Source organism: Alnus glutinosa, chromosome 2 (genome assembly GCF_958979055.1).
Source record: "Alnus glutinosa chromosome 2, dhAlnGlut1.1, whole genome shotgun sequence".
Taxonomy (NCBI): domain Eukaryota; kingdom Viridiplantae; phylum Streptophyta; class Magnoliopsida; order Fagales; family Betulaceae; genus Alnus; species Alnus glutinosa.
In genome coordinates, this window is record NC_084887.1 from 19,257,514 (window position 1) to 19,329,602 (window position 72,089).

At 37.7% G+C, this 72,089-nt stretch overlaps 2 protein-coding genes across 3 annotated transcripts in view; both read right to left on the reverse strand.

The window, feature by feature from the left end:
- Positions 1 to 5,145: 5,145 nt before the first annotated feature.
- On the reverse strand, positions 5,146 to 50,554 carry LOC133861521 (5'-3' exoribonuclease 4-like). 2 transcript variants are annotated; one of them, XM_062297306.1, is made up of 22 exons: positions 50,195 to 50,554; positions 49,997 to 50,073; positions 49,304 to 49,507; positions 49,101 to 49,220; positions 48,935 to 48,997; positions 48,663 to 48,812; positions 31,170 to 31,334; positions 30,147 to 30,224; positions 29,725 to 29,802; positions 26,936 to 27,028; positions 26,773 to 26,841; positions 26,588 to 26,683; positions 23,244 to 23,314; positions 22,216 to 22,344; positions 22,052 to 22,128; positions 21,917 to 21,957; positions 16,491 to 16,565; positions 15,006 to 15,163; positions 8,044 to 8,148; positions 7,856 to 7,931; positions 7,576 to 7,658; positions 5,146 to 7,073 (listed from the first exon to the last, which is right to left on the reverse strand). In XM_062297306.1, the coding sequence occupies exons 1-22, from the start codon at positions 50,478 to 50,480 to the stop codon at positions 5,516 to 5,518; spliced, it is 3,852 nt and encodes a 1,283-aa protein (XP_062153290.1). In that variant the 5' UTR covers positions 50,481 to 50,554; the 3' UTR covers positions 5,146 to 5,515. The 2 variants fall into 2 exon arrangements, with proteins under 2 accessions (XP_062153290.1, XP_062153291.1); XM_062297307.1 differs by lacking the exons at positions 48,935 to 48,997; positions 49,101 to 49,220.
- Positions 50,555 to 62,420: 11,866 nt separating this feature from the next.
- LOC133860338 (uncharacterized) overlaps positions 62,421 to 72,089 on the reverse strand; it is a 13,789-nt gene continuing 4,120 nt past the window's right edge. Inside the window, exons 4-10 of the mRNA XM_062295964.1 lie at positions 71,228 to 72,089; positions 70,851 to 70,918; positions 67,326 to 67,913; positions 65,567 to 66,668; positions 64,492 to 64,770; positions 63,479 to 64,399; positions 62,421 to 63,351 (exon numbers count right to left, since the gene is read on the reverse strand). The exon at positions 71,228 to 72,089 is cut by the window's right edge and continues 782 nt beyond it. Of these exons, the coding sequence (XP_062151948.1) occupies positions 62,665 to 63,351; positions 63,479 to 64,399; positions 64,492 to 64,770; positions 65,567 to 66,668; positions 67,326 to 67,913; positions 70,851 to 70,918; positions 71,228 to 72,089 (4,507 nt within the window). The 3' untranslated portion in view covers positions 62,421 to 62,664. The remainder of the gene's footprint in view (positions 63,352 to 63,478; positions 64,400 to 64,491; positions 64,771 to 65,566; positions 66,669 to 67,325; positions 67,914 to 70,850; positions 70,919 to 71,227) is intronic.

Sequence of the window (72,089 nt, forward strand, 5' to 3'; positions counted from 1 at the left end):
TAAAAATTGTGCAAGAAACATTACTAAAAAATGTTATTGTTGTGGGGGCCGGACTTAAAATTAATATAATAAACACAATTTAAAATAGAAATGAATTAATTTATCACATAATATGAGTATATATATCACAAAAAGTATATCTATAAAAGTTCATAAATATGTGCCAAAATTGATATATTAGCAACGTCGTAACATGTCGGTACTAGTACAAAAAGAAACATGAATGCAAAAAGTGCTTAAAATTGCTACGTTCGCTCTTTTAAAGAAACAAAATCATCGAGCATCGAATCTGAATTGAAGTTTTGAGCAATTTCTCTTTCAATATAAACTAAATTATTTGCATGAAATCTATCCTCTATTTTGTTGTGAAGTCTTGTTTTAACAACTTTCATAGCTAAAAATGCTCGTTCGATAGTCGTTGTAGACACTGAAAAAGTCAAAACAAGACAAATCAATCTATCAATAAGATTGTGTTTCTTTGATTTTCCTATCTTTACCAATCTTCGATTTTTTTGCGATGAAAGACAAATTTTGTAATTTTTAATGATTATGCATATCAAGTTCAAAATGATTTAACTAAAATTTCAAATTAATTTTCTCCTGCTCAAAATAATCAAGAAGATAATACTTTTCCCGCAAGATTACATATATCATCAATATTTGAAAAGGATTTATAAGCATCCATTGAATCCAAAGCTGAGCTATTATTGGTTACAGTTCTCTGAAACTTTTAACCATTTGATGATAAACTCTCATCATCTAGAGCAACAAAAGATAGGAACATTAAGATCAGGAGAAGAGTTTGAGCAGTACTTAGAGGGGCCGGGTTGATTTTATAGATAATTAATTAACAACCAAAAATCATTTTACGTAATATTTTTTTTAAAAAAAATGTCTTGTTCTCACTAATTTTGTGGTTGGCTCAATTCTATTCAACTAAACAATTATATTGATGGTTTTCTAAAACCATAAATCCACTTTATGACTTGCTTTTGTGCACTGCTCTATTTAAAGCCTCCAAGAGCCTTTCGATTGCAACCATATATTATTATATTATATATACATCCTTCTCAATGTCAATATAATTGGACCCATAATGGTAGGCCGTATAGATTTCCAAAAGTAAAGGGATGGAACCGGAATGATGTGGCTCGGCTTATAGTCTATATCCACAAGTTAAAGTTTAGTTGGTTACTTTTTTTTTCCTTAATATTTGATTCGAGTATATAGCTCTATTTATAAAGCTTTATAAGTAATTTGAATAATTTCAAATACAAACAAATCTCTTAAATTAAGATACTAAATTCTTTGATTTAGGATAATCAAATCATCATTTATCATGAAAGATTTATATCGTTTTCATATTGGTAGTTGGACAATCTATCTAAAGCGAGATTGGTAGACTCGCAAACTATGCAATTTGGACATTAATGTGAGAAACTCTCTATAGGATCTCCCTATTCGAGCATGTCTCAGGCAATCCGCCTACTTGTTAAATTGAAGCAAGTGAACCTCATAGTGGCTCTATTACATTTACTACTCGAATTTCTTGCAATCTATGCAGTAAATTGCTGGAGATCTTATCCACTTTTCCATGTAAAACGTTTCGGAAAAGATCTCATGTATTAGATTATTCAGAACATATGGCCGCGTGGAGAAGAAAATGAGATTTCTTAGCAACCAAACAAGGCACGTAGCTGGATGAATGGTATTGAAATTTCTTAGCAACAGAGTTGAATTCTGATTTTTCTCTACTTTTTATAAAAACAAATCATATTTTATTCAACTTTTTCAAATTTTATTTTACAAAGTTAAACCTCAAAATTCGCTCAGTAAATTAGAATTAAATTCTGATTTCAAAAAATTCAACACCCAAACGGACCGGCGTCATCGATCAATATGATTCCTCAATTAATAATATATATATATATCAAGACAAACTGTGTGAACACCAAGATGTACGGTACTCTTATTCCTCGAGAAGAATCTCTCCAAAAAGAGAAGTTTTCCCACTTTGCAATTTTGTACAAGCATACGCACCAAGAGATATGATACGTTTACGTGTATAATATTTGTATAATTCTAATAATTTTTTTTTTTTAAAAAATGAATCATTGGATATATATATGACCTATATGTAGGAAAACAAATTTAATGATTAGTTTGAAAAAAATTGTTAGAGTTGTACAAAAATTGTGTCAAGAATTGTACAACAAACTTTTCTCTTGCACCAAACATTTGCAGAAAGAGAAATGATCCCTACACTCATTTCTTACAACAGCTCCACAACAAGCTGACGTGGCTTGTAATATTTTATTATTTTTTTGTTTTGTTTTCATTTCTTTTTGTAAAAAAATAATAAAATATTGCAGAAATAACTACCTAAATTCTTTACAACCTCATATATAGCTCTCTATCTCTAATTGCTTACGTGTCATTATTACCATTGACTTCCTATTTGAGAAGTGTAATATACTATTTACACCTATTTTACATTGTTGATGCAGTATATTTTAAGTGGCTTTTCAAGTTAGCCATTTAAAAATGACAAAAATTTCCTACGAACTAATTTGTAGGAAATTTTATACAACCCACATATAAGATTGACATGTGTCCCTTAGCATGTGAGAAGCACACGTTGTTTTAATAGTATGTACTTCTCATATACTTTTTTAATAGCATTAAAAATATATATATATATGATTCTCACATGTTTAAAGGACACATGTCATTCTTATATGTGAGTTGTATGAAATTTCCTACAAACCAATTTGTAGGAAATTTTTGTCCATTTAAAAAAAAAAAAAAAGCCTCTTAAAACATAACACGTCAGTCATTATGATAAATGAGTTTAAAGAGTCTCATTACTTATTTGAGAATATCAAAGTTTTTACGATAAGAAATGTTATACATCATATTTTTATCTTATAACTATCTGAAAATAGAGATGTGACAATTACAACCGATCCTTTTATATATATATATATATATATAAAAGGATGCACCCAAATATCCCATTAGCAACCAAGCGAGGCATAAAATCAAAGGCAGTTAATGGATGAATGGTATTGAAATTTCTCAGCAATAATTTAGGCTTCTCAAAATGATTCCTCAACTGAACGCCTTTTGACTTTAAAGAAACAAACATCAAAATCGTTAATAGCTTCTTTCACATGCAACAAACTTGACAAGGATTTAATATATATATTGATTGTTGATAGCAAAATATAAATATCGAGACAAACTGTGTGAACACCAAGATGTACAGTCTTATTCCTCGAGAAGAATCTCTCCAAAAAGGAGTTTTCCCACTTAGCAACTTCACAGGCATATACACCAAGAGATATTATACGTTTACATGTAACTTTTGTATAATTTTAATAATTTTTTTTTTAAAAAAAATTAATCATTGGATATATAGGACCCACATATAGAAAAACAGATCTAATGGTTAGTTTGAAAAAAAGTTATTGAAATTATACAAAAGTTATATCAAGAGTTGTATAACAAACATTTCTCTTACACTAAACATGTGCAAAAATAACTACCTAAATTCTTTACAACCTCATGTATTGCTCTATATCTCTAATTGCTTAAGTGTGTCATTATTACCATTGACTTCCTATTTTAGAAGTGTAATCTACTATTTACACATGTTGATTTGATATAATTTAAGTAGCTTTTCAAGTCGGCCATTTAAAGATAAAGAAAAGTCACTTAAAACATGATACGTCAATCATTGTGATAAATAAGTTTAAATAGTACCATTACTCATTTGAGAATATTAAAGTTTTTGCAATGAGAAATGTTATATATCATATTTTTATCTTACAACTATCTCACAACGGAAATGTGATAGTTTCAACCAACCCTTGAATATATATATAACAATGACTGATTCTAGAGTTGGCTGAAACTGCTACGTTTTTATTGTGAGATAGTTGTAGAATAAAAATATGAGAAATTCTAGATACGATATTTTTATCCTAAATTTTTCTAACAATGTTGACTTTAGGTGTGAAAATCCAATTACGGTTACCGGTTATTAGCTAAAACCGCTAACCATTGGTAACCGAATTTTTTAAAAAAATTGGGTCTTTTGAGCCTATTTTTGGTATTGGACCTATTTTTTGGGCATAATTTAGACATTTTTAACCCTTTCTTTTTTTAAAAAAATAATTAAAAAAAAAAAAAAAATCAGCCTTTTTTAACCCAATATGCTGGGCTTTGATGTTGTTCAAAAAATAAATAAAAAAATAACCAAATTCTAGATGCTGAATTTTATGATTTTAATTTTCTCTCTCTCTCTATATATATATACCCGGTTTTCGGTTATAACCGGTTTAAATATTTTCTAAAACCGGTAACCGTCCCTACCGGAGCGGTTACCGGTTATTTCCAACCAGCAACAAAAGTGTTTGGCCAGTTTTACATCTGTACACACCTACTTGACGTAACACTCCAAATAACCATTAGATCTCTTTTTTATTTAACAATGATTAATCCAAAATTAATTGGGAGGGTCACGTTAACCTTATTGGATAAATGTTGAATAAAATTATAGTATCTAGCGTTACTCTATTAATTTATAACACAATTTTCCGCTTGATTTCCACTTCCACTCAATTATACCCAACAAAACCCACACTTTTACAAGGAATCGTGTCAACCGGTTCGCATTTGCATAAAATAAACCAATCCTGGTAAAACTTTTCAGCTCAATAAAAATTGAGTTAATCAGAACCTTCCGGATCATAATTAGCGAAGCTCATATGACCTCAAAACCCCTGAAATTATTCTACCTTGGTTAAGACAAGGAGTAATGCATCATTTTATTCTCTTTTTACTCTTCCTCAAAGCTGACGTGATTTTTAAAATCGCCAATAAATTAAAATTTAATTGTAATTTATCTAATATTTAATAGTTAATTTTAAAAATCACATCAATTTTAGATAATAATAATAATAATAATAAAAATGATATATGACATTACTCTTAGACAACAAGGCCTAGTGACGCTTGGCACATTTCACACCCTTGTAGAAATAGATATGTAATTTTAATTGCATCATTCTTGGCTAGCGTTTGAAAAGTAGACTCGCACAAATAATTATCAACTTAATCATTCCATATTCATAGAGAGAGTAATGCAACATATTACAACTCCATCCAATTGGGATAATAAAGGCTAATAAAAATGTAATATTTAACATTACTCATTCACAAAACTGTTGTGATTCTTAAAGCCGGGCGACTAGCTATATCTCATACAAATAATTACCCGCAAAATTGTACTCGACACCTCCAACATATATATAATACAAGATTTGGCTATTTCCTCTCCTCTACACTTGCATTCTCTCGAAAAACATGATCTTCTGTCTCTACTTTGCCATCAACTTTCTTATTTCTTTCACTGTCAAACAACGAATTAAAAAAAAATAAAATAAAAAATCCCTATTTCTTGCTTTCACTATTATCTTAGCTCCGTTTCCAATGCTATTTTCCCAGACTCTCATGAATGTATTTCCACACCACCTGTCTGACTCACGCAAACTTCTTCCAAATTTGAACCGCAGGCCAATAAATTGGCTCCAGTCTCACCCACATTGTTATCTGGGACTCCATTATGAGCACAACTTTTATCAGCTTCAGTCCCTACCTCACAAATTACTGGCCCTGAATTCAAAGAGCATGCCAACTTTCCCTGTTTCCGTTTCCGTCTCCTTTTCCTAGATTTGCTATTAAGACAACCTTGATCTGGGACTCCAACACCAAGTGCCAATCCATTTGCTTCAGTATCACCAACATGGTTATCCGGGACTCCACTTCCACTATCAACTGTTGGCCCCCAATTTGAAGTGCAAGCCAATCCCTCCGCACCTATGTGGTTATCCACGGAAACCCTATCTTCGCTTCCTTTCTGTCTCCTAAATTTGCCATCAACACAATTTTTATCTGGGACTCCATTAGCACCTGCAAATCCATTTTCTCCTGTCTCACCAACCTGTTTCTCTGGGACTCCATTATCAACACAATTTTTATCAGCTCCAGTGGCTACATCACAAACAGTCGGCATCAAATTGGAAGGCCTTGTCAAACCCTTTGCACCTACATGGTTATCAGCAACAACTATAACATTACGCTGTTTCCGTTTCCGTTTCCTAGATTTGCCATTAACGAAATTATAACCTTGGACTCCATTAGCACATGCCAATCCATTTGCTCCGGTCTCACCAATGTGTTTCTCTGGGACTCCATTATCAACACAATTTTTATCAGCTCTAACTCCTACCTCGCAAACTGTTGGCAGCAAATTTGAAGGGAATGCCAAATCCTCTGCACCTTCATGGTTATCCGGAACAACTATAGCGTTACTCTGTTTCCGTTTCTTTCTCTGTTTCCTAGATTTTCCATTAACACATGCCAATCCACTTGCTCCAGTCTCACCAATATGGTTATCTGGAACTCCATTATCAACATAATTCTTATCAGCTTCAGTCCCTACCTCGCAAACTGTTGGTCCCAAATTCAAAGGGCATGCCAATTCCTCTGCACCAACATGGTTTTCCAATGTGTGTCTGACTTTACGCTCCTTTCTTCTTCGTTTCCTCGACTTGATATTAATGCAAATTTCATCAACTCCAGCCCCACCCACAGCTACTGTTTCCTCTAAATTTGAAGAACATGCCGATCCATCAACTACACTGACAGTGGAATGGCCATAACATCCGCTCCATATCCGCTTCTTAGCTTTGCCATCAAAGCAGTTTTTGTCACCTTCAGTCCTACTTGCACAAACCATTTCTTCCAGATTCAAATGGCATGCCCACTTCTCTGCCCCAACGTGGTTATCTGGGATGCTACCATCAATGCAGTTTTCATTGCGTCCAGTCCCACACACATGAACAGTTTCTTCCAAATTTGACTGGGATGTCAATCCATCTGCACCAATGTGGTCAGCCGGTTCCATAGATCCCCATGGCATTTGGCTCTTCAGATTATAACATTTAGACAGAAGTTCATGAGCTAATTTTGCTAGACGATGGCCTGAGATTGACTTATGAATGGACCTGGAAAAAGGTTGAACTCAGTTTACCAAAACATACTCAGATCAAAGCACACAGAGATCTCTTGAATTAAATAGAAAGAAAACATAGCAATTACTATCAACAATAAGCCATGATGCTGAAACCTTTGCCCATCCTAACATAGGTTTTGTAGAATTTGTGCCAAATATAAAGCAGAATTAGGCTGATTTTTAGGAGTACATGAACTGTGGCAAATCAACCATATTGTCCCGAGCAATTGAATTAACAGTGTGCCAATCTTCCGACACTTCAACAAGGTCACCATTGGCTAATTTACTAAATTTATGATAACTGCATGTTAATTCCATGCCAGCTGAAATTGACACATGCAGCTAATACCTGTTAAATAGGCAGCTAATGCGTGAAATTGACATGTTCTCATAAACACATTAAGCTGAGGCATGGTTCATAACAAGCCAAATTGAAAAAAGTTAAATGGACTTACAAATTTCTTAAGTCATAGGGAACTGATTGAAACACTCACCGTTCAGAAAATATACGTCCAAGGACAGCTGACTTCTCATGCCACAAAACAGGCGGAGGTAAAATGTCCTGCTTCCTGACAGACTGAAATGACGAGTATGAAAAGAACATTTAACTTGGAAAATGTGTAAAACTATATGCATTATTAATCAGCTATTCATAGCATAAATGACACAATGATCAGCAGCACAGCTAGGCCAATACTCTATGCGAGGTGCACATGTTTACAGAGAATGAATGCATTAATCTAATGTGGCAAAAATAAGTGAAACACTATGTACCTTACGAGGGAATCTCACTGCTTTTGATTTCCTGGGGATGTGAGAATGGAAGGCTGGGCATTTGAAGAAGACAGATCTGTAGAAGACAAAAAACAAAAGGAAAAAAAGTATTTATAGAGAAACGGTATAGAGAAATGGTACCATATCAATTGAATTATTTTACATGTGAAGCAGATACAAGAACATACAATACTTCATTGTTTAAAATCATCTCCATGTCCTCAATTGGTGAATAGACTTCTGCAGGCTGCACAGGTTCTCCAGAAATGTACATATACCCATTCATTCCACCACTGAAATGTGAGAGATAATACCTACTAATTAGCATTAGAATAATCAATAGAAAACAAAAGCTGCCATATTTTTGGAACCCCCCTCCCCCCCTTAAAGATCGGAGATCGAAGAACATAAGTTAGATGGTGTAAATATATCAGCTAAATAATATATAAGCATTAAAATTTAGTTTCTATTATGTAAATTCTTAAACAAAGGAACCAATCATACTTTAGTTAGTGTTGAGAAGTTCTCCATTGAAGTCAAAATGACCTTGAAATCATTGTACGAGTAGTCAACTTTTACTGGAGGCTTCTTTTTCTTCTTTTCTTGACTTTGTAAATCACATTAATTTTCATTTTCAATTCTTAAGGGTTTCTCTTGCATACCTTCTACGTACTTGAGTTTCTTCGGTTTTAGTAAAATTATTTTACTTATCAAAACAAGAAAATAAAAGGAACTCATCCAGCTTGAATACTTGGGCAAGATTCTTTTTTGCAATACATTTACACTGATACTTGTTAAAGTATTGATTAAGTGATCAAATTTACCTCTTCCTATCAGCTTAAACTTTTGGGACAAGTGGTGATTTAACATGGTATCAGAGCTAAAGGTCTTGAGTTCAAACCTTGACTCCGTCATTTACCTCCTATTTCAATTAAATATTCCACGTGTTGAGCCTTATCTATTAAAAGTCTGAGCCCATACGCGAGAGAGAGTGTTAAAGTGTTGATTAAGTGATTAAATTTGTCTCTTCCTATCAGCTTAAACTTTTGGAACAAGTGGTGATTTAATAATACTTGAAGGACAGTTAGAAAATTACAGATCCCTTGGCTTTTTACCTTCTTATGCATATAACCATAGCATCTCAGCCACTTCTTCCCCATTCCTCAATATGTACCTAGAATCCTTATGTAGGTCTAAAAGCATTGAAAATGAGCTCATCCCCAATAGATTTTGATACATTCTTCATGTTTTCAAATTGATTACAATTTTAGTATCAAAAAGAAGGGTCACAATCAAGCATTTCATGGGAATTAATTATACAAATTTCAGCCCTAATTAATTGAGTTTGAACCACATTATTTTAAAATGATTCCAAAAAAATTCCCAGACCATTTCACACCACCTTATTTGACTAGACAGCTGGCAAGGATCATCATACCTAGGTCACTTTCCATGCACTAAATCTACAAAGAGGATCATTGTTTAAAAGTCCCAATCTAATTCTTTTGCTTTTATTCTTAAATTCTCACTTGCCAAGATTTAAGGTAAAATTCAAAGTGACAAAACCAATTGTAAGATCCAGAATCCAAAACCCAAACCCCCAAGGCTTGCCCTTCCTTTCTCTCTTTTACAAAAGACTACTTTGAGTTAGGGCTAGCAATTTTTGACATGACTCGCGGATCTAACACGAAATTAGCGGGTTAGAATTCAGTGTAATAAGATTCGGGTCAAAACAAGTCAACCCGATTAGACATGATTAATAAATGTGTCAATTTTGGGGCAATCCGCAATTGACCTATATAAATTTAAATCACATTTCAACTCCAACTAATCCCCATCTTGTTAATAATTTAATGTTGATGATTTGTGAGTAGACTCTATCATGTTATTTGTTGCAATGTAATCTTATTTTCTTTATTGCTATGTGTTTGTTTATGTAAATGAACTTTATTGGATTGTAATATTAGTTGGATTAGATATTGCGCTGAAAAGTTGGGGCTTGTTTATTAGTTATGGTTATGAATAATTGGACATCGATTATTGAATTGATTGTCATGAATCTAGTTGTAAATGTGTATGATTGATATAATTTATGCTTGTAAGATATGAAATTGTGTTAACCAGCTCATACCAAGTATTTGGGTCAATTTGACCCATTTTTATTAAACATGTCGAAACATGTTGAAATGGGTTGTATTCGGGTCAACCCAATACATATTCATTAAACGGGACATTATGTGGACTGCTATCACTCGTTCGTGCTAAAGTTGAGGGGTTTGACCCGTTTAATTAAATTTATTGGTTTTGGATTGACCCATATAGTTGTATACTTATGGCTCGACACGACACGAAACAAACCCGACTCATGAACCCGATTTGCCACCCCTACTTGAAGTTTGATCAAAGTTCAAAACCCGGTTTTGCAAAGAGGAACTAATCAAGAGGTGGTAGTGAGACAAGATTCATTTACACTTTTTCCTTTTCTAATCATACTTCTACGTTTGTTTATTTGTTATTAAATTATTTTAAAATATCAAATGGCCTATCTTGAAAGATTTTGGACAAGTTCAACTGAAACCTACTTTAAAGCTTGAGCATGGGCTCAGGCTTCCCTAGAAGCTCAGCCGTGGGAAAACGATTATCGGGGAAGAAGGTGTTCCGTCGTATGCGAAGGCTCTGCAATCAGAGGTTAGCTCTTCAGCGACAGTGCAGCTTGGGGACCGCTGGGCAAAACCTCCCTACTGGTAGTAATCTGTTGGGCAAGGACCTATCTAACGCTCAGCAAATGCCCATTGCCCGAGGAAACGATGCTTGCCCTGATGGTGTTACTGAAAAGGGGGTGAATTTGCAGCAAGGCAAGGAGATGATTTTGACCCTTCTTGGGGCGTGGAAGAGCCAGCTCGAGAGGCTGCAAGAGGAGATTGGTCGGGCTTTGGGGGACGTTCTGGAAGGATTGAAGGTCTTTGGGCTTTATAGAAGCCCAAGCTTGCTGGTCGTCATAAGCGTAAAATCTTGCGTTGGGCCTCCAAGTGCAAGCCCAAGTACCAGTCCAAGATTCAGCCCTCCACGGTAAAGTTACATTCGGGTTTGGACTCTAGTTGTGGTAATGGGTCCTATTCTTGTTTGAATGCGGGTTGCGGGGCCCCAACCACTCTCAACCCAATTTCTGCTTTGCTAGAGGTGGTTCTGGCCTCGGTTGCTTCGCCGAAGGTGGTTCTACTATTGGCGACCACGTCTTTTTTCCTGGCGTGCCCAGTTGATACCGATGGTTCCTTTGTGTTCCCTATAAGGCTGACCGTAGCCCAGTTTTCTGCTTCGCTGAGGCAGTGCCCGTCGGGTGTTGTGGATTCCTCGATATTGTTGACAGATCGAGATTTTCTCCAATCCTTGCACAAGCCTATGAAGTTCTACAATCGTAAGTCCAAGGCTAGTAGGCTTTCGAAGATGGATGCTGGCCTGTTCGCAAAGGTAGTGTCGATGATCAGTGTGCCACCTATTGCTAGGCTCTCTGGGCTTTTTCGGTGATCAGTGTACCTCAGTTGTGAAGGAAGTCTTCTTCGGTTTGATGGGTATGATCCAATAAGGCTGCAAATGCGTTTGATAGCAGCTCGATGGATCACCCAGGTGAGGTTGGCTTCTTCTGCAGGAGTGCTTTGGTTTGATGGACTCGCAATCCTCAAAGAAATGTTGATTTATTTCTCTCCAATGCTCCACATTAAGAATGCACGAATAACGTTCCAGATAGTTTGTTTGGGATATCCCCACCCTTGAGTCTTTCAACAATGAAGCAGCTCTAGAATGTTGCTCAATATAGCCCACGAAACTCCAAACAAGTTGAGAACCAAGTGCCAAAGATCACTAGTGTATTCACAATAAATGAGGAAGTGATTTGTGGTCTCCTTATTCCTTTTGCAATGGCAACACAAATTTACAATAATGAAACCCCGCTTTCTAAGATTATCAACCGTGAGGATTCTACCCAAAGTTGTCATCCCCATAAAGAAAGGACGCAAGGCCTTTACCTTCCAAACACTTTTCCATGAAAACAGACAAGGCTCTTCAAACTGTAAAGACTTCTAACAGCTCTTCACATCAAATCCGTTTTTGCTAGCAGGGGTCCTCAGATTCTACTTGCCTCCTCCGGATGTGTATTCGAGGAGTATAATAGTTTAAGGAAAGAATCAAGAGATACTAGCTCCCAATCATGGCCTACCATAGTGAAACTCAAATTCCAATGGGTGTAAATGTTGGAAGAATCCAAGTAATTGAACACCAAGGCCACTTTGTCTCGAGCTATAAAAAAAAGTTTTGGGAATAAAGACTTGAAAACAGCTGCACCGCACCACACATCATGCCAAAAATGGATACAGGTTCTACCCCCAACCTTGAAGGAAACAAGATTGGAGAAATTCCCACAGCCATTCCTAATATTCTTCCAAAGGCCTGCCCCTTAGGGCCCTCGAGCTCCTATGAACATCAACCCCTCTCTGGACCCCATATTTCTCAACAATCACCTGTCTCCAAAGATTATTCTCTACTCTTGCCTAAATCTCCAAAGCCATTTTCCCAGTACATCTTCATCAAACAAGATAGATTTTTAACTTCCAACCCTTCTCCAGGGCTCATTGCATGATCCATCCCAAAGAAAGTCTCTTTGAAGATGCTCCAATTTCCTAGCTATACCTGCTAGGAAAGGAGAAAGGGACAAGTACGTTGGTAAACTAGATAACATACTCTTCCAACTAGCCAATCTTTTTACCATTTACTCAATTATCCCATCCAACATCGCTTTTGACTTAAAAGAAGCACCCAGGGGAAGTCCCAAATATTTCGTGGGTAGAGAAGAGATACTTCAACTGAGAAAATCGATAAACTCTTCCTAATCCAAAACCTTTTCTACTACGACTAATTCAAATTTCCGAAGAATAACCTTCAAGCTCGAAATGGTCTCAAAAAATAGGAGAATATGACCAAAATAATATATTTGACGATCTGTATCACACTCAATAAGTGTATCGTATGCAAGAAGGTGTGATATTTCTAGGTGGCGGCATTTTGGATGTCTACTTGGAATCTTGATAAATAACCCCCAATCATAACTCTAGAAAGCATCCTACTGAGAGCCTCCATGACAATCATGAAAAGAGAGACGAGAGCAGCTCCCCTCGACGAAGGCCCTAAGAACTACCAAAGAAACCATGTGAACTACCATTAATTATGATAGGAAAGCAGGCCATGGAGATGCAAGCAGACATCCAAATCCTCCATTTAGAACCAAAACCAAGACGCCCTAAGAGATATAAGAGGAACTCGCAATTGACATGGTCGTAGGCCTTTTCTAAGTCGAGCTTGGAAATAACTCCAGAAATTTCCGATTTCAACATTTTGTCTAGACACTCACTAGTTATAAGAACTTGGACTTCAATTTGTTTTCCAATTTTGTTTAGTATTGTGAGGAACAAAGATGCGATGGTGGCAGGCAAATAACTTGGTTGTTCAACATGGAGTTATTCAGTGGAATAATCTTTTTACGCAGCCAATTCAAGATTGGGAGATGGAGATGGTACTTTCTTTCTTCACTCGGCTTTATTTTATTTCGGTTCGATATGGAGAGGATGACAAGTTAGTTTGAAACCTCTCCAAAAGGGGTTTATTCCTATTATGAAGTGTCAATTAGGAAAGATGGCCCATCATTTCCGTAGAAGAGTATCTGGCGTGTTCTGGCGAGGGTGGCTTTCTTTGTATGGACAGCAGCGTTAGGTAAAATTTTGACGCATGACAATCTGCGAAAGAGGAATGTCGTGGTGATTGAGTGGTGCTGTATGTATAAAAAGAGTGGGGAATCAATTGAAAATCTATTACTTCACTGCAAAGTTGCTCGCAATCTTTGGAGTTACATTCTTACTTTATTTGGGGTAGTGTGAGTTATGCCACGAACGGTGCTGGAGTTGTTGACTAGTTGGGGCGCGTCGTTTGGGTATGATCCTGCTAAAGAAGTTTGGCGGTTACTTCCGTTGTGTTTAATGTGGCGTATTTGGAGGGAGCGGAATGCTCGGCATTTTGAAGATCTAAAGACGTCAACGGTGGAGCTACGGAAGTGTTTGATCAATACATTATATATTTGAATAGCGTCTCATCATAGTTTGAATGTTTTTACTTATACAAACTTGGTAAACTTATTTTCTGTTCGTCCCTTTTAAGGCCACTCTTGTATACTTCTTGTGTATTAGGGTTGTGCTCCTCTGCGCTTTATTAATAAATTGACAATATATATATATATACATATATATAACATATATATATTGAGTGATGGTATCATTGGTCACCACTTGGTCGAAGGTAGTAGTACCATCAATACAAAGATTGAAGATAAAAATTATTTCTCGTGATAGTTTGCAAGGCGGTGAAAAAAAATCATGTTGTGATCCCCCTTTTAACCAGGTCTCCCTAGACTTTAGCCTCCAACCAACTTCTTGGACAGTGGCAACATTCTCCAAATCTACTTTCTCTTTAGCCCTCCTGACTCTCTCCTCTTCTATAACAAATCTCTCATCTTCTAAACAATCCAAAGACTGAATCTCCTCCAGTTAGGACTTATTCCTCTACTCAACATTTCTGAAGACCATTGCTACCAAGCAATGTGGGAAAAATGATCTTATAATAAGGATCAAGGGAGACCACTGAATCAGGTATGGGAAATGCTCTTCCCAATCCGAAGACACTAGAAATCTATCAATCCTAGACAAAGGGAGGTCTTGGTTGTGAGACCATGTGAAGGAACCTCCACAACACAAAATCTTAGGCCATGTTCGTAAATTTTTGTTTTCTGCTCTCAAGACAAACAAACAATTCAAAACACAAAACACTTATTATGAATCTGCCTTCTTCTGTTGTTGTGAGAATATTTCAACTTATCAGAAAAAAAATACCCCACACGCTCTTATAGAGAACAAATATTCCCATATGAATGACTTGATTCTCTACAACTTAAAAAATAAAAAATAAATAAAATAAAAAACAGAAATCCGAAAAACTCTTTCAAGTAGGATAACAACCACTGTAGCAACCATCCCAATAATAGTAGCAGTAAAATTAACTAATATAACATAGCTACTATAAACACCACTTTGTGACATTTTCAATTGCACACCTGAATTTCGGGTTAATTTTCTGCTCGACTTTAGCATTGGGTAAATTTGGATGACCAACTTCTCCCTCATAGAAAGTAAGTATCTTCACTGCTAAAGGATGTGAAATGTGAACATATAGTACATCCAGACTGAAACTATTTCTGCATCTTTCTTCATCCTGTATAAAGATATTCTGTAAGAAACTGAGGAAGAGGAAGAGAATAAGATAACAAATTTCCAGAATAAGCACCCATGTTGGACATGACAAAGCAAGGGTATGACAGTCTGACATGGCTATTTTGTCATATAAGTATGTCCAACAATGACAAAAAGAAGCAAAACAATTTGACAAGAAGACATTTTGACTCTGCTTATAGCCCCAATATTTTAATAATAAAGGGTTGGCAAAAATATTGGAAATTTAAATCGGAAAGAAGCTGATCTTACTCAAATTCCCTACTGAAAGAAATTAATAAATTAAATTTGTACAGAGCAGCTCATCAAATTAATCTATATCGTCATATAATATGATTTAGGAATTTATAACATACTAAAACCTATGCCCCTGACATAGCACAGATTAGGGAAAATCTGTCTACATGTGCTTTGGTGGGCTTAGAGTTAGGAGAATTTATAGATCCAGGATTTAGAATTTTTATGGTTAGGGTTCAAAATCGACTAGGGTTTTGAAACAATGGGGAATAAGAATAAGAGCCCTATTTCTTGAAGCAAAAAGGCTGCTGGAAAATTCTGGATAGCAGTTGTGATTAGAAATTTAGTAATGATTTGATGCTTTATTTGGTGGTATTTGATCAAGTATGTGAGGTGTTAGGGTTTTGAGATGTAGGAAGGTCTTGATTTGGTATTGTATAGAAGAAGGAAAAGAAAGAAGTTAGTTGTAGTTCAGGAACTGTAAACAGTAACACGAAGAATAACAGTGTGCAAGGAGAGAGAGAGAGAGAGAGAGAGAGGAAAACACTAAGCCCAATCCTCAATACTCAAAACACTAATAAATATCTATTACTCATTCTAAATCTTTACAATGAAGCATATTTATAAACTCCTTGACACTTAACTAACATTACGACTCCACATTTCATTAGTAAACAAAATTCTGGTAAAACCCAATAAAAGATTCTTAATACTATTAGAAATTATGGAATAATAAACCAGAAATAATAAAGAAAATAATTTGAAAAATAAAATTATGCACAAGAATTACATGAAATTTCAGATCTGCCCCTGCAAATAAAAACACCCATAACTCAAAAATTAATGACTTAATTTAAAAATTGTTCAACTTTAAAACATAATATAACATTTGGAAGCATAGAGGTCTTGATTCAATCAGTTGTCGAACGATGGCCCCACACATGAAAAGTTCTTAAGTTGCCAAAACTGAAAATCAGTCGAAAGACAGTGACAACTCTTTCCATAGATGCTGCATTAGCCCCCACACTCACAACTAAAACTAAATTACAAGTAACGTGGATTTCAAGCATTACCGTCAGCGTGTGCTCCACATTTGCAATCTCTGAAAGAAGGCGTGACTCGTCAATAAATGGCAACTTACAGATAGCCTGCCCAACCACATGTCATCCAAGTTGCAAAACATTTATGGAAGTTAAAAATTTGAAGGGCGCATCAAATTATCAGCCAAAAAAATGTATAGAACTAACTGAAGTGTTACAAAATAAAAAATAAAGCACCAAAATTCATTCTCAAACAAAGCACACTAGCATAGTAGATCAAGAAGTATAAAATAAATTAAGAGCACTTCAAAGAACAAGACTGAAAAATAGTGAGATGAAATCATACAAATAATGCCCACTTTAAAACTGATTAGACATAGATGCACCGCTACTTTAAAAGGAGGAGATCTATGGTTCAATGTTGTCAAAGGTGCAGAATTTAGGGTTTAAGGGGCTATTGTATCTCTGGGCATTAAACCAAGTGAATTACTGGGCCCCAACATCTGACCAGATAGTGAACCAGAGATGACAATAAAAGCATTTTTCAATCACCATATTTCTCTCTGACACCTTTAAATTACTTTTTGATACCTCCGCATTATGATTTGACACAGATTTAACCAAAGACGGTCACAAAATTGCAATGTAGGTGCAGATTATGCAGGTCATCAGGCACTTTTGAGTTTTTTTTTAAATGTGCCACTGACATTTAATATTTTCTTTTCTGCAATTCATCTTTTCTTCCTAACATTTAGGCCTTGTTTGGTTTGTAAAATAGACCTCTGGATGAGAATGATTATTCCTACGGAATAGCTATTCTTTTATTAGGTAGGGACCTATTCTTAAGAATAGTTATTCCCATGGATCATAACTATTCCCTAACTAAGAGGAATACCCATTCCTCTAAATATTGAGAGGAATAGTTATTTCTTAAGGAATAGACAACGTTTTCCCAAAAGCCCTTCAACCCTGAAGCAAAAAAAAATAAAATTAGAACGTTGAATTGATGTGAGTGGCCAGCCACCAATAGTAGAACCTTGGGGGGGGGGGGGGGGGGCTTGGATCACCTCGTGGGTCCACCACGAGGTGATCTGGGGGAGTTGCGGCCACCCCCAGGTTCTTATGTGGGTGGGTTGGCCAGCCACTAGGGTGGTCAGACATCCACAACGATTAAACGGTTTTTTTTTTTTTTTTAATTTAAGTTTTAGAAAAAATAAAAAAAATCATGTGGCGTTTTTTTAGTTTTTTTTTTTTTTTTTGAATTCCAATTAGGGCATATCTTTTATCACCAAACTAAGGAATGAGAATAACTATTACATTCCACACTCCATCATTCCTAGTAATAATTATTCTTTCCCAATGGAATACTCATTCCGCAAACTAAACAAGGCCTTAGTGCTTGAGAAGTCATATCAAAGAGACCAATCACATAATAAGATTAAGAAATTTATCTTCAGGTCATTCAATTGTCAATTATTAAAATTTCAACTATATTAGATGTCTTCGAAACAATCTTATAAGAGAGGTTTTCACACGTTCCAGAATTTATCAAAGCAGGTTTTATATAGTTGATAGATACAATAATTTTGTTGTGAAACATCGGCTGTTAGACATGGAATCATGTTTAAGGTTGCTCTCTTTGTTAAATTAGCAAAAGGTGTAGATAATTGTTCTGCTCTACAAAAAGATTAATCCTATTTGACTATTTGCTTGACTGAAGTAACCAATTGAGAAGTTAGAGCCCAAATGTTTCCATTAAAATCTATTTTGTACTACATTTATATGCAGAGAATCACAACAGGCTCTCAAACCTTCCATAACCAGTAGGATTTTCCTTTTACATCCCTATTTCCCTCACTTCTTTTTTCCTCTTTTTTTCTCTGGGGTGGGGTGTTTGAACCCGCAATATCATTCCAGAAGGAAACAGAGTACAAACACTAAAGGCAACTACATCAACAAAGCATTGGAGAAACAACTGCTATTAGGATATTCCAGCTGGCACACAAGCTTCTGTAAACATCAGAGTCTACAAACCTGCAACAGCTGGTTATTCTACACAGAAAAACTGTTGCTATAAGTAATCTAAATTTTAGGGGAAACTACACTTACCCCTCAAACTACCACCCAATATGCAATGGCCCCCCAAACTTCAAAAAGTTGCAATGTGCCCTACCAATCTACCAAACACTTTCACTTAACTCCCTCCATTAGGGTTTTACATTAAATCCGACGGGACCAAATGACAATAATACACCTTCAGATAAATTTTTTTAAAAAAATTAAAAAAAAAAAAAAAAAAAAAAAAAAAAAAAAAAAAACACACACACACACACAAAACAAAAAACATGAGACCCACGGCTGGCTGTGGGTCACCACCTCCATGGCCAGCAAACTTTTCTTTTTCTTTTTTAATAATCTAAGGGCATAGTTGTATTTCACAATTCTGGAAGGTATAATGGTATGATTTTGCAAAAAGGTCACCTAACATAAGGGATAAATGAAAGGGCCTAGTAGATTAGTAGGGGACATTGCAAATTGGGTAGTAGTTTGAGGGGGGCAAGTGTAGTTTCCCCTTTTGAAAACAGATTCTTGATCTCTATAGGTATTGGTGTCAACTTTAGAATTCTTTCCATCAACAACTTTCACAATCAAAACAATCAGAATTTTTCCCGATTGTATACTTTTCATGTACGAGGGTTTGATTTATCTCAGTATCAACTCCCCTGTCGAACACCATTGCAGCCAGCTACCCTGGTGGAAAGTCTTTCCTTAACAGCCAACCAGACTGTGAAACAGCAGTCTGGTTTAATGGATCACCATAACTCACTACAGCCTAAAAAGCCTCAATCCAAAATGTAGCATCCTTACGTGCCAATTTATTAATTTCCATGATCAAACTGTCCTTTTTCTTCTCGCGTCCATTTGAAAGGCAATATGGAAGATAACATTAACATTTTAAGTAAATTATAAAAAATTTACAAAATCCAGGCCAAAACTATCTATGTTAAAGTTAACATTTTTGAAAGACAATATGGACTACTTGTATCATATTTCAACTTCCAGCACAACCATCTATGTTAACTGTATATAAGCCTAACCCATTGTTCCATGTTATGGGCTCAGTTGCTTACCAACTTCTCTTCCTCTTCCACTTACTACAACGATCAGCATTCTAGCACACGGCTAGCTCGAGATATTTTCTGGAACGGCTACTGAAGCATTCACATGCAAAGATAAGGCTCTAGCCCTCTACTAGAGGACTCTACTTCTCTAATGCCAAACGTGAGCACACAGCACCTCATAATCTGTTTGTTTCTCCTATTCTGTTTCACAAAATGACAAACTAAAATGGAGGCCAATACATACCACTAACAATTATTCCCAAAGTAATGGTGGGAAACGAGGACAATCAAAATCCATATAAATTAAGGTAAATTTTACAAAACCCTCCTATGCTTTTTACGATTTTGCCTTTTAGACCTCATTTTTCAATTTGATTAATTTAAGACCCGAGTATAGAAAGATTTTAAATCTAACACTTCTGTCAATTTCTCTCCCAAATAAATAACAAAAATTATATGAAAAAACTATTATGCCCTTCCTATTAAAAAATTTAAAAAAACAAAACAAAAACAGGGTGGCCATGAGCCACCCCCACTATTAGGGTGTGGCCACAAGCCACCCTTCTTCTTTTTTTCTTTTTTTGCTTCTTTTCTAATTTCTCAATAGGAATGGCTTAATAGTATTTTCACGTCTATTTTGTTATTTATTTGAAAAAAAAGGGATAGGTCTTAGATTTAAAATCTTCACAAACTCAAATTAAACTGACCATACTGAAAATAGGGATCTAACAGGTAAAATTGGGAAAAGCACAAGGGGTTTCTGGTATATTTTCCCTTTAAATTATGCCTCGTCTTTTCTCTCAATCCAACAAAACTTTAATCACTTATGATCCAGTTCCTCATTTCACTAATTTCTGACTTTGAGATAACCCAATAAAGAATAATCTATACAAAAGAAGCCACTACAGATGACAATATGTGATATTGTATAAACATAAAATGAGCAAAATAATGCCTACGTCTAGATTAATAAGGTTGCCAAACACCACACGTCCTAGTCCAAGCCCATATATTATATAGGTGGTTTGGTAAAGTTTTGAAAATTGTTTTGGGTTTTGAAAAAAGTTTTGGAAAAAGTGAAGATTGAGAAATGTTTTGGTGGGGGGCACGTTTGAAAGAGTGTTGCCTATTGAGTCCACAAAAGAATATTTGTTTGGAAAACTAAGAAGTGTTTTCCAAAAGCAAAATAATTGAAGTGTCTTCAAAAAAAAAAAAAAATAACAAAGAGAAAGAAAAAAAAAAAAAACAAAACAAAACAAAAGAAAAATTGAATCCGCTAGAGATACGTTCTATTGGTGGCAGCTGCCGCCCATGCGAAGGCTGCCAGATCCACCGCAGATTTGGTGGTGGCCCCGCGGTTCCTGCTAGACAGCTGGTGGCCGCCTTGCAGCTCTGGCAACCACCACAAGGCCACAACGCAGATCTGGCGGCAGCCACCTCAAACATATCCGGCGGCCCAATGTAGCCACCATGCAAATCCAATGGTCACCATGGTGACTGCCAGACATTACCAACAGCACCGCAGTGGCTGCCATGTCGATTCGGCAGTCACTGGCGCGCACTGCAAGGCCGCTACACAGATCGGCGACCACAACCCATGGAGGCCGCCTCTATTTTTAATTTTTAATTTTTTTAAAAAAATAAATGCAATTTAAAAATAGCGCAAATGGACGCAACACTTATACACGGGAAGTATACAAGAGAACCCCTAAAATGGAGGCCGCCTCTATTTTTAAAATTTAAAATTCTTATTTTTTTATAAATAACAAGGCCAGCCTCCCCACCTGAAAATACGAGCGTGTTTTCAACAAATTTCTATATAAAGGTGTGAGAAGTTTTTCAAAGTGTTTTATGATTTATGTTTTAAAAGTACTTTGTGTATAGTGTTTTGTTTTTTGAAAAGTTTTTTCGTATTTGTTTTGAAAAGGGTGTTAATGGTAGGGGCTACATCTCAAAATCCGTTCCGTAACTTTTGTCTAAGAAGTGTTTTGCAGCATTTGAAAATTAAAAAGTGTTTTTGGATATTTTGCGTAACCAATCCTATAATTTTTTTTAGCTGGTAATTTTTCCGTGCACTTGAAAGTAGAAGAAACCTTTTTTCTATAAAAAAATATCAGGTGAGCTGGCATTGTCCCGGTTGTGTATGACATTTGAAGAAATATACATCTATGACATAGATTCATGACAGCCAAAAAATATAATCAGTAACTTCTGCAGATGCATGACTTGCATTACCTACAAAGAAAAGATAATCTACAATTTTTGCAAGCTCAGACAGAAATAGTATCAAGGCAACACTATAGATACTAAATAGTAGAACAAAGAATCAACCATCACCTGCCAAGAAAAACGTTTTCCATTCATATCAAGCTCAAAATCTGCCCCCAAAAAACAAAAAAGTCATGATTAGATGCCACAAAGCAGTTTGGATTATCAACTTGCAAAAGATAAACCACTCAGCAGAAATCTTACCAGTTGGGTAAAAATCCAATAAAGGTGACGACATATCTGTCATCAGTTTCCTGTAAAACAAAGGAAGAGCATGTGCACTGCATGTGCATCCACTGGGTCACATACTTGTTACATAATCAAAATTAGAAAAACAAACAACTGAATAAACAAGTTAAATTGAAAACCTTGCAGCAGGCAATACACTCAACAACTGATCAAAAGGCTTGAAAGGTTCCCCTAGTGTGAATTCGATTTTTAATTGATCAATACCATGGAAGTCAGAAGCAAATGGAGCATAATGATAAGGGTAAAACCTGAAAATCAAGAATTAAAATTAATTAAACAATCGAGTTAGGATGTTCTACATAAATGAAGACAAGTCATCAACAACTGAAAATGTCTGGATACATTTAAAATGACTATTGTTTAAATATGACAATCCCACAATGAATACGTATATATGTCTTACATTTATCAAGAGCCAGATTTCTCTAAAAGACAAAGGAAGGTTAATCAATAATGGAAATAAATGGACACAAACACATATGGGCCAGCAAACCACTATATACAATTTACTTCATGCAACCAACTGTGCAACTCCTTTCTCTATACAAAGTCAAATTCAGACCTATAATAGGAGACGATTTTCTTTTGAAGTTAGTCACAAGAAACCAGAATTTTTTTATATAAAGAGCGAGGTCCAAAGGTCCTATTATGCCCCTCCAGATATAGCACTACCAAGGATCAGGATTGTTAAAGCCAAGCCCAAAATAGAGACTAAAATGGCACAGTGATAGAGAAACACAACCTCCATACACAAGAAAGGGTTGTTAACAATTCCAACAACCCTAGCCAAACAAATCCAAGAAAAATAAAAATAACCTTATACACTGTCCAATGATATTACGGTGAGTTAGCCAAATCAAGGTGAAGACCAATTTGTATATTTCAAACAAACAAAACCACATGAATACCCACCTTTTACATTGCAGTTATAGTACTGCCTTTTAACATGCATATATCGCACCTAATATGTACATTTAGGTGCGTAATATATATATGAGAGAGAGAGAGAGAGAGAGAGAGATGATAGCACGGAAGGCAGTGCAATCGAAAATGGTCGAATGAACCAAGATTGATTATCTGAAAATTATAAGAGGGAGTTAAAAAGAAGAAAGAAATCGAAAATGAAAGAAGAGAAAGCACTACTTACCATTGCCAGGAGCAGACTCCTTCGTAGTAATAACGCATAACCCAACATATCCCTTCGATATATTTAAAAACCTACATCAATTGCAATACTTCAAAAATTATGTAGCTTGAAAAAGGGATACCAACAACCGTGAAGGATCCTATCTTAGAGGAGCCCAAGAGAATAAAGCAGGAGCAAAGATAAGAAAAGGTACAACATAACATCACGAACGTGTAGAATAAATGACATTCTCGCATATAAAAAATAGTTAAACCACGTGAACAGGCACACATTCAACACAATCACTTCATTTCAACAAAAAATACAAACCAAATCAACCCAAAAAAAAAAAAAAAAAAAAAACCCTAGACTTTTATAAAATTCATAATTTCAAATTAAATTTTTTTTTTATAAGTAAGAAAATTTTATTAAAAAAGCGTAAGACACCCCTAAGTACACAAAAAGTATACACAAGAACAGCCAAAATAGCCCACAAAAAGAAAAAAGAACCCAACAAACCCTCGAAAACCAAAAACCCTCAAACCCGAACCTTCAAGAAGCATTCCTCGCTACCGCACGTGAGCCTTCCCTTTCATATGCTGAGTGGATGCACTTGCATCACCATAGTCAATGGAACTTACCAAATTCAAAATCTCCCTCCTGCCTTTGGACTTCGGGCGTGCAACCTTAACTTCCCGAAGAAAGTCCTCTTTAAAGGCATCCAGAATCATCAATGACGGATCCTCATCCTCAGCACTATCCACCTCCCAATCCAATGCCATGCTGGGAGGAAGAACACCAAAAGGGTAAGGTAAATCTCCAGCCTCCCCAACCCAAATCTCATCACCTTGCTCCCACACAACTACCTCCCCAGATGGATCAAAACCTACTTGTCACTTTTGAGATTGGAACAAACCATTCACCTTGAATTCACTACCCCTTTCAAAGATAGGAGTGACGCAACCACTCAGAGGGGAGGGCAGCCCTATAACCCCATCTTCCTTGACATCCAGAGTCGATAATGACACAACCGACTCTAAAAGTGAGGAATGAGAAGTAGAAACTTTCACAGCCGAGCTCAGGTTGAGAAACCCCCTCCGAAGGAAACCCTTCTTTGAAATAGATGGCTTAACAATATCCTTCACGGAATTTGCAACTCCTGCAGAATCCATCACTGGAAGCACTGCAACTGCTTCCTCAACTGTAAAACTGACAAGCAACCTCATTGCTGCCACAGATGCTACAAAAAAATTCTCATCCAACTGCACTAATCGACCTTCCCTTGCCTTCCGGTAGTATTTCTGAAATGGCTTAGATATCAACGAAACAAGGAAAAAAAAGAAGAAAAAAGAACAAAGCCTCTCACTGAACTCAGTCGCCCTTGAAAATGAAACCTGTGAAAGGGCGATGATGGGTTGAGAAGACTCCTCAGGTCTGAGCTAAAGGGTCAAACAAGCACCTCCGGAGCTGCTTGGCAAAGGAGGTATCGAAAAAACCAAACCCAACAACAGAGCCTACCGGAGCCGGCGGAGCATCCAATGACAATGTCGGCAAGGGGGGAAAGACGAACCGTGAAGATGCAGACAACTTGGCGGAATCAACCGTTGGATTAGAAACACACCCAACCCCGAAAGTCAACAGACTAGATCCACCCCAGAAACAGCCGCTGAAGTCGTCTCCGGCTGATGAGAACTCTCATGGGCAACCGTCGGACGTTGAAAACACTTCGCCGAAACAAGGCATGCTTCAAGGTCCGACACAGGACCCGTAACCTCGGAGACCTCCATCGTCTCTTTGAATTTGGGGTTAGGCATGAACTGGCCCAAACAAAATCCTTTAATCTTATGGCCCAGACCGAACCCAACAAACCAACCAACAACCTGGCCCACAACTAAGTTAAACCTAACGAGCAACTTACTCCACGTACGCAAATTCAAACGCGAATTTGTCATCCTTGCAGAGCCTGCCGAGCCTCGAACAGAGAGACCAGCTTCGAGATTCTTCTTACAGTCTACAAACCTCATCGCTGAAAGAATATCAATAGCACATGGCTTTGCCAACAAAGCCCACAACCTGGTATGACGTAATGGCTCCAACCACACCACCTCCGCATACGACGATGGAAAACCACCCACGATGTGCAACATCATCGCATCAGGACACGAGTCTGACCTCACCATCTCCGCAAACAAAGGCGCCGTCCTATTCAAAGCCATTCCCAACCTTGACCCCTCCTCCTTCCCACCCTTCTTCTCCGCCGAAAACGAAGACCCACTCCCACACCCCACCATAGCAAAAAAGAAGTCTTTTGCCTTTCTTAGCTCACTGGCAAATTTGTGCCAGCCCCACCCCCAATGACCCTTAGGGATCAGTAGAATCCCTCTCCGTCCGCCCATCCCATAAGCTGCCGCCTCTAAAAACTGGCCATCTTTGTTTCCACCTCTACGCACGATCAGAACCTTCGTCCCCTCCTTGAAAGATTTGACAAACTCTTTATATCCAGGGAAACCCAAAAGAACCCCCATTGTCGACGCTAGCCAAACGGTGCACTGGTTGCTCAGGAGGACCTCACTAAAGAAGCCTTTCCTCTTTTCTTTCACCCACAGCACCGACGCCCCATCCAAGACCGAGAGCACAAAAGATTTTGACTCCACTAAGAACCTCCTTTCCATCTCAAGACTCACCTGAAATCAGCTCTCCATGAGATAAGGAGGACCAAGGCTGAGATCTAGCGGGACGCGCCACCACTAGTGCAAAGAGTCCTGTTTCTATTGCAAAAGTCTCTTTGCTGCACCAATCTCCCAGTTTTTTCATAATTTCAAATTAGTGAAGACAACCTAAATATAAATAAAAGTATGTATGTAAAAGAATTTTAATGTAGGCTAACTGGATGACTATACACATTTGTTTCAACGTCAAACGTTTTCAGACATATTTCGGCTGAAAATATTGTCTAGGAAAACTACTGATTTTCAGGTGTTTGGCTATCATCCTGACAATGTTTTCCATTTCCTGCTGGTGGGAGGGCAACTGTGACAGGGTTGTTGTAATGAGAAAGTGGTTGGTGCCTAGGGTATTTTCTACTATGGGTGTTCACCAGGGGGGGTTTGAAGAAAGGACTGAAAATACTTTACGTAAAACATTTTACATCAAACCAAACAAAGCTTAATAATGCACATGCATCACATGTGCCACCAGGGCAATACAGATAAAATAAAAACATATCTTTCTTGTAAGATTGAGCTTTTTACTAGGCATTAACCTCAGATTTTGGAAATACTAATAAAAAGAGAAAAACAAGAGCAGAGCAGCAGATTAAAACCATAGAGTTAGCAGAATATAAATTTCAAAGTAGATTTCCTAACCGCATGTCTCTGAATTCTCTTGCGATCATCTTCACTTTCAGCCTCAAACTTTTCAGCATAAAATCTTTCCTTCCAACCCATTTCTCCAAGCTTAATCTGTCAAAGCAACAAGAATTATAGCAGTACAGGAGACAATTTACATTGCATTTCAAACAGATCTCAAAAGCACAAGGTCAACAGCAAACCTTGTCTTCAACTGCATTTGCACCAATGGATGTACAGTGGCTTGGTGTTTGAACCCCCACAGCACTGGACTGGTTCAATTAAAATCAAAATTTCATAAATTCCAGTTTCAACAAGTATAAACTCACCTTATAACTTTAGATTTTGAATATACAGAACGCTCACATCTGGTGGATTTTGACTCATGAGGTTACTTGAACATCTGACATGCTTATTACTTGAAAAACGTCGAAGGCGGAACTCTCTTTCCTTTCCAACCTGAATAAAGGACATTGTTTAAAGACGCTCTCATTAAGCAAACTGTATAAATACAAAATTATCTGATATTTGCACATTAAAAGTAATAGTCTAATTTCCTTTGTAGTAATACTTGGCTGCTGTAAAATCTATCAGATTTTACTTGAAAATCTTTCCAACATTAGAAACAATAAATAGTGGATTTACCGTCAAATCAAGGACTGAAAAAGAAAGCAATGCTAGGATGCTGCAATAAGCAAAATAACATAAGGGTGATTAATTAGGGCATGCATAGGGGTGGCCACCAATCCCTTTGGCCTGGTTGTCGGTTGCAATAATGGCCTAACCAATGGGGTTGGGGCCCTAAAAGACCCCTCAAGTTGACGGACTTCAGGCTGCCCAAACTGAGCCGATATCAATAGCTGTTGCTTGATTGGTCAGTTTGGGCTAGCGTGACTTGGTTTGGGACTATTAGAGGCTAATATACACCATGTGAGGCTGTGAAAAGCCAATGTATGCCAGGACAGGCCATCAAAGACGACCTATGCCATCATAGACAGTCACTATAAAGGGGGGTGGGTCAATAGAAGAGGAGAGGCCAAGAGGCATGGATAGGTGGCAGAGGAGAGAGCAAGAAGCTCTGTGACGAACAACAGGCAAGAGGCTCCATAATTCTGTGAAAGAGACCTAGAGAGGCACGGCTAACAAATTAAATGAGGAAATGAATAATTCAGGGGGGTTTTATATTAAACCTATTGGGAGGGGTAAGTTAGGGCATAGGAGTCAGTTTTTCAACACCCTATACCCAACACCTGACTCTACAGGTGTCAAAAATCAAAATATGTTACCCACACTTGCCCAATAGGTGTCAGTACAGGACCTGACAAGGTTGGGGTCAATTGCTTTTCTTGGGTTAGTTGGGGCTTCAGGGATTTTGCCACCCCTAGGCATGCACAAGCCTATAGAAAGATGTCAAACCCTTGTAAAGGTCATTTTTTTTTTTGATAAGTAAGAAGATTTTATTAAAAAAAGCGTAAAACGCCCTAAGTACACAGGAAGTATACAGAGGGACAACCCAGCTAGCCCACAAAAACAAAGGAAAGTCAAAAGACAAAGAAAAGCCCCAAAAACCCAAAAAACAAAGGTAATCCCCCAACAAACACCCAAGAAGCAAAAGAAGCACCCCAAAACCACAAGAAACCCAAAAGAACCCCAAAAAAAAGGTAAGCCCCCAACAAACACCCAAGAAACATGAGAAGCTCCCCAAATACAATAACAACCCCTACCAAGCACCCAAACCTGCCCCGAAAGCCCCCAAACTAAAACCCCCTACAACATGAGAGCTTTTCCTTTCCAACGCTTGGAGGAAGTGCTAGCATCGCCATAATTGATGGAGCTCTTCAAATTGAAGAGCTCCCTCTTGCCTTTTGTCTTCTGGCGAGCAATCATCTTATCCCGATGGATATCTTCTTCCAAGGCATCCAAGATAGCCAAAGACTCCTCATCTTGAAAACCATCCATCTCCCAGTCCAAGGGCAACCCCTCCCAAAAATCGTCGTCCTTCTCCCAAACAACAATCTCCCGATGGCCATTTCACAAGGGACATGTGTACAATTATCACTCAAAAAAAAAAAAAAAAATTCAAGCAAACAATGAGCAAGAATCTTCCTAAAATGCCATATATTTCTCGCATGTAAACAATATAGGATACAACATAAGACTCGAGGAGGGACATTCCTCACTTATTGAAAGATCTCCTTCACACATTTAGCTCCCCCCCCCCCCCAAGAGAGAGAGAGAGAACTCAGAAAATGGAGTCTAGAAGAGGGTACAAACTGAGAACTTCCATGAAAAGGATATTATCTGGCCGACATCTGGGCCATTTCTTTCCATTCCAAATTTTTCTCAAACCCATTCTTCCAATTCTTCCAAACAAACAATTATTAAGAACGTAAAAGGATAAGGCACAATACATCAACATCAAGAGACTCCCTACACTTCGACATCCAAAAGTCGAACACAAAAGACAACTCCAAGTACACAAAAACAAGAAAATCTAAATGCTTTCTTATCCTTCAAATTGGGTTGAAGAATTGTTTTACTTTGGGCATTGGGGGAGGGGGGGAGCATACGTGCAAGCAAGCACACATGAGATCCAAGTAAAAATGTGGACTTTTCATTGTGTGGATTGGGCCTGAGACTAAATCCAAAGCAGACCAAAATAATTTTACATTATACAAGAGCCTAAACCCAACTAGCCACTTCTGTACCAGGACACAACAAGACTGAAATTATCAACATAGTTCTTTTTTTTTTTTTTTGATAAGTAATTGCAATTTTATTAAAAAAAAAAAAAAAAAGAGCATAAGGCGCCCCTAGTACACACGGAGTATACAAGAAGCAACAGAAAACATTTAATCATGTTACCAACTACAATAACATTTGATATACATTACATCCTTTTATAATCAATTGAACAGTTAATTCGTAGCACATAGCCACTGCCTGTTTCTCAAACAAATAATTAATGATTTTTGGAAAACAATCACATAAACTGTGCACAAGCATAGGATAAAATAAAATGCACTTGTCAAGACAAACAAATTAAAGGAAAGAAATGGCTCCAGGATTCTAGAACAAGTCATTGCAATCAAGGAAACAATCTTCAATAACAGCATTATAGATACATGTCCACATTATAAAGCATCTTGAAATACCTGGCTACGTCTTCTAAAGATTGCACATTCGTGAGATCCCACAGCATGGACAAATTTCTCCACACGTTCCAAATTTACCTGAAAAATGGATGAAAATATAAATGACCTAGAAAGTGAAGAGGGTACAACAAATTATATGAAACTTTTTAAAAGAAAAAATCAAGGCATGCAGACAGAAGCAAGGGGAGATTGTAGTCAATATTTATTGTAGTTCTGCGGCAAATTTGAACACTTGTGGGAAATAAGCTATGGCCTGCTAAAGTGGTGCAAGAACATCAAGAAGCCTACCAAGGCCCAATGCCAACTAGCATATTGTCATTACTTAGCATGGAGTCTACACATCTACAATTTAGTTGTTACTTTCCATGTTTACATCTGCATCAGATAAACATATAACTCAAAGCACCAAAAAAAAGCTCTACCTCAAAAGAATTAGTTAGGTAACCGCCCATGTTAACAAATTCCTTTTTATAAACCATCATGAGCAGATCAATAGCCCCCTGTGAAAAAGAATAAGCATCAGGTAAAAATTGGTAAACCATTAAAAAGTAGAACTATGCAAGTTAGTTCCAGGTGAAGTACAAATATGAGAGCACAATGCAACAATCAAGAAGTAGAACCAGGCAGGGTAGGTCCAGTTTACCTACAAATATAAGGGTACAATGCAGCATGAAAAGTATCATTTATTTCCAACAGAAACCTAATTAAACAAAGTGAAAGTTCAGAGGTCATTTTAATCTTATAATTAACCCACAAACTTTAAATATGCATGACATAGGGGATGGCCATGCGGCCAACCCCACTGTTCAAAGAGATGGCAGTGTGGCCACCCCTCACATATTCAGATGGGGTGGTTGCATGGCCAACCCCATTTGTTGAAAGGGGTGGCCGCACAGCCCTCACCGGTTCAGAGAGATGGCCACCCCTAACATAACTAACAGGTGGCCACGCGGTCACCCCCACCTGCTCAAAGGAGGTGGCCACGTGGCCACCCCTCGCCTGTTTAGATGGATGGCCACGTAGCCACCCCTCGCCCTTGGTCGTGGCCACCCCTGTGTTATCTATGTCAGTTTTTTTAACGGCAATTTAGTAACTCAAGCACAAGTGCAAGGCACTTACTAACGTTTTCCATCTCAAAGAACAACATTTTTTTGACACAAGGGGCAACTCAAAACATTGTGGTAGTTTGTAAGTCTGAGTTGTAGTTTAGATGCTAACTTGAGAATGGGGTTGTAGTTTAGAGGGGCACAATAATTTACTCTAAATAAAAACATATAGACTCATAATATGTCATATATTGGTAGAAAAATTTTGTGTTAGTAAGTTACTTCAAATCCAGTTGCTTACAGGGAGAAAAATGTCTTGTACATCAGTAAGAAATGAAAATATGGCATTAAAGCATTATATCTAGCAATAAATTAATATAAGCATCTGAATTGTCCAACCTCCGATATTTCCAAAGAAGGAATGTGGGGTAGAAAGTCATTTCCAACAAACAAGCACATGAAGACAAAATCATCAATCTGGCGCTCTAGGTCTGCCTTCGATTTCAAGCCTTGGATTCTCATGTCAAATGCTAAATACTCCCGAAGGACCCATATGTTGAGAAACTGTAATAGATAACCAGACCAAAAAAAGTTAACTATAAAAATGTTACAAACTTAACACTAAAGTACAACATAGATTACCAACATTATGCAGCACAAATAATATTTTGATGAATATGCAGCACCAATAATTGCCACTTCAACCTTGAGATGTTGATCTCAATGTGGATAGAGCAACCTCAGCTATCACATTCTACACGTCAATTTGTATATTTGTACATGACACAAGGAAAATCCAATTAAGTTTTGACAAACAAAAGTAAATATCAAAGGCTATGTTTGCGAGTATTCAGTCTTGGGTGAGACTTCGAAGCGGGGTGATCAGCAAGAGGGAGAGTTAGGGTTGGATGGAGAGGTGGGTGATTTCGGGTACTCCGAGGTAGTGCAATGTGCGAAGGACATCTATCCCATTTTGGGGATCTCTTGGAGGGGTAATGAGAAAAAGCTTTTGGATCTTTTGACAGTTCTTGAAGAGGAACGTCATGAGGTTTTGGTTTCTCCTCCTAAACCGAAAGTTAGAAGGGAGCTTAAAAACTTGGGAGTGTTCGATAAATTTTGATGCTAGTGATGATTACTCTAGCCGGGGTAAAGGCAAGAGGTTTTTTCAGCGTTCTGATGAAGCCCAAGGCTCTTGTTAGGGGGTTTGCTTGTGGGTGTCTTGTTGTAGTTCTAGTGGGTCTTAAGGGTCTTTTTGAAGTCCTTTCTTTTGGGTTTTTGCAGGTTTCCTTGGCTGGGTTTTCTTAGTTCTTTTAGTTTTTCTATATTGGTGATCCTTTTGTATACTTCTTGTATACTTAGGGGTGCCTTAGGCTTTTTATAACATTTGTTGATTACCTATCAAAAAAGAAAACATTTTCAAAAACTCTTTTCTCTTTTCAAACACAAAAACACAATTTTCCGAAAAACATTTACCAAACAAAAAACACTTAACAAACATATCCAAAGTTTTCATTTGGATTAGTCAAGTAGAATGCACACATTCTCATGGCCACAAAATTATGACAAACAATTGAAATAAACAGTGAGAGGCGAGAAGGCCATGATGACCATACAACTAGGACATGACATGATGCCAAAGAAGTTAAGAGCTCTAAACAAGTGAATGCTACTTCCAAGAAGTAAACAAGTTTGGGAGGAAGGGGGGGTAACAAAAGCTATTATAGAAGCAGCTGCAAGAAAATGGAAGCAGGCTGGACATGATAGGGAAACATGACAGCCAACATATTAAAAACTACAAGTGAGTACAAATAATCTAACTAGGAATTTAGACGGTCCACCCACAAAAAAAAAAAAAAAAAAAAAAAAAAAAAAAAAAAGGAGAGGAATTGGTGACCTATATAACTAAAAGAAGTGTAGTGGATGAACAATATCGCAAAACTGCTAACACTAGTTACTACAACCTTAACCATTCATCCCTCCTTTCTGAACTTAGCAGGGATTAGTTTTCTACTCTGATCATGATTCTGACAGACTCTTAACGATATAAACTCTCGAAAGATCTAACTTCCAAGAAGCATAAAGACTGAAGAATGATTTAAAAGTTCTGGAAGCACAAGTTCAAAAGTAAAGAAGCAAACATAAACAAGAAGTACTAGAGAAGGTTTTGCAATTCCAAAAAGTGCTTTCTTAATAAATATATATGACGATGCCCATCTGAAATCCCAACGCCCTAACCATGGTTGATAACAATTTTTGTTATAGGTGGAATGTTCGGAACTTGTAAGTAATATGGGCCACTATACCCATACAGATTCCATTAATCATCTCCTCACCCCTCGGTTGCATTAATATTATCTAAGTTGTAGAACTATTAGAACAAAACAAAGGTTCTCTTACATAAGACCGAATTTTTGTGCAAGATAACTCTCACATTTTCCGTAAGTTGTTGTAGGATCCAACTTTTGCCAAGCTAAGAGACGAATCTAATGTCTTACCCATGGAAATCATGTATCCATCAGACAACCACAGCCACACACCATTTCATATTTCTATAGAAGGAATTCTAAGTGTAAAGACGCAATCAGCATCATATCTGGCATATAGATTTTGCATGGGTAAATTATAAATTAGAACAATTAGCTTAGCAAAATATTAAGAGAGCCCTTACTCTCTGGACGGGCTGTAAAAGACCAGTTTTACAACTTCCAATAGAAATTGGACACATCAGAAAAAACACTATATAGAATAATAAGATGAAAACACTAGATCTTTCGACCAAACCAACCGACCGATCACTTTTCTCATCCCCACTCTGATAGGGTTTCCACTGAAACTATGACCATTACTTTTCTCATTCACACTCTGCCGATTTGTTTCCCGCGTCCATGATTTTGCCATTTCCATCAATTCTGTTGTGTCCGTCGATTCTGTACCTCTCTGCAAGAATGGGTTCCGATTTTGTCGAATAATTGTCGGTTTTTCCGGGCCAATTTGTTTCACAATTCGTGCGCTTGGTTCGATTTTGTGCACCAAGATCAGCCGGACCAAAGTATATTCCTTTCCCTTGATTATGGTTTCTCTTTGTGTATATACAAACATTTTTTTTTTATAAGTAAATTTAGATTTATTGAAAGATAAGGCACCCCTTAGTACACTGGAAATATACAAAAGGAAACACCTAATTAGGAATAGAAAAACGAATAAGGAAATCAACGAAGCTAATAGCCAATGGGGACAAAAACACCACTATCCAAAGATACAGCGTATGAAAAAATGAAACTAAAATATCTTCCATGGAACTATCCAAATCCTCGAAACATCTAAGATTTCTTTCTTTCCAAACACACCAAAAGATGCAAATAGGCACCATCTTCCAAATCGAAGCACTCCTCAGCCTTCCAAACTTCTACCAACAAGTAAACAAGTCAATAACTCTTATCGGCATAACCCAAGACATACCAAAACAATTAAAAATATTAGTCCACAAAGCGTAAGCCACATCACAGTGAAGAAGAAGATGATCCACAGATTCCTCATCTCTCTTGCACAAGCAACATCTGTTCACAATGATGATATGCCGCTTCCTGAGATTGTCCACAGTAAGGATCTTGCCGAGGGCTGCCGACCACACAAAAAAAACCGCCATCGAAGGAACCTGAGTCCGCCACACACTCTTTCAAGGGAAACCACTACTATCAGAGCAAGCTAAGGATCTGAAGAAGGAGCAAGACCTTGAACAAACCTATTTTTTTATATAAGTAAGAAGATTTTATTAAAAAGCGTTAGGCACCCCTAAGTACACCGGGAGTATACACAGGAACCATCAACCCTAAAACCCGAAACCCACAAGGAGCACCCATAACTCACAGAGCCCAAAAAAATAGAAGAAGGCCCCATCAAACACCCAAACCTGCCCAGAAAGCACCCCAATCCAACAAACTCCGCAAAACCCATAAGAAAACCCAAACAACCCTCCCAAAAAAACACCCACAACCCAAAATACATAAGAAAATTGAGCCCGAAATACAAAGAAAACCCGAAATATAAGAAAGCAAACCCAAAACCAAAGCAAACCCGAAATACAAAGAAAAGCCAGAGTTACAGGAAAAAAAGGGCAGTGGCGCGTGGAGCCACGCACACCGACGCATCACCGGCATGTGGAGACACGCGCCACCGGAGCGACGCGAAAACAACCGGAAGGACCACTGGAAGAAGCGAAAATTGCCGGAGAAGCCATCGGAGAGGCACCTGTGTGGAGGAGAGGTCCCATACGCAGCAAATCTAGCACCCAAAAATCAGAAACACCCACGACCACACACGCCGGAACAGCGAGTGGCAGCCACCCGCAGCAGTGCCGACGGCGGTGAAGAGCCGGACCACGACGGAGAGTCCTCCGGAGAGGCACTTGAACAAACTTTTCTTGGAAAGAGACCCACCAGAGCCTATTTGCACAATCTCTACTCACCTTGTTTGATTGCAACACTTGGAAAAAGGAAGTAAAGACACACACTTCCCAATCATGCGTCTCTCTCACAAAGCTCACATTCCACTGAGTAAAACTGCCCAAAACCTCCATATTATCCACAACTGAGGCATCCTTGACCCAAGCAATATCAAAGAGATTAGGAAAAACTTCCTTTAGAACCACATCCTCGCATCACAGATTGTGCCAAAATTTTGTCCTAACCCCATCCCCCACCTCAAATCTAGCAAAACCAGAGAAAGTCTCCCACCCTTTCCTGATGTTCTTCCACAACCCCACTCCATAGGCACCTACAAGCTCAAAGGAGCACCACCCACCCCATAAACTACCAAACTTGGAATCCACCGCAACTCTTCACCAAATATCCCTCTCAATTCCATACCTCCATAACCATTTACCTAGCAATGCGCAGTTGAACATCATCAAGGAGTTTCTTTTGGGCTATACAAACCTAAGCTTGAGTTTGGTTTGAGATAAAATTGCCGCGCTCACAAGCAGCTTGGTGAGCCTGTCAACTTTTGAAAAATTGGCAATATGTGTGTATGCATGCATATCAAGTAGGGTTGGCAATTTTTGACACGACCCGCGAACCCGGCACGAACACGACACGAAAAAACCGGGTTTGGGTTTATTATAATCGGGTTCGGGTCATAATCGGGTTGACCCTATTATGACCCGATTATAATCGTGTTTGGCGGGTCAACCCGCGATTATAACCCGATTACGCGGGTTGACCAGCTAACACGATTATAACCCGATTACGCGGGTTGACCTGCCAACACGATTATAACCCGATTAAAAAAAAATTGAAGGTAAAAACTAAAATTGAAGGTTGAAACATGTGAAAACAGTGAAATTGATGCCGTGTCGGGTAAACGGGTGACACGTTTATTAGTCGTGTTTGTCGGGTCGTGTTCGGGTTACCCGATTATTAGTCGGGTCATGTTCGGGTTACCCGATTATTAATCGGGTCGTGCTCGGGTCGCGTGTCACAACCCGATTAATAATCGGGTCGGGTTCGTGACAGACCCGCTTATGTAATCGGGTCAGTCGGGTTGACACGAACCCGACCCGTGAACCCGAATTGCCAACCCTAATATCAAGCTTGTTTCAAGCCTTATTAATGAACCAGCTCAAGAGCTTTGTTTTGTAGCCTAAACAAGCTGAGCTTTGTCTGCTCAAAAGCTTGGCTTGTTCATCAAACAAGCCTTAGAATTGGGCTTGAACTTTTTTGTTTAACAAGTAAACAATGAACAAGCTTTTATCAATACAAAGTTAACATATCAACTGTAACATGGAGAGGTGGTGTTGTGTGGAAGCAAAGACGTTTGTGTTTACGGTGGTAGAAGGAGCTTCGGTGGTGAGAGTGGAAGAAAGGAGGAGGAATTTCTCAGGCCTGGTACTGCTTGGCGCTCAAAGCATTGGGTGGCTGTTTTCGACCTTGGATAGTGTGCTGCGGTTTTCAGGCAAGGATTTTGTTAGGTCCTTCAGGGAGGGTTCCAAGGTTATCATCGTTAGGCGAGGAGGTAACGTAGCTGGAAGATTCCTTGAAGTGGCAGCCTATGCTTTGGGTGGTCTGAGAGGGATTATTTACATTCCTGAAGGTTGTGATGGGTGGGGATGGAGTAGATTCCTAGTTGAGTTGGGTAAGGTCAGGGATTTCCTCAAAGAATCGGCTGGGCAAGGTTTGGTTCGACTTGGACCTATGCCAGTGAAGGAACGGATAGATGGTGATGGAGCTATCATTGGTGCTGCTACTGGTTCTAATGGCTCAGACGGTGCACCATCTTACGTGGAGAAGGAAGGGTCGAAGCAGGTTCAGCCGGTGCATCCTCTGGGTAAAGACCTTCATGACCGTTATGTCTCTGAGAACGTGAAGGGCATCAGACGATTGCCTAAATTGGACGCACAGTCCCACTCTGCTGTTCGAGGCAAGTTAGAGTGTTCCTTTGGTGAAACTTATGCAGGCTTTCAGCTGATTGGAGGGGAACACACGTTTTCCTCTCTGTAGCTCTGGCAAAGCCAGTTGAAGAAGCTGCAGGTTGACGTGGACCGAGCCCTGAGTAGGGTTCGTGAAGGGCTCCTTTTGGTTGGGCCGGGCTTTAAGCCCAATGGTAATAGGCGGAAGAGTAAGAAGGACCGGAAGAAGAAAAATCGGAGACCTCAATGGGTTCCGAAAGCTCCTAAGCCCATTTCAAGTGATTCCACGGCCGATCTGGTTGCGCTTCCAGAAGTAGGGCCGTCGTCGGCGTCGGGTTTCGGTGGTCAAGGGAAGTCTCCGGAAAACTTAGTGGCTTCCGGCGGGATAGGTCATCCACCTCTGACGTCCAGTGTCCCTGTTTCGGAGAACCAGTTCGTTGCGTCTTCTTCCAGAACCGAGTGGGGATCTCGACCAGAAATCGCCGCAGTGGCTGTGAGGGAAGAAATGGGTCTGGCCGGGTTGATGGGTCCGATTACGGGAAGCACAGAGGTCGCCGGTGGTTTATGCCCCTCCATCGATATCCATGCACCGGTAAGCCTTGCCTCTCTTCCGGAATTGAGCACTAGGCCAGATATCCCAGCTCCTGGCTCTGAGGCCATAAACGCAGTGGTCAATGTCCCTGGCCCATCTCCCCACATCGTCGGAGGTCCGCTTATTCCCCCTGTAGTCCTTGCCCCGGCAAGTGCATCTCCCCAACCGGATTCTAGTGCTGGGACTGAGCTGTCCGTCTCTGTGTTGGAGGTATTACCCATAGTCCCGATAGTTCCTGCCAAAGTCCCGACGGATTCAGAAGATGTGCTCGTTGTTTGGGCTGGTCGGGGTTCTTCGAACTCTATGGTTTCCTCGGGTATTTCTTCCTCTGTTTCTATGTTGGAGACTGTCCCTTTTAACCTCTTACCCCCCTCCGGTTTGGGGCCCAGGATTGGATTGGAGCTAGTTTTGTTCCCGGAGGAAGAGCCGTCTCCTTTGTCTTGCTGTCCTAGTGACAAGGTTAGGGTTTTTCTGGTAAGAAATCTTCAAAAGACTTTTTGAAGGCGATTCTGGAGTACAGCCATTCGGTGGGGATTACGTGCAATGGCCATGAAGGTCAGCTTTCAACCGTGTTTGAGGCTATCCTTGCCGATAATGATAAGAAGGGAACGGGTTCTTGCTCGAAATTGGGCAATAAATTCTCTAGGGAACTAAACAGATTATCATGTTCTATTAATTATGATGCGTGTAGCGGAAGCACCTCTCAGAGTAGGTGCAAAGGGAGGGCGCTTGGAGGTTTTTTATGAAGCCAAAAATTCTTTCGTGGAATGTCAGAGGGTTAAACGAGGGTGGTAAGCGGTTGAAAGTCCGAAACTTAATTAGGCAATGGAAGGCAGATATTATTTGCTTGCAAGAAACTAAATTGGAGTTTATTTCCAACAGTTTAGTGAGAAGCCTTTGGGGATGTCACTTTGCTGATTGGTGCTACTTAGCCTCTTGCGGGGCCTCTGGTGGTATCCTAATCTTGTGGGATAGGAGGATTGTTGAGAAGTTAGACGAGTATGTGGGTGAGTTTGTTGTTGCTTGCTCTTTCAGGAGCGTTGCCGATGACTTTTCTTCGGCCTTCGCTGGGGTTTATGGTCCTAACTTCGACTCTTTTAGAAGCTCTCTCTGGGATGAGCTGGCTGGCCTTTCTTCTTGGTGGGAGTTGCCTTGGTGTATTAAGGGTGATTTTAATGTCACTCGCTTTCCTGCTGAAAGATCTAGGGAAGTTCGTCTTAACGCTGCTATGATGGAATTCTCAGACTTTATTTTCGAGCAGGGCCTCATGGATTTCCCTCTTGCAGGAGGGACTTTTACGTGGTCCAATAATCAGGAGAATCCCTCTTGGTCTCGTCTTGATAGATTTCTTGTTTCTCCAGACTGGGAGGTCAAGTTTCCAGGTTCTATACAGAAAAGGCTTCCTAGATTGTGTTCTGATCATTTTCCTATTCTTCTTGATTGTGGTGGCATTCATTGGGGTTCCAGACCGTTCAAGTTTGAGAATATGTGGTTAAAGGCTGAAGGGTTTGTGGATAGGGTCCGGCTTTGGTGGGCGTCTTATCGCTTTCAAGGCTCTCCTAGCTTCATCTTCTCTCAAAAGCTTAAGGCTTTAAAGGTTGATCTCAAGAGATGGAACGAACAGGAGTTTGGTAATGTGGAGTTTCGCAAAAAAATGCACATGGAAGAATTATGTACTCTTGATAGGTTGGAGGAACAACATGGTTTATCTCCCGAAGAAAAGGAGAGGAAATGTGGGGTCATCAGAGATCTGGAGAATTCTATTTTTCAGGAAGAGATTAGCTAGAGACAGAAGTCTAGGGTTCTTTGGCTTAAAGAGGGTGATAAATGCACTAAATTTTTCATCAAATAGCCAACTCGAATAGGAGGTCTAACTCCATAAAGTCGCTCTCTGTCAATGGCTCTATTTCTTCCGACCAGCAGGTCATCAGGGATCATGTTGTTCAATTCTATGAGTCTCTTTTTGCAGAACCTCTCCCATGGAGGCCTAGGATGGATAACCTTGCTTTCGACACTCTGGATGCAACTGAGGCCTCTTCCTTAGAACTTCCTTTAGAGGAAATGGAGGTCTTAGAGGTGGTGAAATGCATGAATCGAGACAAGGCACCAGGTCCTGATGGGTTCTCTCTTGCGTTTTTCCAAGACTGCTGGGATGTGATCAAGACAGATCTCATGGGGGTATTTTGGGACTTTCACTCTCATAGCAAGTTTGTCAAAAGCATTAATGCCACTTTTATTGCCTTAATTCCGAAGAAGTCTGGGGCTGTGGATCTTAAGGATTTTCGTCCTATCAGTCTTGTAAGTGGTGTTTACAAGATCATTGCAAAAGTCCTTGCAAATAGACTTAAAAAGGTTGTGGAGAGGATTATCTCGTCCCCTCAAAATGCTTTTGTGAAAGGTAGGCAAATTTTTGATTCAGTTCTTATAGCTAATGAGTGCTTGGATAGTCGCATTAAATCAGGTGAACCAGGGTTACTTTGCAAGCTGGATATTGAGAAGGCCTATGATCTGTCAACTGGGATTTCTTATTGTATATGTTGAGAAGATGTGGCTTTAGGGAGAGATGGTGTTCCTGGATAGCGCATTGTATTTCTACGGTGCAGTTCTCTGTTTTGGTGAATGGCACCCCAACTGGTTTTTCCAGCAGCTCTCGTGGCCTTAGACAGGGTGATCCTCTGTCACCTCTCTTGTTTGTTATTGTGATGGAGGCTCTTAGTAAGTTGTTCTCTGCTACTGTCCAAAGGGGCTTCCTATCAGGTTTTTCTGTGGGTTCTGGCAGCAGTGAAGTGATTAACATTTCTCATCTATTGTTCGCAGACGATACTTTAGTCTTTTGCGGGGCTAATTCTGATCATCTTCATTATCTACGTTTGTTACTTCTGTCCTTTGAAGTTGTTTCAGGTTTAAAGATTAATTTGGCTAAGTCTGTTATGGTTCCTGTGGGTCATGTGGATAATATGGGTGATTTGGCTTGCATCTTGGGCTGTGGAGTTTCCTCTCTTCCTATAAAGTACCTTGGTCTTCCGTTGGGGGCCCCTTTTAAGGCTAAGTCCTGTTGGGATGAGGTAGTAGGTAAGATTGAGAGGCGGTTGGCTAGCTGGAAGCGATTGTATCTGTCGAAGGGTGGTAGGGTTACTCTTATAAAGAGTACTCTCTCCAATCTTCCTACGTAATTCCTCTCCCTTTTCCCTATTCCCTCCAGTGTCGCTAGTCGTATAGAGAAGTTGCATCTAGATTTCTTGTGGGGTGGCATAGGCGAAGAATTCAAATATCACTTGGTTAGTTGGTCCAAGGTTTGTTCTCCTATCTCTAAAGGTGGTTTGGGCATCCGGAACTTGAGGATTTTCAATAAGGCGCTCTTAGGGAAGTGGTTGTGGCGTTATGCTTATGAGAGAGAGGCTTTGTGGAAATCTGTTGTGGATGCAAAGTATGGTTCTACTGGGGCTGGTTGGTGTTCCTTAGACCCCCCTGGGTCTCACGGAGTGGGGATTTGGAAGAACATTAGGAAGGGGTGGAGCTTGTTTTGTAGCTATACCAGACTTATCTTGGGAAATGGGTCCAGGATCCGTTTTTGGGATGATGTGTGGTGTGGGGAGATGTCCATCAAGGAAGGTTTTCCAGTTTTGTATGACATAGCTTGTGTCAAGGATGCTCTAGTGGCAGACCACTTGGTAGTGGTTAGTGGGTCCTATCAGTGGGACGTCAGATTTTTTCGAGCGGTCCACGACTGGGAGGTGGACGTCATGGCTTCCTTCTTCTCTTTACTGTACTCCTCCAGAGTTGTTCATGATGGGGGAGACCGGCTCTGGTGGTCTCTTTCTCACAAAGGGTCTTTTGATGTTAGTTCTTTCTATAAGGCTCTTGCTTGCAAAGATGCTATCTTTCTTCCCTGGAGAAGCATTTGGCGGACCAAGGCTCCTTTGAAAGTGGCCTTCTTCGCTTGGACGGCAGCGCTAGGGAAAATCCTTACCTTGGACAATCTCAGAAAGAAGTGTCATTGTGATTGATAGATGTTGCATGTGCAAAATGAACGGGGAGACTGTGGATCACCTTCTTCTTCATTGCGAAGTTGCACGCGCTCTTTGGTATGCCATCCTTAGTTGCTTCAGTCTGTCTTGGGTGATGCCTCTTCGGGTGATAGACTTATTCGCCTGCTGGTGGACGGGTGGACGCTCTAGGAGTGCGGCATGTGGAAAATGGTTCCTTGTTGCCTTATGTGGTGCTTGTGGAGGGAACGCAACAATATACAGTTTGAGGACAAAGAAAGAACCATAGAGGAACTCATTTCCTTTTTTCTTCATTCTTTGTACTCTTGGACGGCTGCGTATCTCGCACCTCTAGTGATTAGCTATAACGATTTCCTTGTATTGTTTTCTTCTTCTTCTTAATTGCCTTTCTTGTATACCCCATGTGTACTTGATTGCGCTTTGCGTTTTTTAATAAAACCTCTCTTACTTATCAAAAAAAAAACATCATCAAGTTCCTTATACACAAACCCCCTTCTGAAATTCGGGTACAAACCTTCGACCAACTCACCAAGTGATATTTGAAGTCATCACCAATCCCACCCCATAGAAAGTCCCATCGTAACTTCTCAATACGAGCAGCAACACTCCCCAGGATAGGGAATAGAGACAAGTAATATGTGGGTATGTTGGCTATGGTACTCTTGATAAGGGTAACTCTTCCACCCTTGGAGAGGTATAATCTTTTCCAACTGGCTAGTCGATGCTCTATCTTCTCAATTAACCCTGTCCCAATATGAGTGGACTTATAGAACACCCCCAAGGGAAGACCAAGATACTTCACTTGTAAAGAAGCAATCCCACAGCCTAGTATGTCGGCCATCCTACCCACTTGATCTACATTCTCCACTGGAATTAAATTAGACTTAGCCAAATTAACCTTCAAACCCAAAGCCGCTTCAAACAAAAAGAAAAGACTCCTCAAATAACGCAAGTGAGAAGACTAAGCACTACAGAAAATCAAAGTATCATCGGCAAACAAAATATGCGAAAAAGAAGCATTACCAACTATGAAACCTTCCAACAAACCCCCATTGACCGCAGCAGAGATCATACGAACATATATTGTATTGAAACACTTGGAAGATTCAAACCAAACTATTTCTGGTAAGGCTCCACACGGTTGCAACAAGAAGTCAAAATATTCAATTAAAATTTATGTGGTTAGGCTGTTTGTTTGTGAGAAAAATTTTGGGAGCAATTCTTATGCGGTGGGTAATGGTTGGGACAAGGTGGAAAAGTTAGGATTTTTAGTGAATATTGCAAGAATCTCACCTTGCTTGAAGGAACAAACCAACACACAAGCCAATAGAGAATTGCAACCCAAAAGACGGTGGTCTTAGGCAGTGAGCAGTGGCAAATTCTGACAGCGGCCTTCAGCGGAGGAGGTGGTGGGTTATTTGCGGTGGATACGGTGTGGTTAGAATGAATAGGAGAAAACCTGGTTTAGGCTTAAAGATCCGGTGTTTTCCTCACCATTCTATTTGGTGTTTTTAGCCATCATGTTAGTGTTTTATTGGAGGCTATAAAAGTGGTGTTTTACAACCAGTCCGGATTGAAGATTTTCTCAAAAATTAATTATACAGAAACCTAGTGTAACATTAGGGACTCTTACACCAAATCTATGCCGATTCCCTCCTAGTACAAATACATAAATCAGCATTAACACATAGGCTTCACAAAGGTGGACAGCTCTTCCCTTTTCCAAATTACCAACCTCCAATGGTACACGTAAGACCTCCTCCTTATAAAGGGAAATATACACATGCAACTTTATTTGTGCATGTTTGTATGTCAAGAAAAGTGTTGTAATCAACATGATTCACCAATGTCAATATATCATAATATGCCCCAAAACAGTGCTATATAATATATGTCACAGATTCTATAACTGTTTGTTGCCGAAAACTAAATGCATTTGACCTTTATGTATATGAGAGATAACAATCAAATGTATTTCTAAGGTATTATACCTTCCCAATCCATGAAGTATGGCCGCACAAATTCCACCGAAGATTCTTATTCTATGATGAGACATGAAGGACCAAACCACCCCCATTAGTATACACAACTTTCTTCTTTTTGTTTTCTTTCATGAATGCAGTTTAATTACCAAATCACTAATACAGACAGTAGGCTGCTTACCAGAAGCAGAAACCTCTGCCTTCCAAAATATCACCATCAACTCCTGAAACCTCTTTTCTCCAAGCTTATTTCACCACAGCACTGCAACAACACTTCACTAGAGCACAAACAAAAGTGGGAAACTTACTTTGTATATATCCTTAGAAAATAGATTTTGGAAAAGCCTCATATATATTGCATAACCCGCCTAATGCCATCCCACATATGTATGGTTCTATTAACTCTCTTTTTTATAAGTAATTGAAGTACCATTAAAAGCGAAAAGCAGCTGTGCAAGTATAAAGAGTAGAAAGAAAAAGGACTCTTGGCGGGGGGATGGGGCTAGGACTAAGTTTTGGCATGATCTGTGGTGAGGGGATTCAGTTCTTAAGGAAGCTTTTCCATATTTGTTTGGTATTGCTTGGGCGAAGGATGCCTTAGTTGCGAAGAATATGGAGTTTTTGGGCGGTTCCAATCAGTGGAACGTGAGCTTTTTGAGAGAAGCGCATGATTGGAAAGTGGATGTCTTTCCTTCCTTTTTCCAGGTGTTGCACTCAATCATTGTGAGAAGAGGTAGTGAAGATAGGCTTTGGTGGGTCTCTTCCAAAAGAGGTTTGTTCAAAGTCAAGTCATTCTTTAGTTCTTTGGCTGGCTCTAAAGGTAGTTGCTTCCCTTAGAAGAGTGTGTGGCGGACTCAGGCTCCTTCGAGAGTAGCGTTTTTGGCATGGTAGGCAGCCCTAAGCAAGATCCTTACTTTGGATAATCTCAGGAAGAGGCAAGTTATTATGGTGAATAAATGTTACATGTGCAAAAGAAGTGGGGAGTCAGTAGATCATCTTCTTCTTCACTGCGGTGTGACTTCCGCTTTATTTAATGCTCTCTTACTCGCTTTGGCTTGTCTTGGGTTATGCCTAGAAGTGTTATTGAACTGTTTTGGCTTGTTGGTGGACGTCTGGGAGGCTGAGGGGTGCTGCGATTTGGAAAATTATACCGATTTGCCTTTTTTGGTGTTTATGGAAGGAAAGAAATAATGTGTTTCGAGGATTTGGAAAAGTCCTTGGAAGATATTTTAGCTTCGTTTCTTCATATTTTATATCTTTGGACAGTGACTTTTATGTCCCCACTATTGCTTAGTTTTGTCGAATTTCTTGTTCGTCTTTCTCTTTCTAGTTAGATGTTTTCTTTTGTATACTTCTGGTGTACTTAGGAGTGCCTTACGCTTTTAAGACTGATTATTACTTTTAAAAAAAAAATCAGACATTAAAAGTAAAGAATCTGAGAAATATACACCTCTTTTTTTTAATTAATAAAAATATATTAAAAAAAAAAACGTAAGACATCCCTATGTACATAGGTAATATACACAGGAACAACAAAACCATCAAAAAAAAAAAAAAAAACCCAACAAGCCTGCTAGACCCTAAAACCCAAGACTCACATGAGGCACTCAACACAACATCATGTGAGTCTTTCCTTTCCAACGCCGAGAGGGTGCATTTGCATCGCCGTAGTTAATGGAGCTTTTTAGGTTCAACAGCTCCCTCATACCTTTGGTCTTTTGGCGCGCAACCATAGTTTTCCAATGAAACTCCTCTTCAATGGCATCCAGGATTGTCAAGGAAGGATCTCACCCTCATCACCATCCATCGCCCAATCCAAAGGCATGTCGGGATATAAAAAACCCAAAGGGTAAGGGGATTCTCCATCCTCCCCATTCCAAATCTCGTTGCCCTGATCCCACACTACAATCTCCCCATCCGAGCCAAAGCCTACCGGCCACTTCTGAGACTAGATCAAACCATTAATCATGAAATCCTCATCCTTTTGATCGTTAGGAGTGCCGCAACCACCCAAAAGGGAAGGAGTCCCTTCCACCCCAACTTCCTTAGCAACAAGAGTCAATGACGACAAGGCCGACACTTTATGAGAGAGAAGGGGTTGCACTAACCGATTAAGAAACCCCCTCCGAAGGAAACCCCTCGCCGGAGAAGATTGCTTAATAGCAACCTTCATGGAAACTGCCACTCCAACAGAATCCAGCAGTGGCTGCGCCGCATCCACCAAAACTTCCTTTACAAGAAGGGGATCCTCCACCTTAAAGCTGCAAAGACTTGGTCTCACTGACAATATGTGTCCTCATCACCGCCACAGACTCTGCAAATAAGCTCTCATCCAAATGCACTGCTCTGCCTTCTCTAGCCCTCCTAAAGTAACTCTAAAACGGCTTAGATACCGACAACGCTGGAGTAGAGAGATGTAACCTTTCTCCCAACTCAGCCGCCCCAGAGAAGAGCCACCAAAAGAAAATGATTCCTACCTGGTGGAGGTGTTCCTTGGTTCTGGTGCCGAAGAAGACCCCTCAGACCTGAGGGAAACTTCCAGAGATGCTGAAGACAGCATCTCTACTGTCAAAGCAAAGAGCATGGCAGCAGAAAACAACGAATTAGCAGAGGATGTTGACAAGGGAAGAAAGACAAACCTTTGAGCAACAGGGTTTTCGATCGTGTGAGAAGGTTGAGCTACGTCCTCCAACGCCAACACCAAGACGGAATCTATTGTGACCACCGGAGCTAAAACACACCCACCGACGAAAGCAGACCTCAGCTGAGAAGACCCACTTTGCTGGACTACGAAATACCCGATTGCAAAAGAAGACAGCGCACTGACCATCGATGGTGAAGTAACAAGCCTCGCCTGTGGACCTTCGGCATCTTCAGGCGAAGATGCGGACCCCCGATCCGAAGAGAACCTAGGACCCACTCCGGATCCCGAACCTGGCCAGCATCCATAACCGAATCACCCTTAACAAATCCAGAACCCATCTTCTCACAAACCAGTTTGGGCTTAGATGCAAACCAACCCAGATGAACACCTTTAAAACCCACTATGGGTAATTGGTCAAGCCCAAAACAAACCACCTAACCCACTTCAGCCTTAATCCGATTGCACATCTTTCTCCACGCAAACCCTAGAATCTTCTTCTATGAGCGAAAGATGAGAGTACCCTTCATCTTCTTTGCCGTCTTCACTGACCCAGACTCTCCTCTGAACCAGCCTCCATCCTCTTCAGATTCCTCTCCATCTTAGAACAATCCACCGCCAATCTCAGATCCTCGCCTCCGTTCGCCCACTCAAAACAAACCAACACTGGAAACAAATCAATGTGACCACCAGAGTCCACAGTAGAACTGGTTGTAGCCCACACCACTTCCGCGAAGGACCCCCTAGACAAAAAAGCCTTGAAATTTCAACAGAACCCTGCAACTCAGACTTGTTTGAAAAGGAACCAACATTTGACGCAACTCTCTCACAAACCAACACCGTCCCCTTCCTTCACGACCCTCGAGAAGCCAAATGATACCTTTCCGACCACCCTCTGCATAAACCACCACCTCCAGGTAACGGACGGCCTTATTATCACCCCAACGAACCATTAGCACCTTCTCAACCCGAAGACTTCAGCACCTCTTCAATCGTATCCACCAGCCAAACGGATCATTGGACACCCAAAAGAACATACCCAATAAAATCTTTCCTCCTTTCCTCCAAACAAAATTCTGCCTTATCTTCTCGCATCGAAAAGAAGAATTTTTTTGCTTCCACGGAGAAATGTCGCTCCATATCAGCACCGCGTGCAACCCCGCTCCACCACCAGCACCAACCTAGCTCAGAATTGAAGAGCCAAAACCAAACCAAAAACACAACCAAAAACAGAGAGCTATACGAAAACCCAACGCCATCCGAGCTTCAAAGTAGCAAGAGAGAATGAAACCCTAACGGGACGCACCTTCACGCACCACCACTGGGGTGAGTGAGATGGGAATGAAAAAAGGAGAGAGGCCCTCTAAGGACTTCAATAATGTTGCTCTATGTTTTCGCATAGCTCTACAGCCAACCAAAACACCGAATGATTTTGACACTTTGCTTAACTACGATTGTGACCTTTACGATTTGCACCAAGTTTGTATGACTATAAATGTTACTTGTGAGCTGCCAAGTAGCAGTCTCGCAACAGGTCTAGCGCAAAAGGATCAGTCCTTCACTTGTTTCTTGGTATGAAAGGAGGCCTACAAAATTTTCACAAAGCCATGCAAGGGAATTTTGTACTATATGTAAGTTGACAATAGGAGCGCATTCTAAGGCACGTTTAACAAGGGCTTATTTGGGATCAAAAAATAAATTAATAGCTAAATACCAAACCAAGGGAATAACACGTTCTAGTCATAAGTTAGTTTAACAAGGACTTGTTTGGGATCAGAAAATAAATTAATAGCTAAATGCCAAACCAAGGGAATACCACATTCAAGTCATAAGTTGGGGCATCAATGGAAGGTTCTCCACCTTACTTCAGAACTTGGTCATCTAAGTTGTTGCCTAGTGTATCCCCACCTCTGCAGCTATGAATTTCCTCCATTGAACCTCTGAGTGTCACACATTGGAAAAGTACCCAATTGTCCACCTATTTGGCACTACTTTAGTTGCTCAAAGTCTGATGGCATATCTCTTTATCGAAAAAAAAAATTAGAAAATAAAAGAAAAATCTGCTTCAGGAATACATCATATCAAAATGTTATTGACTTTTAAGTACATGAAAAGGTATATAGATGGAAATATTGAAATCAAGTGTACTTGTAGAACATTATCGCATTAGTACATCACTCAAACAACAAACAAACATGTGACCTTTGTAAAAGGGAAACCGCTGGATAAAAAAAAATTGGAATAACAAAAGATGATGAAAAAAAAACCTGAAATTTCTGCCTCGAGACATAATCTTCTAGATTCTTGCCAACCACTTCCATTTGCTTTGAATTCCCCCTTTCTTCCTGTCGATTTATTGATAAGGAATCCTTTGCGTGTTTCAAAGTTTTATCATTCGGGGATGCTCCGCGCACATCCTACACAACAAGAGTAAAACATATGATGCAGACACGGCGCTTTTCTTACAATGTTTCAGCTTACCACAAACAGCAAATAGATTCTCAAGTAATAAGCCCAGTACAGATCCTGAATAACAAACCTCTCTCAGAACAGAGCAATGGATTTCGTGGGTGGCTAGTGCAAGCATGATAAGATCAGCATCCTAAAACAAGGGTCACATGTTTGTTTGTTAGTCGCACATTACAAGACCCTTTACTGTCTGCATTGGAACTGCAATGAGGACATGTATAAGCAATGGCATTTACCAATCCATACAGACAATGCCTAGTGTTGGGATCATATCCCGGAAGATTCCTTTGCAAGCGAATGTAAGACATTATCTTATGCTCCCCCTCACCAGGTACATTGGCATCAGAAAGAATGACCTAAACATTCTCGCGTACTCACAGATTTAGGTGGAAAACAATAAGAGAGTAAAAGACCACGCTGAAACACTTGTCAATTTTACCTTGATTTCCCGCCATCCGGCATCCCTATTCATCCTCAAATGTATATAATAACGAAGAGCCATTGACAACAACACCATGAATTCAGTTCCAGGCGTGATTACATTTGAGTCCAGCTTCTTCGACTGCTCCAAAGAAGCTGACCTTTCTTCTTCTGCTTCGAGTTTGCACTCACTCCCATTGGCCTGAGAATGATCACAAGTCACCTATATTATAAGGGAAGAAACAACAAAACATTAGAGTATGGCCAAAAAACCAAATAGTAGAATAAATTTATTGTTAATGAGTTTTGGGGGGAGTTTTTGTTTTTGGTTTGAAAAAGTAATATGATGCAACATAAAGTTGAAATCTGTTATTGTGCTTTTAGGAGTGATTTGTTTTTTGAATTGTTTGTTAATTTATTTGTCTTGAGAACAGAAAACAAAAACACAAACAAACATAGCCATTATCAACAAAGTTTTATAGTTTGTGAATATTCTGTTGTTTTAAAATGTTAATTCATTATTTGTTATCAGCTTAAGCTTTTTTAAGCAAGTATCCAAATTCAAACACGATTCTGTAATTTATATCTCATTTCCATTAAATATTGCTCGTGTTCATCTTCAAAAAAGTGGTTGAGGATTGGTAGAATATTAACTAAACAGTTAAATTCCCAAGCTTTTAACATAAGTAGTGATTTATCGAATCAGACTTACTTCGTCGGCTGCATCCTTAGCAGCCCGAAAACGCCTCGACCGCTGCTGATTCATTTTAGCTCGCGGTGCAACACCATCTGCATCAATAAGAATGAATGTTGTTAAGCTCTTTTGAAAACAAAAGCGCGTAATCCTCGGTGAAAACCAAATCCCTATTTCCTACAATTTGAATTTTGGAAAACAGCTCAAAAGACGGACCGATTGCGAGGTAGAGAAGCTTGCGGGGCCTGACGATGGAGAAGATGCGGTCGATGTAGTTGAATACGGCGAGGAAGACGTCTTCGTAGCTCTTGGGAGGGGGCAGGCCCTCGGGGTGAAAGCAGGGGTGGACGATGCCATTCATGTCGAGGTAGAGGTTATCGAATTCGACGCCGTTTGGGTTCGGTCCGGTCGTGTCCAAAAGGTGGGGTTCGTCTTCGATGACGGTCGCCACCGCGAGCGGGTACCTCTCCACCAGCCATCTGTAGAATGCCGGTATTCCCATTCTTTTTGGGCTGTAACTGCGACGGAGAGTGTCTGTTTTACTTTTAAGAGGGTTCTTCTTAGGGTTTTAGAGCACCGAACTTAAGTCTGACGTGTCATCTCTTCCTTGTTTGCCGGGCAAATAGAAGCTTGAGGTGTTTAGAATAAAATAATTTTTCTTCTTCTTTTATTTTTTTTAATCCTTTTATATGCAAGTAAGAACAAGCATAAATCAGCACAACTACAAAAATAGAAAATTATAGAATCCACAAAATACAAAGATCAAAAAGAAAAATTCAATATTGACAGCAACCCAACTACAACTCTAGAGGGGGTTGTTGAAGGCGAAGGAGGCAATCGATGAAGCAAATAGCCACCAAGATCATATATTTTCAGGTCTAAATCTTAATTTAAAATTTTTGATAAACCAAAAATTGCTCTATAAAGGAGAGTAAGGGAGATTGTGATGGAGGATAACTACTCCATGAGAACAAAAATGAAGGCTCTTATATGGTAAAAAATTGATAAATATTTTCTAATTAAGGTCCTCAATTATGGTAAAAGTAATTATAAATTGAAAGTCTCATTACTCACATTCATGAAAAATCTCAACGTTTATAAATTCTTGGAAAGTTCCACTAATTTACTTTTTTTAAAAGCCTCATTTTTACATTCAAAAAAGTTCAAAATGCATAATTTTTTCGTCAACATTCATTTGAATTAAATGCTTTGAAAAATATAAAAAGCCTTCAAAGTGCATAATTCTAATTGTTTGTGTTGTGCATAATAGAAAGAATTACACCATCGGTGAGTCTTCAACTTCTAACATTTTTTTTCGCATTAGATTCCATTACAAATCACTCTTTATAACTTAGTTCCAATTTTCTTCTTACTTTTTTTTTTTTAAGTCTTATTATTTCAAGTCTTTGAATCAAGTGCATATGACTCTGAGGACCTTTCTGATGTGGCTGCCTTAGTGGTTTGAGATTCACCTGATTCTTTTCTCTGTAATTCAAAGATTCATATGATGTTTTCTCAAGCATCCTGAAGGTAATAATTGTATCTATAATCCATATTCTATTTACTTGCTTATATTTGAATTTGACATGGCCTTCTGGTTTTTTTCCTTGTTATGTGTATTATCATGTAATTCAGGATTTTATTAGATGTCTTTTATATTTTAAAACATTAGTCAAAGACATTGGTCATAATACATATTTACCTCATATATATATAATTAAAGAGTAATGATTCACTACCACCTAAATATACAACTTTTCACCACCTTGTCTATGTGGCAAGGTGGTCCCCTACTAACTTTAGAGTTTTTTTATTTTTAAAAAATAAAATAAAGTGGGGGACCACCTTGCCACATAGACAAGGTGGTGAAAAGTTGTATATTTAGGTGGTAAAGAATCATTTCTCATAATTAAAAGCGTAAAATGCATCTAAGTATACAAATTGTATATAAAAGGAAACATCTAACTACAATGACCAAAAAGAACAAGAAAATCAGTATAACTAATCGTCAACGAATTAACATAAGTAGTTGTCCCCAACTTTTTTGATAACTTTTATATTATCAAACTATAAACGCCTGAACTGCTCTTGTGAGAGGCTTGAAAAAAAAGCTAATGGCTTTGTTCACTGCTATTGAAGTGAGTTGTAGTCAAAAGGATTCGGTTAGTTTCCCTTCCTCTCATGCTAAGGCAGTGAATAGAGGCAAGCGTAAATCTTTGGCGAGAGCAGAACGTAAGGAATTTTGAAAATCGTGAGAGTGAACTGCTAAAAATAAAAAAAGATGATGCTACAATCCATGTATACATGGAAAGTGGCTTGGAATAGAGTGTATGTCTCTAATTTTTCTAAGTTTTGGAGTTACGTTACTCTTTTTCTATAATTTAGGGAGTTCTATTGTATACTCCATGTATGCTAGAGTTGCATCTCTTTGCAATTTTAATAAATATAGATTACTTATAAAAATAAAAATAAAATGTCTTCTTGTTCTAGTAATTATGATCTCAAGGGTGCTTACTTAAGCTGAGATAGAGGTATGAGGAGGGATTCTTCTTGTTCTTTTTGAAGCCCAAAATTTTGTCTTGAAATGTTAGAGGGTTAAATGTGAGGGATAAAGGTATGAGTGCCAGGAATCTACTTAGAGAATGGAAGATCAACAATATTTCTTTTTACATGAAACTAAATTGGAGCTTTTATCAAGGGTTGAGGTGCATAGTTTGTAGGGATGTCAATTTGTAAATTGGTGTTATATAGGTTCGAGAGGGGCTTCTAGAGGGATCTTGTTAATGTGGAATGAGAGGGTGGTGAAACGAATTGAGAAGTGTAGGGGGGCAGGGGGATTTACTATTGCTTGCTCCTTTAAAAATGTCGACAATAATTTTGTTTGGGCTTTTGTGGGTGTTTTATGGGCCTAATGTCAGCTTTGAAAGAATGTTGTTAAGGGATGAATTTGTAAAATTGCTTAGTTGGTAGAATATTTCGTGGTGCATTGGGGCGATTTAAATATCATCCGCTTACCAAGGGAGAGATTGAGCGATTCTCGTTTCTCTACTGCTATGGTGGAGTTCTATCATTTCATATTTGAACATGGTCTTATGGATATCCCTCTAATAGGAGGTAATTTTACGTGGTCTAATAATCGAGACACTACTTCGTGGTTCAAAATTGGCAGGTTTGTTTTTTCTCTTGATTGGGATGCCTAGTTCCCATATGCTTCTCAAATGAGGCTCTCTAGGTGTTTTATCGAACCACTTTCCTATTACACCTGATGAGTTGCCAACGGAGAACGAGATATTTAATTTAAGTTTGAGAATATATGGTTAAAATTAGAGGGCTTTATGGAAAAGGGAAAAAGTGAGACAATGGTGGTTGCCTTACAATTTGCAAGGCTATCCTAGTTTTATCTTGCAATGTAGTTGCTTTGAAAATTGACTTGAAGAAATGGAATGAGAAGGTGTTTTTGGTAATGTTTAGAAGCGAAAAAAGTCTCTTTTGGAAAAACTCCGAGGTCTTGATGTTTTGGAAGAAGGAAGAACCTTATCTAATGTTGAGAATTTCAGAAAGGCTGAGACTATTAGTTACTTAGGAGGACTACTTTAATAGAAGTCAGTTAGAGATAGAAATTGAGGGCTTTTTGGCTATAAGAGAGAGATAAGAATACAAAAATTTTCCTTTTCAGTTTGTCTTAGACGAAACAATACTATCAAACCTTTAGATAGTAATGGCTCAATTTCTTCCAACATTTATGTTAGAGAGCATATTCTATAGTCTTACAATTGTCTTTACTCGCCAATTAGCTTTAACTCAAATAAATCTCCCTCCTTTTGTAGTAAGGTGGAGGGTGAAATCGTGGGTTCAAGTCGCACTGGGTGCATGTGTAACCTACCAATAAAAAACAATTGTCTATACTTTGAGCAGTTTAGTTGGCAGCCTAAGTTGGATGGTACTTGGTTAGAAATAGCTTTTAAGGAGAGTGAGGTTTAAGGTGGTGAAAACTCTTAATGGTGATAAGCCCCAGGCCTTGATGGTTTCTCTTTGACCTTTTTTAAGACTTGTTGGGAGGTTCTTAAAAAAAATATCATGAATGTTTTAATGAATTCTGTGATAAAGGTAAGTTTGAGAGTGTAACGCCCAAAAAAATAATCATTTGAAATTATATTGCAACCATATATGTATGTGTGTGTGTGTGTGTGTGTGTATAAAAGATAGCTAGTTTGAGGATTGCGCTCAATCCATAGAATGTGGCGCTCGAGCGACATAGAATTGCAGAGAATAGGACACACGTAACACCTGTCTTCTGGTTTTTATCAAAATAATCATTGCCCAGCTGATATTTCTCATCCATGCACGAACCCAGTTTGTTGGTGTCTAGCTCTTAACTATTATGAAGACAAAAACAACCTTATTAATTAGAATCTTCAATAAATTAGTTAGTGACTTAACTTTCATTAATGCTCTGTTTGTTTCGGCGTAAAATGATTTCTGGAAAATGATTTCAGCATTTTCCGATGTTTGGTAGAGGCAAAAATAATAGTCAATCAGAAAATGATTTCTGTTTAACCAAAAATGCTTAGTAAATTTCAGAAAATGATTTACGCTTTTTAAAAGCGTAAATCATTTTTCAAAGACGCCAGACGCATTCGACTCCTTTTAAACCACACAGTCGACCTTCACGTTCAAGCAGTCGACCACCACCGAAATCTTGCCAGTACCGAAATCCGACAATATCAAGTCAATATCACCGGAATCCGGTCATTTTCCCCGGAATCTGGTCAGCCCAGATTCCGGCTACCAAATTGGTCGCATTCTGGCCATCTGGCCAGAACGGCCGGATTCCGGCCGGCTGGCAGGATCTGGCCAGAAAGGCCGGATCCCAGCCAGCTGACCGGATCTGGCCAGAACGGCCGAATTTCGACCGGAATATCCTGGCCAGAACGGCCGGCCGGATCTGGCCATAAAATCCTGGCCAGAACAGCCGGATCCTTGCCGACTGGCCGGGATCTGGCCAGAACGACCGCATTCCAGTGGTTCTGGCAGATTCCAGCCAATATGCCAGAGTCCGACCGTTCTGTGCCGGATTCCAGTAGTTTTGGCCAAAATCCAGTCATTTTCACCGGAATTCGGCCAACCAATATTCTGATGAAACTGTCCGGATTCCAGCCTTTATCTTGGATTTTGGCTAAAGTAACTAGAATCTGGTAAAAGTAGTCGGAATTCTGTCGGTCAGTGACGGAATCTCATTTTCGGTGATTTTTATATTATTTTACATTAATATTTATATGTTTTGAATAAAAATTAATTTTTATAGGTTAATATGATTGAATAAAAATATAAAAAATATTTGTAATTTTCCATACGCGCCAAACATCGAAAAATGCTTTCGGCGATAAATATTTTCCAGAAAAATGACTTCCCTGAAACCATTTTATGTTGAAACAAACGAAACATAAGTTGGAAACCAACTTGAGGTTACTTAAGGATATAAGATATTAAGCATGTGATGATTGTTTTCTTATCTGATATAGTGACTCAACATCTACGTGCAAGCCCCCCCAGCCGTGGATGTGTTTAACCCAAAACAAGATCCAACCCTTCAACACTTCTATAAATGGAAGGCATATGCACCCAACGTTCACTTCATCTCCTTTAGAAAAACAGAGAGCTCCCCAAAATTTTGAAAATTCTCTCCTTCTTTCTCTCGGCCAGCATGGGTTTCAGTCTATTTCTTTCTTTAAACAAATCAGCAAGAAAACACTCTCTCTTTCTCTGTGACTCTCTCTCAATTCTTTGTAAACAAAACAGAGAACAAAACTCTCCAAAATTCTCACTCTCTCCCTCTCGGCCAGGTAGTGTGTAGAGGATTTATAACCCAGCTTTTGTTTCTAGAAGCCTCTCGGTAAAGCTTCTAAAGTTTAGTTTTCAGTTTTTACAATTTCTAAGGTACTATGTTGCTTGAAGTTTAATTACGAGTTTAAAAGATATTTTTAAAACTATGTTTAAAAATGGTGCACTTATTTACCAAAAATAGTATACTTATAATGCCCAAATTATTTTAATATTCTGTAAAAGCATCGTTGCACTATCTAAAGTTTTAAAACATTTTTTGCATTAGTTACACTAATGCCGTTGTTCTGCCTAAATTTTATAAATTTATAAAATGAATTATTTATATTAATGAGGTCACTATGTCCATTTTGTACAAAAAAATATATGTGCTTTAAAAGAATAATGATCGTATTAGTTTAAAGATATTTTAGGCATTAATTAAATAAATGTCGTGGTAATACCCATATAAAAATATGTGATAAAATTACCTACCTAATTTTATATGCCAACTTAATGCCTAGAAAAACATTAAGATCTATAATAAATTATTTGAAGTCAAAAGTGACAAAAGTGATAAAATAATCATTTTTAGCGATTAGCACTAATTCACTATCACATGTACAAAACCGTGTTGTAGTAACACTTGTATGGATATTCTCTGAAAGTGAAAAATAGTAAGTATAAATTACTTACTAAGCATGATACTGATTTCCATAACATAATGATTGCATATTAGTTTAATTGTATGTTGTGAATGGAACATTGTATATTATACTATTGTGACTAATGAATTTGTTAATAATAAAGCTGGTAAGTAGCAAGGGGCAACGACTACCAGTGGGACCTTAGGCTCCCGTGAAAGATTTAATAATAAACAAGACTGGGATCTTAGGCTTTCAGTTGGATAGGACCATAGGCTTCCAGCAACAAACAAATAAACTTTATGTGGAATGAGTAATGGCTCCAAAGATATCCGTTAATCAAGTAATGGTTCTAAACAAGTGGAATGAAAGAAATAAAATAAATAAGACTTTGCATATAAAACTATCATCATATCATTGCTTTATATATATATATATATATATATATCACTTCATGACTATAGACCATGAATTGTTTATATATATATAGACATACGGTTACATCATTGCATTGTGTAATTCTAAAGAAATCCATAACTATTATATTATTGAAATAGCTGACTCACAGTATGTGATTGTAGTAATATCTACAATCACATAGATGATTATGCAGATCTGAAGGAAGGAGATCAAGTTGGCTAGGGCTCATATGTTAAACCTGATATCTATGGATTACTTTTGATAGCTTTAATATTTTAAGCTAACATTTGTATAACTAGTTATATTTATTTGTAATTACTTGTGATTACAATCATTATTGTATGGTATTTACATGTTTAGAATAATGTTTGTATTTGGTAGGCTTTTTATGTATGTTTATGTGCCATTTATGGCATTTGATTTGATGTACCTAGAGTACTTATCACATGTGAAGAAAACTACATGTCTAATTAATATATTGAGGTATTTCAGTCAGCTCTAATGTGTTATGTTATCAATTCCTAAGTCTTTAAAAGAAATATAGATATTTCACTGCGTTAGTTATATCTCTGATGTAATAATGTCATGTGAAAACCAGAGGATTCTGCTTACGAATTTACTAGTTCAAATTTGGAGCGTTACATAAAGAATCCATAATGCAACTTTTATCGCTCTTATTTCGAAAGCGGGGCAGTGGATATTGCGGATTTTGTCCTATTAGTCTAGTTGGAGGCGTCTATAAGATTGTTTCCAAAGTTCTAGCTAATAGGCTGAAAATAGCTTTTGAGAAGGTTATTCCCAAGACTCATTGCTTTTATTAGAGGGAGACAGATATTTGATCCACAGTCGTTGTTGCTATGAAGGCCTTGACATTATAATTAGGGAAACTAGGTGTGCTTTGTATACTAGACTTAGAGAAGGCATATAATCATGTCAATTGGGATTTTTTGTTGTATATGGTTTTTTTTTTAGGTAATCATTTTATGATAGTAATAAATGGACGTATAAGTTAAAGAGACGTAGTTTTGGGGAGAGATGGTGTGAGTGGAGAGCTCACTTTATTTCCATGTGCGTTTCTCTATATTGATGATGTAGCACATGAATTCCTAGAAGGTTCCTAGAAGGTCCCTTTGATGTGCAGTCCCTAGAAGTTTTAATTATTTCCTTTTAGGATTATGACTTTATTTTATTTACCTACTAGGATCTTTATTTATTTCTTTCCTTTTAGGATTAAGACTTTATTTTATTTTCTTACTAGGACTAGATTTACTAGTTGCTTTATTTATTTTTCCTTTTAGGATTAAAACTTTATTTTATTTCCTTACTAGGACTAGATTTGTTCTATTTATTTCTTTTCCTTATTAGGATTAGGTTACTTTCTTTGCAAGTATTTTTCTTTTATAAATAGGCTTGCCTACTATGTAATCAAATAACAATCAATGAATTGAATATTATCAAATCAGAGAATTCTCTCTCAAATACTCCGCGGAGTGTTTTTTATCTTTTTAGCCTGCGAGCTTGTTTATCTTTTTGGGTAAAAGACGAAAACGCTTCTCCTTGCAAAATCAAAGACGCTGCTCTTTGATTAATTGCCTTAGTCTTCCGCTACGTTAGTTGGGCGCCAGACGCTGCTCTTTGATTAGTTACCTTAGTCTTCCAATACGTCAGTTGGTATCTGGTGCCAAACTGATGTAGCGGAAGACTAAGGCAACTAATCAAAGAGCAGCGTCTTTAATTCTGCAAGGAGAAGCGTTTTCGTCTTCTACCCAAAAAGATAAACAAGCCTGCAGGCTAAAAGATAGATAACACTCGTCCAGTTGATCGCAATATTTTTATAAAAATAAAAAAAGAAAATTTTAGTTTTTTTTTTTTTTAAATCTAATTTTTTCTAATTTTTTTAACATGTGACAGGGGTATTATGGGCATATTTCGTCAACAATGGCCATTTTTCAAAAGTTTTAGTAATTTGGGAGAGCCAAAGTCTAAGTCTTGGTAGTTTGGAATGCTTTTTAAAGATTAACGAGTAGTTTGGAGGACTAAATTGTATTTTTTTTTTTCAAAAAGAAAAGAAAGCAACAGTTGTTTGCTCTCCCTTCTTTACCGTTGGACATGATATTAGTTTAGTGAATGTAGTCTGCACAAGCTTTTTGCTGTCATTGTTAATCAATTATCCATTAAGAAAAACCTGTTGTTTCGTCTTTTTGACACTAACCTTTACTGGTCAATTATATACGCAACCAACTATATTTTCAAAATAAGGCTTGACATCAAGAAACCTTTTTAGACTAATTTGTTGTTAGGGCAGTTTTTGGTATGGTGTAAACTACATGTACGTTCTTTTGTACTCTTCACGCTCCCATAACAAGAAAAATATGTTTAATACATAAAATAATTAGTCCATCATTTATACCTGGGGTATGCTTTTATTTATAGGCAAGGAGGTGGAGTCAGACCTGAATTAGGTTTTCTACTCTTACTTAACTAGGAGTATGTGCCTGGAGTTTGATTTTGTCTGGGAGTCCTATCCCAAACCAACTGAGAGTAGAACTGTTGACCAGATTCTTCAATTAGTCATAATTAGACATGTATTGTGACTCTTACCCCTCAATTCGACTTGGAGTAAGGTTTTGATCCGGATTTTGAGTGGGATTTATTCCCAACACTCCACCTGGAAACAAATAGCAGTTCTGGCTTGCCTTTGTTTGGGTTGTGCTAAGTGTTGCATAAATAACAAAATATTGTCTCCAATTGTTTAGTTATATAATGTAGATACTATGTATGTGGTATTTATCAGAATAGGAGAGAGAGAGAGAGCCTCTCCCCTATTCAGTTATCTTTCCCACTTCCTTAGCTATTAAAATAGCTACCTAGAGTTCAGGATCTTCTTTGTCTAAATTTGGTGAAGAAAGTGGCTGTCTAAATTTTTTACAATCGTTGATTCAATTCATTGATTGTATAGTGTAATTTCAGTTTAATTTTAGAAAAAATAGATATTCATGAGACAAACTTTCTGGGTTTTGTAGATCACTTTCACTTTGTGTTTCCAAAAACTGTTATACTCTCTGCAAATTTGACAAGCACAGGACCTCACTTTTCTTCAACTTTGCAAGCAAGCTTATGGCACATCTCTCTCTCTCTCTCAGTTATGGCTTTTGGTTTGAAATTATGTCATTATAACTCTGATATTTGCTTTGATTTGCAGATCGACTTGCTCACCAATGTCTACAGCTGTGAGCAGAGTTCACCATCAACATACATGGTCAGGGCCATGGAAATGGTATGTTCAATTTATTCTCTAAATCACTTCAACTGTTTTATCAAGTTAAAATTTTCATTTTTACTGTGTTAATTTTTTATTTTAAATGCTTGGCAATATTTTTTTTCAGGTTCTTCTCGGGATTGTGAGTTGGTTGAGCCTATTCTTAATTTGGAAATTTTTGATATTTTTCCTGAAATTTTGTAACTTTTGAGTTTTGAAGCAATTTCTACTTGATGGCATGATGATGAACTCAAATTATGAATTCACTTTGTTGCGGTTTTGTTCAAGTATTTGAAGACTTTTATGTCACGTTTGGTTCGTAAAATCTAATATTTCTTCGGGTTTCTTTCCATATTTCCATTTAAATATGATTTTTGAGAACGAGTCTGTTTGGTTGGGTGCATTGGGAATCTGGGATGTTTGGGTGCATTGTTTTTTAAAAACAAATTCTATTGGTATTCGCAATTCTTCAAAAACAAATAAGATTTTATTCAATTTTTTTTTTTTTTAAATTTTATTTCAGGAAGTCAAACAATCCAAATATCTTTTTCAACTTTATTTTGCATCGGAATTCGCACAGTAAATTATTGTTAAATTTAAATTTTAAAAAATTGAATACCCAAACGTGCAATTCTCTCCTTATTGCATAAGAGTGGCTAGCCCACGGGCTCTTATTCGCCCTCTTCAGGCTCCTCCAAACTTAGCCCAATAACAATCAGCTCATTGCTTCTAAATCAGCCCAACCCAAATCATTTTTTTCTTTGATCTCAAAATCAAACCATTTATAATGACCAAGTTTTATTCCTAAAGTATTCAAAATTCATATTAACCTCCAAAAATCATTCGTAGCCAAATTAAAACCATTTATCACCTTTAAATCCTCCTTAGTAAAATAATAGCTCGAAATAAAATCATCAATCAATTAATTCTCGTAATTAGGCCAAAAATCCTTAATAATTGAAACTGAAGCCTAAAGATTTATATTTGCCAAATAAAATACCACCAAAACTTTTAAAAACATGCCTTAGCTCAAAAGATTACGAATCCTACTTATCCCAACAACAAATCGTTTATTTGAGTTTTCCCAAAAATTTCATAGTTTAGAGAATAAATATTTTAAATTCACCAAAACTAGCACCTTATTCTTAAAATTTAATAAATCCTTCTTACCCTTGAAATTAAAATCTCTTAAACCCTCAAAGGGGTAAAATTGGGGGTGTTACATGACAACCCAACAATGACTACTGTGAACTTTTGCCATCCCCATCGATCACTATAAACTTTCGGCAGTCCCGTAACAGTTGTCATAAACTTTCAGTAGCTCTGCAGTGGCTGCCATGAATTTTTAATGGCCTCGCGGCAGTTGCTAGGAACGTCAAATGGCCTCACAGTCGCCATTGGATTTGTCGTAGCCACCACCATGAAGTATAAACTGTAATAGTTTTTCTTTCATTTTGGGAACACTTTTCAATTTATATTTTTTAAAAGACACTTCTCAAAATTTTACCAAACAAATTTTTGTTTGTTGAGTCCACATACAACACTTTTGTCAAATGTAGTCCCATGGAATTAATTTTCAATTTTTTACATTTTTTAAAACCCAACACACTTCTCAAAACTTTACCAAACCAATTTTTATGTTTAGTTTATTCACAGTCATTCTGTACGAATTATTTATCCCAAAATATCTTGATGTTTTTCTCATTAAGTGAATAAGATTGTTTGATACAAAAATATTTAAAAATTAAACAAACTCGCAAATAGAAAAAGAAGCAACATTGGCAAAATTCACAAAATCATAACTTACAGAAAAGTAACTACTGAGAGAATATAGTGGGAACAAAAACAAAAAAGCAAAGGAGAAAGGAAACTCATCATCGAAGAACTAAATTGGATGCTGCCATAGATTTGAGAGTTTTTTAGTCGGCTTAGAGAGTTTTTTTTTTTTTCAAAAGGTTTGGGGATTGAGAAAGCGAGAATGTTTAGTGCGTGTGCACTAGGAAATTTAATGCGCAGTTTTAATAGTAAAAATAAAATAAAATATGAGCATTATTGTCTTTTAAAGGAGAAAAAAATCTTTTTAAGGGGAAGGGAATGTGGATTCTCACGTCTATAGAAGGGAATCTACATTTTTAGCAAAAGGCAATCAGGAAAAATTCAGATTCTAATGGGCATTTGGATTTCCTTTAGTTAAATACAACCAAAAACAGAGTAATCTTTTAGGATTCTCAAGAATCCTAAAAGAGTATCCCCATCTAAACGCCACAATAATGAGAATCAAAGTTAGCTAGAAATGATATGAGTGAAAAGAGGTTTTGATTGTTGCCAACATCCATAATAGAGCTCTATTATGCTTTAAATCTGAGGATGCAAAAACAATACATAGAACAATCAATTCAGTAGTCCAGTGGGTTTCTATCCATAATATGGTGGGTCCTATACTCTCTTCCCAGCTTTCCAGTTTTATTATACGCATTGGTAGTGGATTGGACTCCCCTGCATCTATTGTGTTTCCTTGTTATTGTGATATGAGATTTCTTTCTTCAATCGTCATCTACAATCATTTCAGTATCATCTTCACACCTCAATCTTGTATCATACTCTGGTTTATCATCAGTATTATGTTCATACCTCAATCTTTTAGCCTCTCGTTCATCGTTGAAGCAATGACTGCTCGATTCTGCTTTATCATCACAACGACCTCTTTTATACTCGATCGCAACCTGATCTATAGTCGACGCATCTTCATCGTCACTTACAACGATGGCATCCTTATGCGATGTAGCATCATAATGAATCATTTTTCCATCAACAACCTTGTCGTATACTAGACGAACCCCAATCTTCTTAACATCGATTCCCGACCCAAAATCTACGATAACCTCTACTTCGTCACCGGCCTCCAAGTTGAAGATACTTTTAGAAACATTGCCTTGCCACATGTGATCTTCATGGGAGATCACTACATCCACTGTTACAGGCCTTCTTGTCTGAATCATACTCTTTGTATAGTTGATTACTGAAATGCTAGCAAGATCTTGTGCTAGTATCTTGTCAAGACATGATGAATAAACAATGCATACAGTGAACCCTTCCATTTTACAATCAATAATGTGAGGCACTTCAAAACATACGGAGGCTCCCTCATCCTTGTATGTAAACCAATCAGGAATATCATTGCCAGGGAGAAAAATGCCAAAAATACCACCAAATCCACTTAGAGTCCATTCCTGTAACCATCAAAAGCATGATGTATATAAGCAATTACATAAAAAAAAATATGTATTTTGAGAGAGAGAGAGAGAGAGAGAGAGAGAGAGAGAGAGAGAGAGAGAGAGAGAGAGAGAGAGAGAGAACCTGTAGGATGCTTTGTTTAAAAGTATTTGTTATATTGCTGCACCCTTCCATGTGAATGACTCTAATGGACCTCAACAACTTATCCAAGCCTGGAATCTCGACTAATTTATTGCAATTAGTGAGGGATAAAGCTTCCATATTTGAGATATTTGATAGATTTGGCATTCTTTCCAATGCAATGCAGTTTCTTGCATACAGACTATTCAAACTTGGTGGTAAATCTGGAATTGATTGAAGCTTTGTGCAAGAGTCCAAAGTGAGAGTTTGAAGCTTGGAAAGACCACCAAGGCTTGATGGTAGGCTATGAAAGTGATTGTTTTGTAGATCTAAAGATCGAAGGGAACATAAACTCCCAAGATCTTTAGGAATTGCATCATCTGATAAATTGCAATCTCTGAGATATAAATCTTTTAGTGAGTTCAAGCCTTGTAGTGAAGCAGGCAATAGATTGACTGACTTGGGACTTTTCCTTGGAGATATCCAAGACCAAAAGAGTGAAGGGAGTGACTTAGATGGTGATCCTTTACACCCACAAAGTGACAAGTATTTGAGGTTCTTCAGTTGTACTATGGTACATGGCACTTGTCTTATAGCAGTGTTATCTGCAAGAAAAGTTGTCAAGGATTCCATCTGTCCCAACTCGTCAGCCAAATTGTCAATTTTAGAACAACCAGAAAGAATGAGAGTTTGAAGAGACTTCAATCTATAGAAACTCTTTGGCAGACTTTCAAGACTTCTGCAATCTTTCAAATTTACCAAAACCAGATTAGTAAGATCTCCAATGGATTGGTGAACCTCATACAAACTTGTACAATCTTTGAGTATTAATTTCTCAAGATAAGGGAGTCTTGCAAAGTTAGGAGTCCGAGTCAGGTAATGGGAATGACTGAAATTTAGAAATTTCAACTTCTCGAACAATTGCTGAACAAATGAGAAAAAAAACAGAAACAAAAATATTAGCACTTAAAACGTCAAAACATATGGTTGGCTTAATTGTTATGGGCATAATATACCTCGGAATTTTTCCAAACTTGTTTGAGATTGCTATATCGCAAGTCAATCGCAACTAGGTTTTTTGAATAAAAGTTGTTTGGCAAGAGCTTTAGCGGGAATCCGTGCCAACGGAGCCACCTTAACTCTTTGGAAAGATGTTCATAATCTCCGGTGAGGTGTACATGATCAAGTTGGAGTAATCTCAATCTCTGCATCTTTATAAATGCTCTTGTACTGAAATTCACCTTATTTAATCTTGGCAATTTTAAAGTAAGTCCTTCAACTGCTTTTGTTCCCTGCTAAGAAAAAAACATTTGTGTATTGCAATTTTAAACCGGTTATATTAAATACGAGTTTTTTTTTTTTTTTTTTTTTTTTTTTTTTTTTTAAATATGAAAAAAGAAAGGGGAAAAATTACACTTATCCCATTGAACTAACATTTTATTTGCAAATACCTTCCAAACTTTAAAAAGTGAAGATAAACCTCCTCAAACTATGTAAAACTTTCAGGTTACCCTCTCCATTAATATTTTATGTTTGGATGAAAAATTCTCCACAAGACCAATTTGACATTTTCTGACCAGTTTACCCCCACATTAAATGTGTGGAAATTACGATTATGCCCCTTACAATAAAAAAAAAAAAAAAAAAAAAGAGAAAAAGAAAAGAAGCTACCATAGCCTCCCCCCTTGCCATGGAAATTGATAGCCTGGCCATGGGTCACCATGGCTAGAGATGCACGACCTGGCTATGTGTCTCCATGGTTGAGGGAGGATGTGGGTTTCTAGCCATGGAGACCCAAGGCCATGAACTCCTCCCTGGCTAGGCCGTGATGAATTCTTTTTTGTTTTGTTTTTTTTAACTAATTGGTAGGTTCTAGATGTATATGCATGACGCATTCTATACTTTCCGTCCAAACTAAATGGTGGATTTAACTAAAGGAGCAAATCAAAACAGAAATTTCAATCTAAGAGATGAATTGCAATATTTAAAGTTCAGAGGTGGTTTGAAATAGCTTAATAATTAGGGGTAAAATATGATTTACCATCTTCTTTTTAAAAAATAAAAAATAAAAATTATCGATTAAGTTCTTACCTCATGCTTTGCCAATATATCAAGTGCATCCTCATTCAGCCATAATCTACTACACTTTCCTAGTACTTTGGGGAATTCTTCACGAACAATTTCTCTTCCCATATCTCGAAGCAAATCATGCATTATGAGCTTATTTCTCTCACCAACCGAAAGAAGACACCGTTGAATGAGGACACTAACTCCAATCTCTGCAAAAAAACCACATCCATCCAATATTTGTATAACATAATTTTTGTCCATTCCGATAAAGAAACAGGATATATCAAGGAATATATCCTTCTGAGTACTATCGCTTAGTGCATCAAAGCTTATTCTAAGCTTTTTTTGAATCTGATCATGAGGAATCCTTTTCAATTTCTCCAATGTGCATTCCCATTCTTGCATGCTCCTAGAAAATAGAAAAGAACCCAAAACTTCAAGAGCTAGTGGTAATCCTCTAGAATAAGCAACGATGCTTCTTGACAAGTCCATATAATCTTCAGTAGGATAACTATTCCTAAAGGCATGCCAACTAAAGAGCTCTAGAGATTCAATTTCACTCATTTCTTTGGTTGTATATACTCCATCTACTTCAAGCGTCTTTAGCAATTGCTCATCTCTAGTTGTTATAATAATTCTACTTCCTGGGCCGAACCAATCACGACTTCGAGCTATGGCATTGAGTTGCTCTAACTGGTCTACATCATCAAGTATAACAAGTACCTTTTTATGATGAAGTCTTTCTTTTATTGTAGCAATTCCTGTATCAACATTATTCACCTTCGTCTTGTCCATCTTTAAGATATCAGAAAGAAGTTGCTTCTGTAATCGAACCAGACCATCGGGTTGCTTAGAAGTTTCCCTAATATTTGCAAGGAAACTCTTACCTTCAAAACTATGAAAAAATTGGTTATATATGGCTTTAGAAATGGTTGTTTTTCCAATTCCGCCCATTCCCCAAATTCCTACTATGCGGACATCATCGGCTCCAACCCCTAACAATGAGGTGATGTCTTGCAAACGAGAATCTACTCCAACCGGGTAGAGTGTGACATATAAGTATGTGCTGTTGAGTTCCCTTGAAACTGCTTCAACAATTTTCCTAATAAACTTGGCTTCATGCCTGCAAATTATTAGGTGGAGTCAAATCATACAAGTAAGCATTTGAATACAGTAAATATTTTATGATGACAGATAAAAACTCTGAGCATATTTTGGCCATTATCCCCAAGACACTAGTACTTAAAATACTACTTGGGCCAAATTTGAAGAAACTAAACATTAGATACCATACAATTATGTTGCATACGTGAATCTATGTAAACATTTGTGAGTATGAATTTGGTTAGCTGCTAAAATTTCCCTTTTTTTCATACAAAAATCTGGACATCAAATCCCAACTAAACCCTGAGACTTTTAAATATAGAGAAAGGTCTACCTCTTGTCGAATGAAAAAAAAGGTGGAAGTATACATGAATTTGCTGTAGTATAGAATATGAAAAATTCTTTCTGAGATAATTACATTAAACGAATTTAAATTTGTTAACTTTAACATAGCCTGTCTTGATATTATCTGCATCGATCTATTATTAATGATTTTTTTGGGAAAATTTGAACATAAACGATCTATCACATTTAGTGTTATTCCTTACCGAAGACAATAGGATTGAGCAATTACTTCTAACTCATTGCAAGGAATAGCAAGGGTTCCATCAAATTTGAAATCTATAGCAGTGAAGTTAGTTAAGGATCTAAAAATGATTGGGTAGAGCGCACTTACCCGTTTGCAGTGTTTCTTAGATCCCACCCGGACAAATTAGCAGCCTCAATCAGAGCTCTCCTCCACTTGATTACCTTGTCTATGTCCAACAAGTAACGCTCTTCATGTTTCAAAAATGCTTGCGCAAAACTACCCATTTGGTGGCGCACATCCGATGGTTCAACATCGTAGAAGATTGGCAGCACCAGTTGCCTCACCGTTCTTCGGCACTCCATGATCTTCACAAGTTCCTCCAGGCACCACCTGGACTCCGCGTAGTTCCTAGAGAAGACAATGACAGAGATTTTGGACCCTTGGATTGCCGACAAGAGTTCGGATGCGAGATCTTCTCCTTTTCGGAGCTCGTTGTCATCTCTGAAGGTGTTGATTCCGGCATCTCTGAGAGCGAAGTAGAGGTGGTCGGTGAAGTTCTTTCTCGTGTCTTCGCCTCTGAAACTCAAGAAGACGTCGTAGGTCCAGCTGGGATGGGAGGAAGAAGAGGAAGAGAGGAAGGCACTGGCAGCCATGGCCAAAGGAGAGTTGGTGATCAGAAGTGGAAAATGGCGAAGGACACGGAGTTCACAATGCAGGGTCAACTTCCCAATGCATTATACGCGTGAGCATCTTGTACGCGTGAACAACTTGGTTCTTTAGCATATCACAAGGGGAAGCGAAAGTCAAAACTTCTGTCTTTGTCCACCTCCCTCTTATTCTTCTTTTTTTTTTTTTTTTTTTTTTAATGCGTAATATAACAAGTTCCTCTTCCTTTTATTTGTTTGTTTTTCATGGCATATTTTCACCTTTTAAGTTAAAATAGATAATAAAAATTTTAAAAATTCACTTCATTAAATTATCTAAATAAAAGCTAGAATAGATTTTTTTTATCCATTTTTGAATAATGCAACCCCACGGTATTCACATATCTAAAATATTTTATAGTTTTTCTTTCACCTTTTGTCTTCTTTTACAATTAAAAGAGTATTTAATTATAAAAAATGCTTATTTTAATAAAATAGATGAAAATTTAAATAATCGGATGGAGTGTGCTTTTTAAAACCCATTAGTTAAATTAGATAAAGTAAATTTTAGTTAGCTATTTTAGATTGAAATATATACGATCCAAGCCTAAATTCTTCTTCTTTTTGTTTGTTTGTTTTTCATGGCATATGTTAAAGGAACTTAAATTCATAACGGGATAAATTAAGTTCTTAGGGAAAATCTAGACTTTACAACGCAAGATTAATTTTGATTAATTATTCTTTCCTTTATTCACAACATAATAACCTTTTAATGGAAAAATTATTACATCTCTAAAGAAAATTAGGGTTGCGTCATCGATCATAAAAGTGTTTGCATATGCTTTCGTAAGTTAAGCCTAATGATTTAAAGTCTTAACCCATTTGGGATTAAAGTTTAATTAAGGTCTAAAGAAAATTAAGTTGTGTATATAATACCTAGCATATCAGATTGTAATGTAAGCAAGGAAGCATTTTTCAATAATACTGAATTCTTATTCAGTCCATTTCTTTAAAGATAAAACAATTTTATTGAATGTGTGGTAAGATTACTTAGGGATAGAATAAAATTATATGGTTATGTTTATTAACTTATCAATTATGATGTGTTAAAGAGTAATTTTACAGACAAAAATTGAAACAATCATATCGCCGACAAAGAACAAACTATACAGTTTTTTATGCACTTATCACGTACGGTAACTAATCTAAATTTAGGATTTGATTTAAGCGTTGTAAAAATAAATAAATATATATATTTTTTATTTTTTCAACGATTCAAATTTAGTTTCACTATTTTTTTCATAAAATTTTTTTGAATTAAATCTAGACAGTTATTTCAACCCGTATTACTTTATATGTATATATCTACTTCTTTGGCTCCAACTTGATTTAATATATTCTAATAGATGTGGCCATAAAGTCAGGCTTACATCGATTTCAAGAGTCAAAATCGCAGCACGAATCTTATCACACATTCTGACATTCAATAAAGTTGTTAAGACCACATGCATTGTCTGAGAAGCTCCTCATTCAAAGTATCTTTTCTTCTTGTTACTTCAACCCATATAATTAATAGATGTGGCTACAGAGTAAAGAAAATTTTAAAAATAATAATAAAAAAATAATGACCATAAATTCAGGCTTTACATTGGTTTCCTGAGTCAAAAGCACATCACGAATCCAGCAAATTCGTTGAAAAGAGGGCACCAAAGACAAACTTATAATACTTTTTGAAGTTGAAGTTGCCGTTTGATAATAACTTTTAACGTGTACCAAAAATGTATTTAACAATTTTTTTAAACAAAGATCAATCCAAGGAATAATTAAGACTACCACGTCAATATTATAAAATAATTATAAAATTCATATTTAGCATTACTCATTATAACCACCACATTCTCAATCCTGGTATCTATTTTTTAGGTTGATGATGGCCTGCGGCCTTTAGTTTAATTTCCAAACATTTATTTATTTTTGAGTGAATTTTCCAAGTAATCATTCGTTTCAAGTGATAATCACTTTAATAGAATATTTCACTAAAAGTTTTGTCAAGCACTTTTTCCTCATGGCTCATGGACGGTGACAAATAGTTAAAACATAAGCACGGTTGATTGGAAAGATTTCGTTTTCTACATTTTATTTTATTTTTTTTTAAATTTTTTTATGGATGCCCATTTTTGAAAGAAAATGATTGGCACAACAATTTTTATTATAAAATTATTTAAAAATTAGTAAAATAATTAATAGAAATTAATTTCAATGTTTTTTATATTAAATGCTCAGGACAAAAAAGACCATTTAAATATTGTTTCAAATAAAAGCTAAATGAATGAGAAAGCAAAGATAAAGTTTATATATATATATAAGGAAATCACTTTTGCTTTCTTAGATTTAGAGTACAACTTTTGATTCTGTTGATGTTTTCTTAGTTTAGGTTTCATATTACATATTAAGTTAGAATATTTTCTTATACAACAACCATGCACAATAATTGCACAACTCTACTCACATAGGGTGAAACCCATGTGAGTGGGAGGATTTGATTCTTGTACAACACCAATATAATTAAAAAATAAAATTAATAAAAAAATTAATACATAAGATAAATATAATAAGAGATAAGAAGAAATTCGGCCACCCCCTATATATTTTATACCCTCTCCGACAAAAAAACTTCTGGGACCCACCCTCTTGTGAGGGGTTGTTGTACAGTTGTTGTATTGGTATTGTAAATCTAACATTTTTCGTGAGTGGGACCTACCACATGGGTCCCACCCCATGTGTGTAAAGTTGTGCAATTATTGTGTATAATTGTTGTGTAAGAATCACCTCTCTTTTCATTTAGGTTTGATATTATCACTTTATATTCTCTATTATTCTATTTTATTGTATGGCTTATTATTCCCTTAATTAGTTGACGTCTCTCTCTACTCTCATATATATATATATACACTCAGATATTCTAACATGCCCCTCTTTGACCAAAGAGGAAAAGAAGAACCTTCCAAGCTAGCGGAGAGAGTAAAACCTCTTTGATTCAGTGATTGAGCAGCCGGACAACTCTTCAATGTTGAATTTGTAGCCTGATAGAGATATCTGAACAAAACCAAAAGTACCCATGACAAAGGAAACATTCAAACAGTAATAAAATCAACAGAAAATTAAATCAAAGATTGAAAGTTCTCCACTGAAGCCAAACGAACTTGTTAAAACAACTTCAGAATAAATGTCAACAAAATTAAAAGAAAATTGAGAATCAAAATTGAAATCTTTGAATACAAATCAAATCTCGAGAAGCTCAAATTCATAATTCAAACAATTAGTGAAAAAAATCAGAAGGGTCCAAAGGAAAAGAGTCATGAAATGCACTTGCTTCTTGTGATATGAGCTTTCTTAATTTCTTCAATCGTCATCTATACTCATTTCAGTATCATGATCACACCTCAATCTTTTAGCCTCTCGATCGTCGTCAAAGCAACCATGACTTGATTCTGATTTATCATCACCAAGGCCTCTTTTAGACCCGATTGCATTCTGATCCATAAATGCATCTCCATCGTTACTAACAACAATGGCATCCTTATTCGATGTAGAGGCATCATGAATCATATTTCCATCAACAATCTTCTCGTCTAGTAGGAAAACCCCTGTTTTCTTAACATTGACTCCTGGCCCACAATCTACGATAACCTTTACTTGGTCACCGGCCTCCATATCGAACCAACGTTTAGAAAAATTGCCTTGCCAAATGTGATCTTCGACGTCATGGGTGATATGTAGTGAACGTGTTTCTGGTTTTCTACCCTCAGTCGTATTGGTATAATTGATTACTGTAGTGTATAGATTGACATAATCGGTATCAAGATCTACCATCTTGTCAGGACATAATGAATAAACAAAGCATACTATGAACCCACGAATAATGCGAGGCACTTCAAAAGATACGGAGGGTCCCTCATCCTTATACGGAAACCAATCAGGAATATCATTGCCAGGTAGACAAATTTCTAACACCTTACCAAATTCAGTCGTAGTCCATTCCTGTACCATCAAAAGCATGATGTATATAAGCAGTACTTTGAAAAAAATACGTATTTTGAGAGAGAGAGAGAGAGAGAGAACCTGTAGGATACTTTGTTTAAAAGTATTTGTTAAACTGCTGCACCCTGTCATTCGAATCTCCAAAATGGACTTCAATAACTTATCCAACCCTGGAATCTCGACTAATTTATTGCAATTATTGAGGAATAGAACATCCAAATTTGAG

Excerpts from the sequence above, each read along its gene's own strand:
- LOC133861521 (XM_062297306.1), bottom strand. The coding sequence starts at position 50,480 with ATGGGAATACCGGCATTCTACAGATGGCTGGTGGAGAGGTACCCGCTC. Across the intron at positions 31,335-48,662 it reads TCTCGAGGCAGAAATTTCAG|TTTCTCAACATATGGGTCCT; the intron begins GTTTTTTTTTCA and ends TATCTATTACAG. Across the intron at positions 27,029-29,724 it reads TCTTTAGAAGACGTAGCCAG|GTTGGAAAGGAAAGAGAGTT; the intron begins GTATTTCAAGAT and ends TCCTTTATTCAG.